At 38.9% G+C, this 61,135-nt stretch overlaps 5 protein-coding genes across 13 annotated transcripts in view; 3 read left to right on the top strand and 2 right to left on the bottom strand.

Annotated features, from left to right (window-relative positions):
- Window positions 1-3,413: 3,413 nt before the first annotated feature.
- On the top strand, window positions 3,414-10,693 carry znf410 (zinc finger protein 410). 3 transcript variants are annotated; one of them, XM_017683281.2, is made up of 13 exons: window positions 3,451-3,552; window positions 3,654-3,764; window positions 4,144-4,241; window positions 4,351-4,402; window positions 5,110-5,242; window positions 5,476-5,646; window positions 7,001-7,192; window positions 7,886-8,045; window positions 8,484-8,665; window positions 9,652-9,741; window positions 10,015-10,134; window positions 10,331-10,450; window positions 10,548-10,693. In XM_017683281.2, exons 4-13 carry the CDS (start codon window positions 4,370-4,372, stop codon window positions 10,646-10,648), a joined length of 1,302 nt encoding a protein of 433 aa, XP_017538770.1. In that variant the 5' UTR covers window positions 3,451-3,552; window positions 3,654-3,764; window positions 4,144-4,241; window positions 4,351-4,369; the 3' UTR covers window positions 10,649-10,693. The 3 variants fall into 3 exon arrangements, with proteins under 3 accessions (XP_017538766.1, XP_017538770.1, XP_017538779.1); XM_017683277.2 differs by lacking the exon at window positions 3,654-3,764 and having other exon boundaries at window positions 3,414-3,552; XM_017683290.2 differs by lacking the exons at window positions 3,451-3,552; window positions 3,654-3,764 and adding an exon at window positions 3,774-4,000.
- Window positions 10,694-10,741: 48 nt separating this feature from the next.
- entpd5b (ectonucleoside triphosphate diphosphohydrolase 5b) lies at window positions 10,742-22,908 on the bottom strand. 5 transcript variants are annotated; one of them, XM_017683331.2, is made up of 14 exons: window positions 22,286-22,908; window positions 18,748-19,016; window positions 18,479-18,558; window positions 17,777-17,920; window positions 17,585-17,660; window positions 17,018-17,053; window positions 16,321-16,409; window positions 16,124-16,203; window positions 15,033-15,094; window positions 14,831-14,932; window positions 14,570-14,713; window positions 14,119-14,175; window positions 12,866-12,981; window positions 10,742-12,682 (listed from the first exon to the last, which is right to left on the bottom strand). In XM_017683331.2, the coding sequence occupies exons 2-14, from the start codon at window positions 18,968-18,970 to the stop codon at window positions 12,599-12,601; spliced, it is 1,293 nt and encodes a 430-aa protein (XP_017538820.1). In that variant the 5' UTR covers window positions 18,971-19,016; window positions 22,286-22,908; the 3' UTR covers window positions 10,742-12,598. The 5 variants fall into 5 exon arrangements, with proteins under 5 accessions (XP_017538820.1, XP_037393945.1, XP_037393946.1 ...); XM_037538048.1 differs by having other exon boundaries at window positions 18,748-22,520; window positions 22,623-22,908; XM_037538049.1 differs by having other exon boundaries at window positions 18,748-22,520; window positions 22,763-22,908.
- A 6,134-nt stretch (window positions 22,909-29,042) lies between these two features.
- Window positions 29,043-32,089, top strand: LOC108411748 (sterile alpha motif domain-containing protein 15). Of its 2 annotated transcripts, XM_017683480.2 has the most exons (4): window positions 29,043-29,258; window positions 31,260-31,358; window positions 31,442-31,471; window positions 31,871-32,089. In XM_017683480.2, the coding sequence occupies exons 1-4, from the start codon at window positions 29,187-29,189 to the stop codon at window positions 32,042-32,044; spliced, it is 375 nt and encodes a 124-aa protein (XP_017538969.1). In that variant the 5' UTR covers window positions 29,043-29,186; the 3' UTR covers window positions 32,045-32,089. The 2 variants fall into 2 exon arrangements, with proteins under 2 accessions (XP_017538969.1, XP_017538978.1); XM_017683489.2 differs by lacking the exon at window positions 31,442-31,471.
- Window positions 32,090-33,259: 1,170 nt separating this feature from the next.
- lrfn5b (leucine rich repeat and fibronectin type III domain containing 5b) lies at window positions 33,260-42,580 on the top strand. The gene is made up of 3 exons (XM_017683266.2): window positions 33,260-33,929; window positions 38,163-39,585; window positions 41,257-42,580. The coding sequence occupies exons 2-3, from the start codon at window positions 38,189-38,191 to the stop codon at window positions 42,245-42,247; spliced, it is 2,388 nt and encodes a 795-aa protein (XP_017538755.1). The 5' UTR covers window positions 33,260-33,929; window positions 38,163-38,188; the 3' UTR covers window positions 42,248-42,580.
- An 11,384-nt stretch (window positions 42,581-53,964) lies between these two features.
- Window positions 53,965-61,135, bottom strand: part of yy1b (YY1 transcription factor b) — a 7,263-nt gene continuing 92 nt past the window's right edge. Inside the window, exons 1-6 of one of the 2 annotated variants that reach the window (XM_017683382.2) lie at window positions 60,509-61,135; window positions 58,042-58,204; window positions 57,381-57,425; window positions 57,010-57,070; window positions 55,263-55,421; window positions 53,965-55,011 (exon numbers count right to left, since the gene is read on the bottom strand). The exon at window positions 60,509-61,135 is cut by the window's right edge and continues 92 nt beyond it. In XM_017683382.2, coding sequence (XP_017538871.1) covers window positions 54,829-55,011; window positions 55,263-55,421; window positions 57,010-57,070; window positions 57,381-57,425; window positions 58,042-58,204; window positions 60,509-61,040 — 1,143 coding nt within the window. In that variant the 5' untranslated portion in view covers window positions 61,041-61,135 and the 3' untranslated portion in view covers window positions 53,965-54,828. The remainder of the gene's footprint in view (window positions 55,012-55,262; window positions 55,422-57,009; window positions 57,071-57,380; window positions 57,426-58,041; window positions 58,205-60,508) is intronic. The other variant, XM_017683390.2, reaches the window with a different exon arrangement.

Here is a 61,135-nt window from a genome sequence, read left to right as displayed (position 1 = left end):
CCATGGAAGTGATTGGAACACCTGAACTCAATGATTTGGATGGGGGAGTGAATACTTTGGCAATATAGTGCATGTACACACACACACACACACTATATGTGTAGCCAATGGATAGATCTCTAATTGATGCCTCCTGGATTCCTTGTTCCTGTGTCCCCCGGCCACTGACCTTGAAGTAGATTGGAATTCTCTGACATCAGTTCCTTAAATGCACTTGGAGGAATCTTGGAGCAAGGAGATAGGAGACTTCCAGAGCAAGGATATTGAATACTATGTGGACGTCAGTGCTATACTAAATCTATACCTCCACTCTTTCTCATCACTTCATATTTATTGCGGTTTGTGGAATCATATTATAAAAGGATGTTTATAGTCGATAACTTTGATGTGAGGTAGAGTTCCAGTAAAATATGCAAATGTGAAAAGTCAGTTCATAATACAGTAAAATTTTGTATACACATGCAGTGATGTCTTCAATGATGTTATAGCTACACCATATATGCTTTCAAGACTTCTCTGGTGGAAGTGTGTGCATCCAAAACCACACACTACTGTACTACACAGACTAATAAAACAGCTGTGTAAAAAGTTAATAGTCCATCTTGTATGGTATGATTTATAATTGTTTAAGTTGAATAGAACTTACATACAGCAACTTGAGATGCCTTTGCTCACTATATAATTTTCTCAACAGTAAATATGTTTGAGATTGATTTCTCCATCTTCTTGCATCTCTTCCTTGGGTCCTCAAGAGGGAGGAGCTAAGGCAGAAGGAAGGGAAACTAAGATACACAGTTAAAGATATGAGTTATCTATGATGCCAAGTATCCTATCAACTTTCCAGGACCTTAGGTGAAAAAAAACAGCTTCATAACATCACACATCCACCACCATACTTCAGTCTGGAGATTAGGTTATTTTCTGAATGGCACGGAATCTCCATCTTTGGTGCTTATTGCCAAAAAGTGCTGTTTCTGTGTCATCTGACTGCAGAACCCAGTTCTCATGTCACACTGATGTTTAGTGATTGCAAACTGCTCATGTTTGTGGTTGCAAAATATCAGATGATTCTGCTAAGCCCTCTGTGTGGTTTGTTGACATGGAGTTTGTCTAATTCTACTTTTAGACATTATGCAGCCAACTGTGATCTTCACTGGGTGTGAGGTGTTACAACATACTCACTTTTCACAGGTAGTTTCATCTCAGCTCATGTTGTTTGAAACATCATTGCCAATTATTTCCCTATTTGCAGAGATGGTTAATACAGATGTGAATGTGTTTCTTACAGCCATGGCCTGATTTATAAAGGTCAACAACCATTTGACTTACTATTACAGGTAGTTTCTGACTTCCCTGGTCAGTGAATGACTAATGATGGTCGACCTAGAAACCGGACCTATTTATTTTCCAAGTAAAACAAGAAGACATGAATGACCACAGTTGCTAAAAGCTCAGATGTGCTTAAAGTAAAATATGAGTAGGAATGGGTCAGATTGTCTAAGGGCTGTATTTTTGACAACCATTATCAATTTGTTTTTGTATGATTTTGATCTCTCTGAAAATTTAAATGTCTCATTTTTCCATGCGAGATCAAGCTTATACAACAGCAATACAACAGACTTTATGTCCACACATCATATATTATATATGTGTGTATACATCAAAGACAAAGGAGTGTGCTGTATTTGATGTGTCATTAATAGCCAATCTCATTCATCTGAGCTTTTTGTCGTTTTTCAGTAGGGTCACCAAAATGACAATCATGTTTCCTTAAATAGAGATCTGTGCAGTTCTGTTGATTTTGTTTTTGTCATACATTGTCATAGACGACAAAGGTGAAAACATCTCTCTTTAAACTACATCATATTTCAAGCTAGCATTCTTGCACAGTGACAGGGTTCATCCTTCCCACACAGTAGAAACATCACCAGGTGAACCATCACAGGACTTGTTTCTCCATGTTTTGGAGTAAGTAAGCAAAATTCTTATTTAAAGCTAAGCAAGTTTAAGCATTTACCTTGAGAGTAAATGATACTGTTCTGTTTAAAATCTCTTTTACATAGCATCTTACTAAAAAATAATAAAGAATTTGCTTTATTACATGTGTGATGATTACAGGTGAAGCACCAGACAGAGCTATGGGAAAGGGTGACGCCTTTTTTTTTTTTTTTTTTTGCTGGACTTGGCTAATTTAGAACTCATGAGCTCCTCAGTATAGTCCATCGTACTGCCAGTATTTCTAGGGCTAGTGTGGCTTTGGATTTTTTTATTTCACCAAAGCAGGAGCCCACATGATCAGCTGTTGAAGCCTTAGGTTAACTGATTAAAGAGGTATTCAAGAAGAATCAGGTCTGTGTCTCCTGGTTCGGAAACCTGAACCTTGTGGATAAGACTGGACACCACTGACCTATGACAACTGTGGTCCTGGAGGCCCTAAGCCCTGCATGTTTTAGTGCTTTCCTATTTTTAATACACCCGCTTAAGCACAGTAAGGATTGTTAATGAGCCAATTAGTTGGGTCAGTTGTGTTGAAGTCAGCAAAAGTTCTAAAGTTTGGAGAGAATGGAGCCTCCACGGCAAGGGTGGGGATATTATGCACCTGTTAGTAATGAGTGTAGCTGAATTAGCCAAAGCCTGTAATCAGAGGCCTTGGCCATGTATGTATATATAGTCCTTCATTAATGTTTTAAATGGTAGATACATCAGTGCATTACCAATATATCCCAAATAATAACTTACAGATTGTCTAACCCAGTCAGCATTAAAGATGTTGGTTTTATTTCAGTTAAGAGTTTGTATAACTAGCCTGTCAGCTCTGTTAGATTTTCTGTAGCGGTTCTTGAACAGGGGTGCTCAGTCCTAGTCACTGAGATGTAGCACCCTGCTGCGTTCAGATCAATCACACATGGTTCTATTATTCTAGCACTTCCGAAGCCTTTCATTAACTAGATCATGTGCTATTGATTAGGGTTGGAGTTAAACTGTGCTGAGTAGTAGATCTTCATGACCAGGATTGAGTCTTACTATCTATTTGAGTTATTGGATTTCCTGTTTTGAGATCACCAGTGTTAGCATTGATCTTCATGTATTTGATTTATTTATTGTGAATTGAGCTCAATCTGAATTGAAAAAAAATATATATTTTGGGCGCCTACAGTCATCAGACATTCATCAGATATCAGTAAAAAAGTAAAAGCTGATATCCAGTAACCCATAAATTCATTAGAACGTCAGTTAGAAAAGCCAAAGTAATATAATTGATTGCATTATTAATAATATTATTATTATTGTTGTTGTTGTTTATTATAATAAGAATAAACATGGGACGTTTATTATTGTTGTTGTTGTTTATAATAAGAATAAACAGGGGGTGTTTTATTATTATTATTATTATTAGGCTCCATTCCTGACTCGTGTTTACTGCGCCGTAGTAAATGCGCTCCCAGCGCTGCTCCTCTCTTCTTCGCAGTACAACCCGGAAGCACACTTGCGCTGAGCTTCTTGTTTGTGATGATATTTTTTGTCTTCTGGCGAATCATGACGAACATGGAGGTAGGATTTGAACACATTAAACTCAGTGTAAAAGATTACCGACGACTAATCGAATAAAACAAAGTGATTTTGACTCGTAATGACCACTCTGTACATTTCAGTCGAGCTAGCGAGAAACAGCAGCTAACAGCTAAGTGGCTAGCTAGCTCTTAGCTCGATACAGTGTTGGAACTACCGACGACAGTTAAGCTGATAAATTTCACGACTGTGTGGTGAGTGTTACTTTGAACACAGTTTGATAATGGTCAGCTGAGTCTAGTGAGCTTGTTATGTCAATAGTTCGCTGAAGGAAACCTGGTAACTCATTTAGCTGCATGTTCCGCCTCTCTAACTAGCTTAACTAGCTAAATGTCAAAGGCCGGAGGACACAACGAAATTTGGCTTTGCGTGGACTGTCTGCTCACTTATTTCTGTAGGAAAATATGATTTTCGATGTTCCCATCTAACTGTAAGCCGACTAACAGATTCAGCTTCCGAGTGTGTCTCCTCCCGAACATGCACGATTGTTTGTTTTTAGTAGCCACTTAACCCAGCTAGTTAGCTATATGTGTGTTACTGATTTTCACCAGTTATAACTTTCCTTTCGATTAGGCTTCTGGACAACCAACCGAAAACCTCTGACAGTAGTAATGTGATGGCCAGAGTCTGCTATTTCTGACCCAGTCTTCCCATGTGTCCACGTCAGCGGGGTCAGTTTGGTCTGTGTGCCTGTCAGAAGGATTTTGCACTGTTCCGTTGTCGTTTTTGCCTGCCCTGTCGCATATTACACGTTTTCCTTTGCTCTCTTGCTCACCTTAGATTATATAAGACGGAATCCATGCTTTCTGATGAGCTTGACTCCAAACCTGAGGTATTGGTTCCACTGCACAGTACACATTTGCAAACTTGGTTAAAAGGAAAGTCCACCAGTTTCCACCAAAATGTCTACTTAATTACATCTATGAGATGTAAACAAAGTAATTCAGAGTGGTATGATTTGAAGTGCTTCATTCTAGAGAAATGTACCAAATCAGACCAAATCAGTAGCAGTGAAAGGAACCAGTTGTTTGAAGACGTAAATAGATTTAAACAGGGGTGCTTAATCCTGGTCCTGTAGAATGTAGCTGCATTTCTAATCTAACACACCTGATCCTGGTAATGTAGCCTATCAGGGACATCTGAACATGAACATGTCCAGACATTGTTTTACAGTACTTCTGAAAGAAGGTTTTGGCCTTGAACTAGATAAAAAGTTGTATCTGAAGAAATGTTTTATAGTTTCAACAATGTTTTACCATTTTCCACATTACATATAAAATCAAGAGATTTGTAGCTTCACTGGTTGCTTTGCATACTAAAAAATATGACTATACATGAACCCTGGCTCCCATCACTATGAAAGATTTGAGTCTGTAAGTTTCTCTGCAATTAACAATTTCACGTCAAAACATTGGGTCATTTGTTTATATCAAAGCAATTAAATTGTGTACACATTTTGAAGCAAAATGGTGGATTTCCTTTTTAAGAGTTGTAACTAAGAGTTTTTGCATTGACTTTGTGTATTATGCCTTTGCAAAGCTGCTGGTTGAGTTTGTGCAGAACGCCTCCATACCCTTGGGCCAGGGCCTGGAGGAGTCGGACTCCAAAACACCGTGTCTACCTCTCCTTGCGTCTTCTGAAAACTCCATTTGCAGCCAGTTAGACCTTCCAGGTAAAATATTGTTGATGTTTTGATCATAATAAACAAATGCTCTTAGGTTCTCATCTTACAAAGCAGGATTTGTCTGTAAGCTGTAAGCCTATTGGACTGGCTTGTTTTCTTTGACCTAATTCATCAGGCTAACTAAAAACGCTGCTTTGTGAAATAACGCCTTAATGTCTTGAAGACAAGTTGCTGTCAAACATGTTCTTATGCGACTGTGTTTTTTGAATATCTATTTCAAGAGAGTACTCTTAGCCATGCAGCTTCACCATCACTGTCAGAGTTTGGGCCAGAGCGAAGCCCCCTGGTAGTGCAGCTCCAGTCTCACTCTCCAACACCAACCCCACCAACAATACTTCAGGACCTCCAGCAACCAGACAGCACTTCTTATGTCCTGCTTAATCTTGCTAAAGGTATTAAATCTGCTTTGCTTTTTATGTGATCAAACCAGCGTTCACTGCAAAGAACTATCTGAAGAATGGTGGAATTTTTGCTCATTCTGTAGAGAAATAAAGTTCATTTTCTTCACTTGAATGTTTCTAAAAAGCATTTAATTCTTAAGTAACACTGAGGACCAGACATACTGAGCCTTTTATGGTTCGCTTTAGATACAAGTAGTCACCCCAAAAAACGTTTTATGTACAAAACTGATGGATGAGTGTAAATCTGCAGTTCATGCACCGTGGAAAAAAAATGCTTTAAGGGGGGATTGCACGTAAAATAGGTGGAGATATTGGAAATGTAGCAGTATGAACCTTATTCTGTATAATAATATTAATACATTTATAAGAAACTATTTATAGAACACCTTCCATACAAAAGTAGCACATTAAAATGCTGCAGTCAAGTGATACAATAATAATAATAATAATAATAAAAGAGGCCTTTTCTGTATTTCACCTGAGCTAAGTGCAGAAGCGTATTTGCAGATCTGTCTGTTTTTGTCTTTGTCAGTCTCCTGTTTCATTTTGTAGAGGTTGTTGGGGCTTCATTGCTTTATTTGAGGAGCCCAGTAAAAAGAGCAGTAGTCAGTTCTCTTTATAACAGTCATGGACAAACTTTGCATCACCTTGGGATAGAAAAGGCCTGATATTAGAACAGAAAGTAACTTTGGTAACCTTATTTAAATGAGGATCTAAGAATCTAAAGTTACCTCCAAATTGATTTATCTATAGAAAATGTTCAGATATGATGTGCTCCTGAATAGCCTGTCAACAGAGTCTTGTTTTTTTAGAGGAAATGCGTCTCATCATAGAAAATCAGTCTTTTTCTGGTGGTGTTTGTTTTTGTGCTTAAGATTTCCACCTTTTAAAACCAGTTGTAAAATAGTGTTATGGCTACTAGGAGACCTCCTTGTACCTTTTTATAATCAGTGCATGGTCCTAGAGCACAAAAATCACCTTCTAAATGCCAGCAATTCTGGCTAATTTCCTGTCAAGTTGGACATGTTCCCCTAATAGGAACAGAAGAATGATGATTAGATAGTTCATTTCATTTACTGTGTACTAGATTTACCAAATTTATGCCAGTTGTTTGTATTTATTTATTTATTTATTTTTTAATCTCTCAGTGTCATTGAATGTCTTTTTAGGTGGGTGGGTCAATGAGAATTTAGCCAACATATCAGGTCGGATTAGTGTCTTGTTATTTAGATTAGCACTGTTTGGATTTGAATTAATTTTGTTTTGTTTTTTTTGTTTTTTTTTTTTTTTTGCAGAGATACATGATTATTTATGTAGCTGCGTTTCTGTCTTTCTCTTTCTGAAGGGCTGGCAGCCTCAGCAGAGCAACTGGTGTTTGTGCAAGATGATGTGGATGAGGCAGAGGAGGAGATATCAGCAGGAGAGTGTGCTGACGGAAGTGCCCCATGGTACCTGCGGGTGCAGGAACTGGCCCATGACAGCCTGATTGCTGCCACTCGTGCCCAGCTTGCAAAAGAAGCCAGGGCTAGCAGCAACAGTAATGTCCACTAACTCATCATAGCTTCATAGAATCACTGTGTTGTACAGTGTTCTAGTTCAGTAGTATAAAATAATGCTTTTATGGGTAGGATAAAAGTAAGTGTAGTATTACAGTACTTTTAGCTATATTAAAAGATTCACGTAACAGGTTGTTGGGGATATCCTGAACAAGTTTGATCCCCACATGAGTCAAGCAATATTGGGTATCTGCTGATACAGAATCCTGTCCAATATTGGTATTTTCATTAATAATTGAGCCGCACAGTGCACACATCTTGTACATTAGTTTTAAAAAATGCAACTTGGGTATGAAATGCTAGACTGCCAGTCATATTAAAAACTACAGCAAATGACTTCACTTTTTAATAGCTTTTAAGTTTGGCTGCTGCTTACTTCTAACTGCTAAAGTAAAAATAAGTTGTGGTATGTGGTTATGCAGTCTGAACTGTCTTTAAAACCATACACACAGTAGACTTTTCTCAGCTTTGCATGTACATTACTTCATAGTTCACTACTTGGACTAATTTACTCATGTTTTAATGAATGACATTTAAAATGCTGCCTTTGCTGGTAATATGGCCGTTGAAATATGCCTCTTTTTAGATAAGGAAAGGACGTCCCCACACATTCTGGTACATGTGAAGTGGATTTCAAGGGAATGCATCTTGATCTACTGCACTTTTATTGCCAGGTGACCATATTCATAACTACCAGTCAGAGGGTCAAAAAAAGGAGGCACCGCCACGGAACAGCCGTACTTCTGCAGAGAAGATCCTCAGGTGTTCTTATGAGAACTGCCATAGAACTTTTACCTGGCCCGCACATCTAAAATATCACCTAAAAACACACAGGTAGATAAATGTTAATGTTTATTGTGTTTGTCTTGTTTAAGCTAATAGTTGATCACACTGTATGTTATGATTAGCCCAAATGCTGAATCAGCTGCAGTAAGCCTTCCACAGACTTTTAAGATTAATCATCAGTGCTGAATTATACTCAATTTACAAAATAAATAAAAAAATAGGGACTTTTTACAAATGAAGTCAGCACATTTAAAATGACTTGTGTGAGCTCTGCTTGGTTCAATTGTAAATGAAGGTCACCCTGACTGACTTGAAAGAAGTTTCAAGAGTGTTTTTGTGGTTTCTTCGTTCAGACAGAAAGCTGGTCTCTGATATGCCCAGTACATTTAATGAGAAAATGAAAAATGTGGAAAGAAATGACTAAAAGTCATAATCTTGACCGGATGATCTACTGCATGTAAACTGATGTGTATGGATCTGTTTCAGGAATGACCGCACATTTCGCTGTGGAGCTGAGGGCTGTGGGAAGAGCTTTTATGTACTTCAGAGACTGCAGGTGCACATGAGGACACACAATGGCGAGAAACCTTTCATTTGTAATGAGAAGAATTGTGGCAAGAAGTTTACCACTGCTGGTAATCTGAAGAACCACAAACGCACACATACTGGTAGGCATCATTCCAACACCCAGATGCTGACAGTTCTGCTTTGTGTCCTCTGCCAGCATAGATGAAATAAAAAATACAGCCATTAGCTAAATGTTCAGCCCTTAACTATGATAATAGAGTACTGCTTTTTGAAAAGTAAAAATTTATGTAATTTTTATGAAATAATTAATTCAAAACTTGATGCTCTAATCATTAAAAGGAAAAATGAGGTACAGTAAACTGGCAAAATTCCTCTGCAGGGGAAGTGTGGGCCAGTGTTAATTAAAAAATTTTTTCATGTAAATATATGCCATAAACGTTTATATAATGTAGAATTTGGCTCTAGATACGTCTGGATCTGTATTACAGGGAAATATAGCATTTATAGTACATTACTGTTATAAATGAAGTAAAATAAATAAAATGCAGACATTTTAGTGCAGTAGCTCAGTGTACAGTATTTATGAAAACGCAGATTTTCATGTCAGTGTTTGCCATAGTAAATTGTCATAGCCTACATTCACTTTTTGAAAAATGAAGCACTAAATAAACAACCTTTTTCCTAATCTCAAACAGCTGTAGATGCATGAATGGTTTTAGGTAGCAAGTAGGAGATTTTGAGGTCCCATTTGTTGTGAATGAAGCATAAATGTTGATATTTAGAAAATTGTAGCTTTCAACTGGGGACAAAGTTATATTATTATATATTATAATATTATATATTATTGTCATTATATCCTTGCTGATCTCTTTAGTATGACTCATTCTACTGCCAGTCTGTGAAGATTGTGTGGCTATGTGCTTGATTTTATACATGTAAACAACGAATGTGGCAGAAACACTTGAACTCCATAAATAGGAGGGGTGTCCATGTGCTTTTTGGCCATATCTACACTCTTGTTCCTTTTTAGTGAGGTCCATTTACTATAGGTGTACATTATAGTTCTACTATAACAATGTAGTGTCTCGGTTTCTGCGCATAATTTGTCAGCCTCCTTTTGTTCTAGGTGAGAAGCCTTTCCTTTGTGAAGTCGACAACTGTGGACGCTCCTTTGCAGAGTACTCCAGCCTCCGCAAACACATGCTGGTACACTCTGGTGAGAAAGAAAAATAATTAATTTAAACATAAGGCTTTATATTTGCATTAATCCTTTCAACCTTTAATATTTTAGGACCTTTACTGTCTAAAATAAACATCGCTTTAAATGGTGATGCCTGTTTTTGTGTATGTATTGCATTCAGAACCACCTGCCACTGAACAGCATTACATATTTTAATGAATTAGAGAACAGAAAGCTCACTGTTAAATGAGGTCTTACAAGCTGTGATTAGCTCTCAACTTGATTAATGCAGTTGCTTTGCATTACCAGGTGAGAAGCCCCATCAATGCTCCATATGCGGGAAGACTTTTTCTCAGAGCGGCAGCAGAAACGTCCACATGAGGAAACGTCATGGAGAGGATGCTCTAAGTTCTGAAAGCAGAGAAACGGGTAATCAGATGATCACTACTGAGTCTTTAATACTATTCACTGCAATTACACCAGGCTGTTACAAGCTATTGTGAAACTCTACACATTGATAAATCACTTGAGTGCAAAAGTATCACACAGAAGAGGAAATAGAGAACACATCTTAGGTTCAAGCACTTCTCACTTCATCAGATGTGGCGCTGTTTTTGATTGGCAGGAGAGGCTCTGACTCACAGCAGTTTGCTGGAGGCTGATGGTGCTACCGGTGAGTCCATGGTAACTATGACGACAGTTGTGGAACCAGTTAATCTTCACCATGCTATGCTGAGGGCACAAGGTATGGGCTGTCCTACTGAACAGATTGCCTTCAGACAGTCTAATACTATGATTTGACCTGTTGTCAGTTTGTTTTTGTTCCCTTCTTTGTGCTCCAGGTCCTGCTGACCCAGTCGTGGTACTCTCTCCACCTCATGACCTGGTCACCATGACAACTGGAGGTCATAGCTATGGGGAGGATGTGGTGGCATTGCTATAGTAGTATTTGTAAATAAAGTAATTATTAAGAATTGCATTCATGTTATCTTATTGTGTCATGGTCTGTTTTTTGGTCAAAGAAAAGGTCATCATATTTGTCAAAACAATTTTAATAATCTTCAAAAGGTACAGATACAAATCCCTGCCAAACAAGCCACCACCATAAAGTACAGACCCACTTGAGATAAGTGAGATGCAGTTATTCTAAATGAAGGTGAACTGTTGGTAAATGACAACAGTTCACCAGACATTGCATTGCCTTTTCAGCACGTGCTACAAAAAGTCTGCAATACGGCTGCCGATTCATTGAGACAAGCATGATGTGTAGGACAGGCGCTAAGCTCTGATCAAAGCTTTTCTTTAAACAGAAGCTACAATACTGGATTGTGCAACTAAATAATGCAACACATTGTTTAATCTGTGTTTTCAAAAATAAGCTCAAAGAGATTTCCCCCCAGCAGTTGTCAAATGTAGAACTAAAATGGGCTTTGTGTCTGGGACATTTGATCATTGCTGTCTGGAGAATTAAAACAATCGTTTGCAGCATATTTCATCTTATGTAAACATCTTAGTCAACCACACAAATATGAATTTCATTAAAAAAGTGTCAAGGGTCCTGCAAGAAACTGGCCAGAGGTAGGTTACAGTTATTGGCCTCGCTGCCCTAAAAAGACATGATGAATGACTGATCGTGATGTTTACATTTTAACAGTGTCTGCAGACAATATGTATAAGCATAATGTTTAAGTTTTAACTATAGTTTTGCATTTCTCCAATATGATTATCAGAAACATTGGCCTGTTAATGTTTGCTAATTTGAGTTAGGTACAATCTTACACTGATTTCTTTACACAGATTCAACTATTTGAACTTCAAGAACAAGAATGAAAAAAATAAACATTTCATCGACAACCAAATACAAATTTCATGTATTATGTAAATACAAAAAATTCACACTGTTCACCCCTCAATCTATACAATACATATATGGAAACTCGTCTGCAAAACAGCACATTTTAATGTGATTTAACAAAAAACACCACCTTTACATATATCCACTTATTCAGCCTACAGCAATTTAACCCAGCCATGCTAAAGTTATAAAGAGTGCTGCAGCCCAGAGTGCTTTCTGAATAAGGAGCAATACAGGGCAGCCCATCAGACCAGAGGCTGTCTACATACATCAGAAACAGTAAAAACCTGTTTAATCCAATTAAAGATGTTGGAAAATAGTCCATAATAGAAAATTTCGAACTCTAAACCCACACAAATGTCATATGTAAACCTCAGAGGAAACAGTAAAATACAAGAAAAAAAATTTAATATGGGCAGTTTAAAACATGCAACCAACAACTGTAAGGTTTCATTCTGAATAGACCTAGAAAACAAACTGGCAGAAATACAAGCAATATTTCTCTGAAGAGAGACAAGACATGCAAAAAGTATCAGATGGCAGTCTTGTAGGATTGAGTATGAAAATAAATGTCTTTTTATAATAGGACCCTCTTTAGGGGTCAAAGGCCACAAGTATCATTTGTGCTACACTAGTAGACAAACGCCATCTGTAACCGAGCCCTCCATCAAACTGGCCAACTAGAGTGAATTAGTTTTAGTTTCTACCTTGTAACTCCTAACTGCTGCCTAAACAACAATAAGTTTGGCGCTTGTGCAGTAAGTCGTCTCTACAATGAACAATTCTCTGTCACTCCACTGAATGGGCTTTCTGGCATTTGAATTTCTCCACAGGTTAATTTCAGAACACCTGAAGGCACATACATAGACTTACTTTTCAAGAGCATCCTAAATAAAAGAAACACATAGCAGTTTCTTAGACTGCATGAAGTGAAGACTGATTCATCAGGTAAATAAAATGGAAGTGGTTCCGTAAATGCAAGTGATGATCCTTATTAGGGAAGGTTGACAGGATCTCAAAGAGCTGCTCCTCATTTTCTCACAGAATTTTGATGTAACTGAAGTAACTGATAGTGGCCCCCAAAGCCCAGCTGGCTTCCACATTATTCACCTTCTTGGTCAGCTATGAGGGAAAAACAGCATAGCGAGAGAACATGAGTCTCATGAGTTTGTTTGAACATCAACCAATAGTGAAAATAGCCTGCTAACAAAATACTTCAGATGATAAACAGGACTTAATATGCATGTAACTAATAGGGTGAGGACAAGAAGTCAGAACTGTCCGAATCTGTCTTTTTAATCTTACCTCCAGGACTGTGTTTTCCTTGAAGCCATAACCATCCCTCAGAAGACAGGTGATGTATGTAAGATCCATACACAGGAAGGGATGCTCTAGTTTAAACATGGTCACTCTGTTGCACACTATAAAATAAAGAATATTTATCATTACAGTTTGCATGCACATTTGGGACATGCCCAGGTCAGTATCTATAACCACAATCAGGACGTGTAATTGGCCAGACAGTTTTAGGATTTGGGGGGGGGGGGAGATCAATTCTTAGATGCATTGCGATGCAGACATGGACGATGCTGAATCGATTCACATATATTAAAAATTGATTTTTCTAAATTTGAATGAATAACGTAATGTTGACAGAATGCAAAAGGCAGAACTTTGACAAGGGCAGCGTCCAAACAGTCTGTCACATGCATATTACATTAAAAGCTGGGTCACAACCCTTTTCAATAAAAATCAAACCACCTTGGGAGACATAACATTGAGTCCATTTTACCATCTTGGCTGTACATAGGTCTCAGTACGTGCTAATGTCCTGGTGTAGTCTAGAAATATGATACAAACAAAAACACAGACTGACTTTGTTCTGCTCTAAGCTTTAGCTCAGCTGTAGCCACTTTTCTTGCATCACCAACTGGAAACGTTCCCACAAAAGTAGAACAGTTTCTTGTAAAATTCTTGTTTGAATTTTCCCGTTCCACCTTAAATGGTGCCTGAGGCGCCAGAATGTAACTGCTGCATCATTTAAGGTAGAACGGGAAAATTCAAACAAGAAGCTGGAAAACAAGAAACTGACTTTAGTTTCATGTGTGTTTTTAGTGTTTGACAGTTTCTTGTTGCAGATTAAATGCATCAGAAAACCAGCTGAGTGATTATAAATGCAAATAATTCTATTCATCTGCAAATTATGGATGTTCGTCTTAAATCTCTCTCTTTGCTGTTTTATTAGCTACTAGCTAGGTGAACTAGCAGTTATAGGCTACATTAATTCCAGCGTTCATTGTCAAAGATTATTTTTTGTTAAAACTGTTAAAACCTAGAAATCTAACTCTGACGTGGAACCGCATGCGGCCAGTAAATGAACCTCAGGTTGCTGACCCCTGAGCTAGCGTATGGCAGCACTTTGGCTACTATAGAGTTGAGGGGGTAAACCATATCACACGTTTCCATCCACCATATTACTACTGATTCCTAACTGCTGAAAGTGAGCATTAGCATATTAGCAACCACTTCAAAATAAATGGAAAAGCTTAGTCATGCACCTTCTTTAGCTCTTTTCTTGAAGTCACGAGTTCGCACTGCTCCTCCTCGGTTTTCATCTGTAATAAGTGGGAGAAATGCATTTCAATAGTTCCATCAGTTTCAGCTCAAATACACACAGCATAAGAATATTAAAATAAATGATTTAATTAATTAACTTTACAACCAATACATGAATTATTAGACTTTGCAATGACATTGGCACATTTAAAAAAAAAAAACAAAAAAAACCACACACTCTTAGCTGCTCAGCAGCAGCATCAGGACCAAAAAGCTCAACACAATCAAAACCTGCTTAATTAACACTGCTATAAAATAACACTGCTTTGGTTTTACTTATTTCCAACTAGTATGACAGCTTAGGTTCAAGCAATCACTTTTTTTTAATTAAATTTTTAAAAAGTCTTTTTGTGGTGACGTAAGCTTGTGATTATGTATAGCTAATTCTCTTACCAATGAGGCCTGCCTCAACAGCATGATCAAAGTAGTATGAAAAGGCATAGAAAACTGATCTATCTTTCAGCTCATGTGGCCGCTGTATGACTCCTTTCACCACCTTCAGCATTTCCTGGTAACAGGACTTGTATCCAGTGTAACCTTCAAAGGCAGGAGAAGCATCAGAACAATGTTGGAAAGCAGCAGATCATGTTTGTAATTTACTGCAAACGCAGTTAAAGCTTTAGATAATCTTGTATTCTCAAGAGTCTGTCTTACCTTCTGGGTTTCCGCCAACTCTGTATGTTACCCCTCCAAAGCTAAATTCTCCTATGTAGTTCTTAGGCAGGCAGGCAGTTTTATAAACCTTCCATTCCTGACCTGAAACAGGATAAAATTGACAGGACATAATTCTGCGTGATAATCAAAGCTGAGTGCCTCACCTATTCTATTAGTCAAACAAACAAAACAACTGCTGTACCTTCTGAGCCCAGAGCACCAATAGCTGCAATTCGAGCTTCTTTGATTCCATTCTTTGGGTAACTGGAAATGAAAAAACAAAACGTAAAGTGAAACCATCATTATTGCATATATTTCCCCCTAAATGTGCACACAGAAATGTAAATGGAATTTTCTGCTGCTCTTATGTTATACAAATCTTTAGCTGCACAACTGTGTGGGTACTTTGTTGTCATGTTTTGTGCTTCATAAAAGCCCTACACATTGTCAGTGGAAAATGGCTTGCCGTTATGTTGAAATAAAAACAGATATCCCTGAAAAAGACAACGTTTAGGCAGAATGTTTATCCAAAATGTTAATAGTGGCTTTACAGATGTTGACAGTGTTCCTGTACCTTATTGACATATGACTTCAGCTATGCATAGTGACTTCAATTTGTATTTGTGGATGCAGTGACTAATGGTTATTAGTGATAATCGTTTGTCAAAGTATTATAGAGTACATGTGGTGATATCCATCAATGAAGAATGCTATTTTCAATGCAGTGCCATCTGACGTATTGAAGCTCACTGGCACTTAGTTGTGGTTTTCGTCCTTGCCCTTTATGCACAGAGGTTATCTGACTCTTTTGATGCTATGTGCAGAGTTTTAAATAGCTAAAATCATTGTAAATTTAAAAAAAGTTTTCATTGTAAAAGTTCTCTGGATTGTTCATCATTCATTTTTTGTAAAGTGGTGAGCCTCAAACCATCATTGATCATAAAGGACTAGACCGTTCCTGGATGCTCGTTTTATACCCAAGCATGACTGCATCACCTGTTTAATAAATTATTTTGAATATTACAATTCACAATGCTCCTAGTCTTAAACTGCCCTTGTTCCAACCTTTTTGGAACATGATGCAGGCCTGAGTTTTAGCACGATCATATGTTTAAAAAAAACAATTAAGCCTACACATTAAAACATTAAATGCCCTGTATTTTTACTGTTAGTGTTTAAAAACAGGTCAAAGTGGATTTATGAATCACTGCTTTCTGTCATGACTTGTATTTCATTTCGTTTTCATACTTGTATTCATACAGTCACTTTTTTTCCTGACATTTAAGCAAATACCTGTGAGTATACAGCACATGGGTTGTGCTAAACATTCTGAATCTTGCCCTGTAATCAGCAGGAACATGTTCAACTGTTTTCTGTAAGAAAAAAATAAGAGTATTTTTAAAAACTACTGTACTAGACAAAGTGATGACAAATCTCAGTATTTACAAAAAAGAAAATCACAAGAGAAAACAATCACAAAACATACTCACTTCTGACTTGGGAAGAAAGGTGATTTGAGTTGAGCCTCCACCCAAGTCTAAAATTCCCACAGTCCTTTTCATGTTGGGGCCAAGATGACCTAATATCCATTGTTTAAAAAAAAGAAAAAGTTCTTAATTTGACATCTAAGTTTTCTTAAGCACAATGCCTTAAAAGGTGCAGCCAACTCAATTGCTAATGTTAAAACTATATTGATGATCCTAATGATATGTGAACTTTGTTGCCAAGTCTTTTGGGAGTACACTGGATGGCAACAAAATAAACAAACAAATAGATCCTGGACTAAATCAAGCCTCACTTCTCACTTCAAATCCAGACAACCACACAGAAGCTCTCTTATTTTAGACATATTCTGAGAAAAAACAATTCATTGGAAAAGGCCATTATGCTTGGAAGACTCAAATGTAAATGAGAAAAAAGAACAACCAGCTATAAGATGGATGCATACAATCAGAGGAATCATGAACAAGTCATTGAGAAGTTTAACCACCCAAACAGAACACAGGATATTGTGGAGAAACACTGTCCATATCATCGCTAATACATGGAATTAAGTTGATGGCACTTAATAAAAGGCATGACTTAGTGACTCAAAAGCATGGTCAGATGTTCTGGCCATACATGCTGGTAAATTAACTCCTTTCAAGAGTACATTCCACTGGAGTGAGAAAAAAAAACTTCAGTTACCTGTCAGAAAGTTTATAGTCAGCCAGGCAAAGATCCCTACAAAGAAATGGGAGGAAAAGTATTTGATTTTAATTTATGGTTTCATTCCTCTGACACCTGTTTTATTACCTGATTTTCTCTAAAGGTTTAACATTGATGTGTTTATGCATGTCTGAGGGCATTTTCTTCAGCTCTCCACACAAGCCACAGATTATCCCTCCAGACAAATAATCATAGCTTTTTGCGACCTGACAGGAGCCTGATGACATTCATTAATCTTGTCAAAATGCTGTCTCAACGAAACTCCACCACAATTTGGTTAATCCACACTTATTACATCCAAGGTGCTTAAATGACATCACTGCTGATGCCCGAGTTGCTTGTATGGGCACAGTAATTTTTTTAAAAACAGTCTGCATGTGAAAGCAGAAACCCATACCAGTATTTAGTTTGTTTTTGTGTGTTACCTAGATGCTATCACTGTAATTTTGTTTAGCTGACCTTGCTCATGTTTGGTTTGCTGACACTGCGCATTTAATCAGTCATCTTCAGCACATATTTAAAGTGGCTAAGCAAAAGTAAGCATACCTTCATTTGTTCCATTCATCACACTTACGCTGTCAGCAGGCACAAAGAATGGAGAATCATTCAACACCTCTCGAACCTGAGAGCACACACAGAGCAAGTTGAAAGAAAAAAAAAAAACCTAGCCAGCTCCTCAAAGCAAAGTTAATGCAGTGCACTCTCACCAAATGCATGCTTCCATTATAGGTTTCTCACCTCCTCTAGAAGTTCATGAGCTTTTGCTGGTGGCAGATTTCTCAGTCCTGCTGTTGCCCTGAGCACCACTGGTGTTCTTTTCCACTCTACACGAGGCACTGTGTTCATGGCAACAACTAGCAACTGTTTCAATGAGTGTCCAGCCTTTAATCACACAAGCACAGACACACTTTATTGGTTACTTTTCACTACCCAACACAAACTTATTTATATGCCCTGGAAACAAAAAAAGTGGGAGTGTTCACATCTATGGCAAAAACGAAAGATTCTGGTCTATGGATTCAAATTTCTTTAAAGGAAAATTGGATGATTTTTTTTCCCTTCACTTCACTTCACTTGAACCATGCTCTGCTTGGCCTAAGAGAACATACTACTGCTGTCAGAACAAAACCTCTTCTTTTTTTTGTTATTTTTGACCTCATTAGAAACTACCTGTTGCACTTAATCTCCTTTCCTGAAGTCATCATTTTGGAGATATGAGGATTTGTTCTGACAACAGCATTTTATATTAACCGAAGTCACAAGACTGGCATTTTAAATTCTTAAAGTGAAAATCTGTTTAAATTGATTTCATTGTTTATATATATATATATACATATATACATACATACACACACACACACACACACACATACACAAAACAAACTTCAAAAATAGGTGAAAGATTATGTGACTGGTTTGCATTAAAAGTGATGAACTCACATTTTCAGGCCTGTTAACATAGGCAGATAAACCAGGCTTTGTCGAATGGAACATTTCATTATCCAGAACAGGTAACCTCTCTAGAGAGTAAATACAACAACAGAAAAATAAGCTCAGCCTTTCACAGGAAATTGACAACAAACCTATAGAAAAAAGTATGATTAAAAAAATCTCTGTGAAATCATAGTATGTGAGATGCCTGAACTTTTTTGGACAACAGCATTGTGAGACATGGTAAAAAACACAACTTAAACTGATTAAACCCTCACCTGGGTCCTTTTGTATGAAGGTGTAGATGTGTATGCGTGTGCCCGTGCTCCCAGCATCAAACATGATCCCATAGAAAATGCGGCTGGCGTTGGCAGGACGAGTAACAGGATGCAAGATGTTCCCAAAGTTTGCTGAAAAATCCAGGTCATTGCCCACATAACCCTGGGACTCAGCATCCCTTAGCAGAATCCACAAGAGGAGCAAATGCAACACAGGAGACATCCTCACTGAAGCCAAGCAGCACAATCTCTCTCTACCCTTAGGAAAGCTTGGAGAAAGCAAAGAGGTTTGTCATGCACACATAGTGCAGCATTGCTTATAAAAGAACACAAGCATGAAGGCACACCCACGAAACTGTCATTAAGCAATTGTCTGCAAACCTGGGCCCTTCTATAGTATCCATCACATAAGCAAATTCAATAATTGGACAGACTCATCTAATTCACACCTCTAGTTATACTGCTGCATGCTTGACTCATCTCTTTTTCACCTTAAATTGGAGGTGCAAAAAAGGTTTATGACACATAATCACTACTAAAGTCATTTTTAATGTGTGAAAATTATGCATCTCTCAGAAGTGGTGTTACTTTCTCTGCTGCCTTTTTTGGTCATGCTCACCAAATAAACCTAACAATTCTAAATGTGGCTGTGATAATATTACAACATGAGCTGCTCAACTTTCACATCTAGCTAATGATAATACTAAAAGACTCATTAAACTGACTACACATCAATAATAGACTTATTAGCATAACTATCTTCATTTTGAGGGAGAGATATTTTTTACCTCACTTACACAGCGTGGAGATGTTCGCATTAATGGTCAGTAGTGGCCAGTTATGGTTGTCACACAACAGTTACAAAGGATATGGCTGTGTTTTTGCTGGGATGGAAGCTTTACCTTGTAAGAATATAAGTTATGCAAAAGAGTTTCCAACTGTCCAAAGACAGGTGGCTTATCAGTGATCTGTCACAGACAGGTACCAGACAGCATACTGGTGGTTTAAACACAACACAAGTGATCTCCAGTGAATATACCCAAACAGAAGGTTTGCACACAGATATGCAACATTAAAGGAAGCAAGATAGTTACTGTTGGATTTGTTTTAAAACCAACAATATAGAATAGAATAGAATAGAATTCAACTTTGTCATTGTGTATGTCGCAGGTACAAAGCAACGAAAAGCAGTTTGCATCCATCCAGAAGTGCTTAGCAGAAATATAAATATGTATGTTACAATGTACAGTAAGTATAGTATATACAGGTTAAAAAAAATATGAGGGGGTATGAACATGAAGGGGGTTATATAGGTTATAAACAATAATGTACAGATTATAAATATATAGTTTAGTGCAGTTTTAAACCAACAATATGCACAGTCACATTAACCACACATAAAATCTGAACATCAAAACAAGTGTCAAAGTTGAGGGAAAAGTCTTTTTCTAGAATTTATGAAATAGAAATGTAGATGTCTTCACTGTCTGTCACACTACGTACAGATGAAACAGTAAAAGATGTACTGAAGCAATTTAAATTAAGCGCTGACAAATTCCTCTCATATAAACTGTAATTTCCCATAAGAAGTTTAAAACTGAGTTCAAAGTCTATGATAAATATGACATTAATACTATCATAGTCACTACTGACACGACTAACATGAAGTTAATTTACCATGGGATAATGGAAACGAAGTTCTTCCATTTTAAAGTTCCTGGCAATCAAAATCATCACGTTGGTCAAGCTGTCGATTTCAACAGCACTTTAGTAAAGCTGTCATTTTCAACATGACATAGGTCAATCTAAATGAATCATACCTCAGATCCAAAGCATTATGAAATTATACTTTCCAATAAGTAGTCTAGAAAATCAAAAGATGAGTTCACAGTCTTGACACCACACTGTGCACAAACCAAATTTAGTCTGGGAATAGTTACATAGGTTTGGGGATAATTTTCAATAACAACCATAAAATTAATAAATAGAATTTATCATTTTTTCTTTCCATTCTATATGCATGAAACACTGCATGTGCCAGTCCACTATCCAAAACCATAGTCCTGATTTTACTTCATTCACAGCAGTGAGTGACTGTCACTATGACACTGGTGTGCTGCTACACAGGGAAATGCCATCTTAAACAGTATTTATTTTTTCCTAATTATGGTATAACATTTAGTCATTGTGACGTCTTTTCATGACCAGTTGATTTTTCTGGATTTTACTCACTGACATCTACACCTCGCATCCAGTTTGCTTTTTTTTTTTTTTAAACCCAACAATGAGAATGTGGGAAGAAGACACAGAGGGCAAAGAAGTGAACTGGTCACAACAACAAAGTTATTATTTTATCAAAGATATAGACATGTAACACAAGGAGTTCCTGCATGTAGGCAAGTGTCTAGTGGAGCCTGAGGCTCTGCTTCAGCTTGAAGTGCTGAGCATTAAAACAATGTTCACTGTCGCTTCACTATAAAGGCACAGGTAGACACAAACCATGCCATCAAAATGCCCCCCACAACATAACATCACCAGATTCCCTAATTGTGGGGGTCAAGTATTTAGGCCAATACTGTTCTCTGGGGATACTCCACACATGCGCTCACCCACTAGGGAGAAAGCAGTGACTCATCTGACCGTATCCCTTTTTTACGCATTTCTTTAAACGAGTGCTGATGGTTTTTGCATGATTGAACTCTAAAATGCATATTTTGTCTTTGTAATGAGGGGTTCATTCATCACAACCCTGCTATAATAACCCTCTCTGTGTACTTCTATTCATCCTGACACAGTCTGGTCACGTCATTGACATTCTTAGTCACCAGAGAAACAGCTGCTCTTCAGTCTCTTACACATCACACTAACGCACAAGCATCACAGTGACAGAATGTGAGCGTGTGACCACAGTTTCCATCCCTGTTCACTGATGTCTTTCCCATAGATCTAAATGCAGATGGCATTTTGGTAATTGTTCCTATGGAAATTCAAGCCAGTTAATGAATCTCTGTGACTGGAACTTCTGCCATCCGTGCCAATAAATGAACTTTCTTTCAAAAGCACTTAAATGCTCCTCTTGCCATGCTAATCCAAAATTAAGGTCACCTGTTCCTGTCTAGCATTTTATTCAGGTCACAGAGCATGGTAAGATGTCGAGTGCAATAACTGTATCATGCAGTACAGTTCGTCTGCCTGGAGGCACTGCATTCGTTCTGTTTCTCTACTCGTTTAGTCAGGGTCTCCTCACCCGTCTGTATGTCTATATACAAAGTCACTGCTTTGAACCACAGACTGTACTGAGTACACTGTTCATTTTACCGCCAAGTACGTAATAGCTGCGCACTAAAGTTGCACTAAAAACGTTTTTCAGCACTGATTTACACATAATGTGGTTGCTGCCACCTCGGTTTTAGGTGAGATGCTCATGGGTTTGTTTATTAAGCAGAAAAATATCAAGTGATTATCGTAAATTTGCATGTGAGCAAATTACGAATACAACAAAGTGTTTTTCATGCGCTCTTACCGCCACATAACCTACCTTACACAGTCAGCAAAACTGTGACGGGGCAGATGTCAGCTAAAACTTCTAATTTTCTTGGTGGCTAGGCGTCTCACGTCTCCTCGTCCACACATCATCTTTGGTTTGGATGAGATGTTGCCCGTAGCTGCTAACTACCTAGTTAGGAAGCACGCCTCCCAGTTATCAGCACCCAACAGACTTTCTCTTCCCTCACAAGAGGCTGCTGAAGTGTCCAGTTTTCTACGAGCCGGCGCTGATTGTGAGTGACAAGAGACATTAATCAACGTTAGTGGTTTGCAAATGATATAAATTATATTATGCTGATCCAAAAAATGCACGTCGCTATGTTGGTTACCAGCTAGCTGGGTAAACTTGTACGAGTTTAGTGTAAGCTACCGCTATCTTACTTAACCTACGTTAGGTTAGCTACATATTTGTATAGTTTGCCTGCCGCTGTCAACTAATGATAGAATATATTACAGCTAAGATAACAACCAAACTCCGGTTTTCATCCATTCTCGCTGTCCAAACCTTTGCGGTAATAAAAACAGAAATAAGTTTTATGCCGTTGTTGTCAAAGCTAGTTAGATACTCCGCAGACCAAACGGGTGAAATAACACAACTGATTTGTAACTTGACCGACAGATTCGCTGATTCGTGTGCAGACCTCATCCCGCCCACTCGCTCAGGCTGCCGACATTAATGATTTAAATTATATCTATGACTATCTAATAAAATTTTATTAGCATATAGTCATTATTGTTGTTGTTGTTTGAGTTAATATAAATCCGTGATAGTTTGATGAATAGTAAGAAACATAAAGAAACAGCGACGCCCTTAAACCCAGTAGAATTCTGGGAAATGCTGTTCTTTTATAAAGGCAACTATTTCTTTTATAAACGACTATTTCAACATTCCCGGACTCATTCCACGACTAATAAACGATTTTAATGATCTGGTTTGTTTTATGTGAAAAGCATTGCGTCACATAAATAGTGCTAATTAACGAAAATAGCCTGCTTCTCCATAACTGTGACTCATGTAGCTGCAACTTAATAGGACCATAAAGTATGCTGCTGCCATGTTTAGGCACGAAACATTAGAGTGGGAGTTTAGGTGATCTAAGAGATCATGTTATGGCCAGACTGTGTAGTTCCAGCATTTCAGATTGTGAAACAGCCTTCCTGGTGGGATTTTCATATATGGTCTCTGAACTGCACATGTGATGATGAGCTGAGAAACTTTCTTTTCTTCATGCTGTATAAGCTGCACTTTAAACACTCTTACATTTATAAATGTGTACATGTATGGTAGAAATCAGGTATGTATGTATTGCAGCCAATAAAGCCTCATTCTGGTTCTGAATCTGATACTAAGTGATTTCAGATTCTGTAAAGAGTGATTCTGTGACCATGAACAGCTTGTTAATGGCAGTGGGGGAACAGGCAGTTAATTGAAGCTAAATTTCCTTCGTGATCAATAAAGTATCTATCTATCTATCTATCTATCTATCTGTCTGTCTATCTGTCTATCTATCTATCCAATATTTTTACAAGTCATTTAACTACACATCACCAGATTCTACAGCAGCAAACGACTCTGATATTGCAGTGAACTATTTCATTCTCTTATGTTGCTCCTTGAAATTCTACAGAGCCCTGCTGGTGACATCCTGTATAAAGAAAAATAATATATGGCATTACATAAGTCATACTAATCCGTTGTCCTAATCTGAGGCCACGACGTAGTAAGGCATGGGAATAAGATCATTTATTCTTGGCCACGACATGATCAGGAATTTGATCATGCCTTATTGAGCTTTGGCCAAGATGTAATGATCTCATTCCCATGACTTACTAAGTTATGGTCACACATTACTTTTTTATTTCTCCCAGAATAATAATGACAATAAGAAGGAGAAGCAGAATATAAAGTTTGTTAGACTGTCAGAAGCTCAGTTTCACTATGGAGATATAATTCATGAACTAAATTAAATAGTATATTCAGGATAAGACTTGCATTTACTAAAAGGCTTATAGAAGACCTGCACTAAGTATATCAAAGTATATCAGTACTAAGTATATCAAATCAATAGACACCCTCAGATCATAAATATATTTAATAAATATGTGCACTGTATGGCCAAAAGTATGTATCTCCTAATTATTGATTACAAGTGTTTGAGCCACACTCATTGCTAACATGTATACAAAATGAAGCATATGACCATGCAGTCTCCATAGACAAACACAAGTCAGTTTACAAAATATTTCTGTCCTGTTAGATCTGCCCCAGTCAGCTGTAAGTGTGATAATTGTGAAATGGAAGTGTTGGCCCCTTAGTTCCAGTGAAGGGTAATCTTAATGCTACAGCATGCAAAGACATTTTAGACAATAATATGCTTCCAAATTTATTTCAGCAGTTTAGGGAAGGCCCTTTCCTGTTCCCACATAAAATCATGAATGTACTTTTGACTAAATGGGCTCAAATTCCCACAGATACACTCCAATTTTGTTGAAAGCTCTTCCAGAAGCGTGGAGGCTGTTATAGCCACAAAGAAGGGGCAACGACGTATCGATGCTCATGGTTTTGGAATGAGATGTCCAGCAAGCTCATATTGGTGTGATGGTCAAGTGTCCACATACTTTTGACCAAATAGTGTAGCTTATAAGGACCGTTACAGCTTAATTGGGTTTCCTTTGACCTCCTAATATTAAATGTATTATTAAAGCGAAAACTCATCTCTGTTCTGTGAAAATTAAAGCAAAGTAATAAGGCCAAGGTATTCTTTGTGCAGAGTAATGTTTGTTCATAATGTTGCACACATGGGTGAAGAACAGCCATAACCACTGTGGTTCTATAAGCATCCCATGGTTGGCATAGTAACAGCTCTTATGAGTGTGTCTTCTTTCCACACTGAGGAAAAAATAATGGAAAGAAAATAACAATCATCTTTAGAGGGCATACCCAATGAAAGAATAATAGGCTAGGAAAGGTTATTTTAAGTGTTTCTTCATATTTGTGTTTATTTATATTTATTTCACATTCATTATCCTTGTAATAATAATCCTAATAATAATAATCCTTGGATAATGTTGCATTTGTTTGGTTTTATTCCTATTGTTTTCTATTGTTTTTTTTTTTTATGCATTCCACAAACATTGCCTTGTATTCATATTTACTGTCAATGCAGACATCTAAAGACTTTAATGAAGCACATTACTCACGCTTACCTTCTGTCTCCTGTGTCTCTGGTCTCTTGGAAAACCTCATAAAACAGGAGCTTCCAAAAATGGATTTCAAAAAAAATTATTAAAAGACATAGAGAAATGGGACTCATAACAATCGTGGCATCAGATAAGCAGCACTCAAAGCTTTTATCTTTGAGACATATGAGAAAATCAAGCTCCACTTTTGCTTCAGATCTGAAAAAATCCACATGTGTTTCTATCCATCCTTCCACTGTGAGGAAACAACTCAACACTTTGATTTTGGAAGTGTAGCTGTCAAGGAGCCAAAAGAAGCAGAGAAGCACAAAGTGCAACTTTTAAGACTGAACTTTGAAGGTGTGGAAACATATCCCTGCGGATTTATTTGAAGCACTGAAAACAAGTCTCCTAAAAAGAAGACAAGGTCTTATGAAGGCAAAGTGTGGACAAATAAATGCAAAAAATTTGATGTTATATTTAGCTGCTGAGGCTTCTGTGTTTTCTGTTTTTCCTGATGCTGAAAAATTAATAAAATATACTTAATGGCCAGTTTGACTGGAAACTGAGTAAATGAAACTCTCCTCTACATTAAAAGTGATGAAGTAATGCTGGCTTAGAGAAAAGGACTTTGCCATCTTGTCCTTTGGAAGTTTCATTCATTATGTGAAGACCCACAATAACATCCTTTCTTTATGTCTCCCCACATGCTTATATTTCCTCAGGCCACTCTGTCTACTTGTTTGACACAAGAAGTTATTGCAAAGAACACTTTATACATTTATTCCACCATATAATGAGAAATACATCATTATAGAGTGTTCAAATGTTCAATTCCACAAGGCACATATATTGCACAGATATGTGTTAACCCATTAAAATTCCAGGCTTGTTACATGCTAAGACTTAGTGTTCAGTAACTACAGAGACCACAATGCAAACTGGCTGAACTATTCTTAGGTCGTATAAGTGTATAATAAAATTTTTGGCTTGCTGGCAGGCCCAGTCCATTTTAGGGGTTAAGCTTCATATTGGTTTTGAACAACAGCATTGCATATCATCTATAAAGCTTATTAATCTACTCAGAAACATGAATCAAAAGCTGCAGTGCAGGTCATATCCAAAATGCGAAGCAAAACTGCACTACAGATGAACCACACTCCAAGTGAACTAGTAAACCCTGCAGTCTCTGAAAATAACACAGAGATATGTGTAGTCATATGTAACCCTGCACCACACAGATGTACTGAGATTCCAACATGCTTAAAGCCAAGACATGTTTAGTGTCTGAAGTTGGGTCCTTCAGTTTTGCACTGGAGCTATGAGGCTAATGTAGCGATGTCTATGTTACCCATGTGACTTTTCAATTAATCATTCCCTTTAAATTCTTAAACATTATGTTTAGTTAGCCCTTAACTATCAAATGGCTACTTATGCAGCCTACATACTTAACAAGATGTTATAATATTTTTAATGAGCTTGATAGGTCTCTAGGTATTCTCCCTACAAAAATATATATATTATGTTATGTATATATGTATATATACAACCCCAATTCCAGTGAAGTTGGGACGTTGTGTAAAACAAATAAAAACAGAATACCATGATTTACAAATCTTTTTCAACCTATATTCAATTGAATACACTACAAAAACAAGATATTTAATGGTCAAACTGATAAACTTTATTGTTTTTAGCAAATATTCACTCATTTTGAATTTGATGTCTGCAACACGTTCCAAAGAAGTTGGGACAGGGGCAACAAAAGACTGGGAAAGTTGAGGAATGCTCAAAAAACACCTCTTTGGAACATTCCACAGGTGAACAGGTTAATTGGAAACAGGTGAGTGTCATGACTGGGTATAAAGGGAGCATCCCTGAAAGGCTCAGTCGTTCACAAGCAAGGATGGGGCGAGGTTCACCACTTTGTGAACAACTGCGTGAGCAAATAGTCCAACAGTTTAAGAACAACGTTTCTCAACATGCAATTGCAAGGAATTTAGGGATTTCATCATCTACAGTCCATAATATCATCAAATGATTCAGAGACTCTGGAGAAATCTCCAGAGAGTCCACATATCAAATTGTTTTTGGAAATCATGGACGTTGTGTCCTCTGGGCCAAAGAGGAAAAGGACTGTCTGGATTGTTATCACTGCAAAGTTTAAAAGCCAGCATCTCTGATGGTATGGGGGGTGTGTTCGTGCCCATAGCATGGGTAACTTGCACATCTGTGAAGGCACCATTAATGCTGAAAGGTACATACAGGTTTTGGAGCAACATATGCTACAATCCAAGCAACGTCTTTTTCAGGGACGTCCCTGCTTATTTCAGCAAGACAATGCCAAGCCAGATTCTGCACGTGTTACAACAGCATGGCTTTGTAGTAAAAGACTGCGGTTACTAGACTGGCCTGCCTGCAGTCCAGACCTGTCTCCCATTGAAAATGTGTGGCACATTATGAAGTGCAAAATACAGCTGAGACCCCGGACTGTTGAGCAACTGAAGGTGTACATCAAATAAGAATGGGAAAGGATTCCACCTACAAAGCTTCAACAATTAGTGTCCTCAGTTCCCAAACGCTTATTGAGTGTTGTTAAAAGGAAAAGTGATGTAACACAGTGATAAACATGCTCCTGTCCCAACTTCTTTGGAATGTGTTGCAGGCATGAAATTCAAAATGAGTGAATATTTGCAAAAAACAATAAAGTTTATCTGTTTGAACATTAAATATCTTGTCTTTGTAGTGTATTCAATTGAATATAGGTTGAAATGGATTTGCAAATCATCGTATTCTGTTTTTATTTATTTTTTACACAACGTCCCAACTTCATTGGAATTGGGGTTGTGTGTGTATATATATATATATATATATATATATATATATATATATATATATATATATATATATATATATATAACCATAACATCAACACCACCTCTGTGTTTCATCTTTCTGTTTTTTCAGCTTTAGTTCTACATTTACAGAGTGACGCTTATATATACACTGCAGGTCAGTTGTGCTCGTTTTATTCCTTTAACGCATGGTGTCTACATATGTGATCAAATCTGTAACTTTGTAATGTGAGTGATATTTAAGTGGATAAAAACACAATTCATGCTTTTCTGGGTGATAAAAACATCTTTAAAATATTTACTACGTTCCTGATTTTGATTAAACCAATGACCGAGATGAGCTGAGAGTCTGCTGCTGTCAATATGCTTCAGAGCTACACACACTCAGTTTTGTGTCAAGACACAACAACATGGAAATATTAAACCAAACGCAACAGCACAGAAAACGCTCTTCCGTGCTCTGAAATGGCTGCAGGCTTTGGCGGAAATGTACAGCAGGTGTCTGACTACAACGCTGAAAAAATAAAGGCTGTTTTGAATAACACGTGTCAGGCAGCTGCACATGAATAAAAAGCGTTTCATCGGCACAGTCACTGCTCAAAACTATCGAAGCAAACTGAAAGACCGAGTCTTGGTGCAATGTATTTTATTAATTCAAATATGAACACGTTAATTAATGAATTAATGCTAATTCAAATGAACACGTTTATTCAGTGTCTGTTTAAACCGATATCAGGTTGTTAACCGCAGGTCAGCTGTTGTGGTTCATTGGGTTAAAGGGTCTCACTTCCCTGGCGAGCTTGAGAAAGCGCCTCTGATTGGTTGGAATGTTTCCATGGTAATGGAAACAAAGCCAAAATGGCGTTCCTTCAGTGGAGTTGCCAGGACGTGGCGAAATGGATAGAGTCTCTCGGATATCCCCAATATACGGTAAAATACTCTTGTAATCACAAGAAATGAGACCGTTACATCTCCCGCCGTAGTACCAAAACTGCTGTAACACTTAGCCTGTGTCCTAAACCACTTAATAGCACACTACACGCAGTGTCAGGAGAAAGAGAACGATTCGTTCCCACAGAGTACAAACACATGAGCTCTCTAGGTGAGCTAACCAGCTAGGTTACCCTCAAAGCTACCACATGGGTCTTAAGGCCCAGTGGGGTTAAATGAGTTTGAAAGGTGCACTACATTCACTTTTTAGAAAAATAAAATAAAAGCATGGCATCAGTTATGGAGCCACTGTAACTTAAAAATTAGAACTGAAGTGAAATATTAAACAGTACAAGTTACACCCCCCGCACCCCCCCCCCCCCCCACCTCTACAAAAACAACTTTTTACATGTATTTTTAATGAAAAGCGGCTAGACGCAACTATGCTTTAGTGTAGCACCTCAGTGACATGAGGGGTACAACCAGTGACAGTTTAGTACCTGTCTCCTGGAGTTTAGGGCACACCAAGTTCAATTGTATTTTTTTAATTAGGTGGAAATCTTCTTTGGTGTGAAAGTAGAGGAGGCAATGGCTAGGGCAAGATGGAGGCAGATGATCCGCTGTGGCGACCCCTAAAGGGAGCAGCTGAAGGAAGAAGAAGAATTAGGTGGAAATCTTCTAATGTGCTTCTTTTATATGTCTTCTAACAATGGCAGAAACATGCACATAGTTCATATTTTCCACAAAAAGTGTGTAAAGACAAGCCAGGACATACCAGGGACAGTTGTAACACTCATTTTTACACTGTGAACAGGCCTGTAGAACAATAACAGAAGTGAAATCTAACTGTGTTTTTTAGATTCTTTTGAAATGTGTAAGATTTCTATAAACAAAACTAATAATTTTCCGATAAGTTACAGAATATTCAAGCTTTTTTTGTTGCACTACACCAGGAGGGTCTAAACCTTTTGTTTTGTTGAATCAAAGTTCAATGTTTGGGGTGGGCTAACATGATTTGGTACTAAAATGCTTGGAAATGCATTTTAAACAGAAAAGAAGAATTTAAGTTTTATTTCAAGGTAAAGTGTACATGGGAATCTATCTAATCCAAAACAAACAAAGAAATAAAAAAATTTCTCAGACTTTTAAAGTGTTTTCATAGTGGAGAAGTGTACTTCTTTGAAAATGCACACGCTTAAGAAGATGATGTGCTTGTTGCACAATAACTGTCCTGCTGATACTACTGCATTGGGTTACCCTGTAGTATGTAGAGTACAGTGGTATGTGGTTTTGGATGCAGCTGGATGTCTTTCCTAGTCTAAAGCACACAATGGCATTCAGCCTTAGTAGCATTACATAATCATTAGTTTGTAATACGCGTGGAAAAAAAGAAAATCAATGTGTGAAACAGGGCAAGGATGCTCCCCAGACCAGCTATTAGAGCCTCGTGAAAACGAAATGAAATGATGTTTCATGCTTTAGTTGACAATTAGATAGAGCATTATTTTGACCCCATTAGGGGTTAAAGATGACCAAGGTAATCCATTGGTGTTTTAAAATGTAGGACAAATCACAGTGATTTGAAATAGGCTAGAGCCAGTGTCTCCCCTATTGTTTTAAAGATGTGGTCTGGACAGCTTTCCCTTAATAATGCTTTGTCATCATTGTCCAGTTATGCTTTGCTAGCATCACGTGGGAAAGAAACTGCTCTGCTTTCCATGCCCATCAGCAATCTCTACTCCTTACATACAGTCTTAAAACACTGAGAAACAGAGACATCATCCTACAGTATAAAGGCATTAAAACCGATGTGGACAATTATTTCCTCTCAGTATGAGAGACCTCTTTTAAATTACAATTTATGGTTTGGTTAGTCTAGCCTTTCTCCTTCAAGGAACAAAAAAGAGCCAATACCCCATGTTTGTACTGATTAATTAGAGCAATAACCTATGTGAAAAGATTTGTTTTAATTTATATTTTAATTATTTAAATTGCTCACAGGCATGCTTCACTGAGAACCTCATCACCGGCAAAAAGCTGATTTATGTCAACTGCCGTTACTTGCCACAGTTAGGAATCACTGACTTTGAACATATGAAGGTAAGAAAGGGACAATATGGGCTCTTAAAGTTTACAGCATTTCCAGTCTTTCTGAACATGTTCTATTGATTTTTCCTTTCCAGCATTTTTCAAGAGGATGTTTTTCGTCAAAGTTAAGTGAAACACGAGAATATGGAAATACAAGAAAGCAGTGTTTTAAAGCTTCTACATGTAGGCTTAAATGCATTGTGGTTTAGCTTTATTCCTTTAGTGGTATGCATTTGCTGGTACTTGAAAATGAACAATTAACTCTGACAAGTTTTTTCTGTTTAGTCTGTCCACTTATCACATTTGTGATAGAACATGCTAGCACATTTTTAATAATCATACTGGGCTTTCTAGAACTTTTGATAAGTCTTAAAAAAATAGTGACATCATGACGCATTTTGACTGGTTAAGTAAAATATCACAGAACACAGTTAAAGGCTACTTTCATACATGTGGTACCTTTAACATTTAGTAGGTCTGTCCCTTTTTAGAAGTATTATAAACAGCAGTTATTCCTTCTGCAGGCTATCTCAGCTCATGTCAGAGAGCTGCTGGGTGTCTCTGAGTCTCTCTGGAGTCGCAGTATTGCAGATCCTCCACGGGATGATATGGGGATGTTCCTAGAAATGAAGAGCAGAACAGGAAACAGGGCTGATAACCTCACCTACGCTCACTTTCTCAAAAACCAGAAGAAGTAAACAACTGTTGATAAAGTTCAATAAAAAAAACTGAATGGTATAACATTTTTTTCATTTGTTGAACTTTATACAGCTGAACAAAGTTTGACATGGAATCCTCATTTGAACAATTTTACTAACGTTCTCACCCAAAGTGTGTATGATTGGTAAAAAATTGGGATGTTCCTGGGGTTTTCTTTCATTCAGAAGTGGAACACCCTGCGGCCTTGCAGGCACATGCCAGAGGGCTACGGTTTCCAGGTGTGTCTCTGTGCTGAGCATTTTTGCTTAATTAACAGGGGGATGGAAGTTGGGCCATACTATTGGTTAATATTATTTGTCCCACCTACTGGTGCACAGTGGTATAATCAAAACTAAGATGTTTGAGGTGGCAAAGGTCGTTACACTTTGATGGAAGATTTGAAGAAAACAAGAATATTGTCTTTTAAATGATATATGATGAATATGACCAGGCAATGAACCAGCAAGGTAAAACAGTGACATTAAGTGACCAAGAATGGTCCCATATCATACATTTTCCAATTTATTTTTCCCCCCTGAGATTTATGATGTGTTTTTATGTACCAAAAACATTCATATTTTACCTGACCATTTTCCAACCACTTGTTATCCCCTTAGAATTTCTGTGCCTTTAAGAGTGATATGATATTTAAATTACCTTTGTTCTGGTTGGCTGGCCTATATGTTGCTTGATTTAGAAAAAAACAGTCCAGGCTGAAACACTCCTTAAAACTTCAGTGTTAATGGGTGGATATATGTAAATACACTTGTTTATGTGGCCTCACAAACAAAAGGATTAAAAACGATCTGTTGAAGTTTAGGTTTTATAAGTGGACTGTAATGGACTGGGAGGGGTTCTGTTTTGCCCTGGACCCTATTTTTATGTTGTCTTTTTCCCAACAAGTAACTCAATCATCACTGAACCTGTGAAAAAAGGAAAATGTCCTATTTTTTTCCTCTTAAAATGCAATAAATGTAATTTTATATTTATCCTACACTAAGGATGATGAGTTGCATTGCACTTAAAGTGCCATCCAGCAGGCAGCACAAATGCATGGAATCATGAAGGTCCCCTCTGATAATGCCATTTAATCTCTCCTTCCTGAAGCAGATTCAGTTGAGCTTAATGCAGATGCCTAAGTGGTCCCATTAGCGTTCATACAGAAGACACGGGGATGATGAGGGGCCCTCCTGCAGACGCCTTTAGCAGCATCCCAGATCCGCCACGCTTCACCTGATGGCCCCCAGACAACGACGGCAATGAACAAAGGCGAGAAGAAGCAGAAGCAGGGCGTTCTGGTTGGACCAGTGGAGAAATGAAGCTCTCCGAAGCCGCGCTCTGAACCATGCACGTCCACCTGCAGTCTGTACTGCGCCACAGCAGCAGAGGAGGGGTGTGAAGTGGAAGCCCTACGGATGGGACACCTGCTCCATCCTCCTCGCCTGACACCACTGGAGGCCATATTTGGGGTGGGTGAGCGGTGGAGTGATGTAGGGGCAGACATGTGCGTGCTGGGATGAAGCGAGCGCCGGCGTTCCCTGAGAGAGGAACAGACAGGCGAGCAGCTGCAGCGGCGCGGACCGAGCTGGGGGCTTTGCGAAGTCGCCGTCTTCTCAGTGGGATTGCTTAGAGGATTCCTTCCGCTTCTTCTCCTCTCTCCGCTTCTCCTCTCCTCTGCTCTCCTGCAGCCATGGTCTTCTTGAAGGACGTGCGCGCACGCGGAACGCATCGGCGTTTTCTTTGACCATCATCGCCCCTCTTTATCTATCTGGGTCATCCGAAAGGGGCTTCGAGCAGGTGGATGAACTGGGCGAAAAATGCAGTGACTCGCGAGGAGGGAAACGAAGGCTTTTCAGCGTGAAGCAAGGCTCATCTCTCCCCAAGGTACATTTTTATAAGGCGTTGCAGCTTTAGTGCTTTCCTACTGCCCGTTGCTGCTGGGAAAGATTTTGGTTCGGGTGTAGGTTTTTTTTTCTTTCAGGCTGCCGATGTTGGTTTTCAGAGGGCGAAAAAAAGGACGACCAACAAATCTGCTTAGCCTAGAAAGATTGTAGTCTTGCAGAGATGCACTGCAAGGTCACAAAATTCCTCCCTTTACCTGAAGGAAGCGCGATTGAAATGTAGGATGCCACCGTGGCTTGAATGCCAAGTGCTCTCCTACACTCCAACGTCCGAGTTTGAGCTCTGAATGGATTATATGGCATCAAATTAAGCTTCGTTATTAGCACTAAATCCATTTGTGGACCATTAATCTCGTGCGTTTTTTAATCTGCTCAATACCCGATAGATGTTCCTCCACCATAGCAAGAGAAAGTAGGCTATGGCTTCAACCTAACCTTGGTCTTGAGATGCGAGCAGAGTCTGCTGTTCTTTTCTGTCAAGGCGTTGAGGCTGTGATGACTTCCTCATTAAGAGGGATCAATATTTTATGCACAGATGTGATGCTTGGCTTTTTATGTTGATGTGTGTGAAAGCAGATCGAGAGACTTGCATAAATGGAAGTTTTTTTCAATTCTGGCTATAATGCAGATATTTTGTGTTATATAGCTGTGTTTTGAATTAATATATGCATATACCATGTCCAGTATGTAATTTTATAAAAGTATGCCCCAAATGGTGCTTGTTTAATGAAGAACAGATGATGGTACTGTGAAAGCCAGGGATGCAGCTGGGGAGGGATATGGTGAAAGCAATAGGGAGCGAGATATTGTGTCGATTGCACTTAAGCTCTCCAGTTGCGCAGGTCGTGTAAGCGGTGATGCCTCTTCAGATGCATGCCACCAGGCTCACCTGATCATGGTGAGGTCCTGCATTCAGCCATCTGCAGGTGGGCTGTCCAAATTCACAGGGTATATGGCTGAAGTACCTGTTCCTAACGCTGAGAGAGATAGACTGCATCACAGCTGACGTTAGTGCATGTTACATGTTCAGCAGGAAAAGCAGTGGCTCATGCAGGGTGTGATAGACCAGGGTGATTAGGGCTTCCTTTTGCACATGGATAAGCTGCTAACGAGGAATGAACATGGATTTACTGGCTTGGTGTTTTGTGACAACGTTTGTGAGCAAGTGGTCGCCAGTGCTCCATTAGCCATAAACTCTCACTGCCTCAACGACCAGACGATTCATGAAAATGCCCTTTAAATAAGAAGCTTGGCAGCAGTCCATTTTTCTAACAACCGTCTCTGAAAGGCCCGGTGGCTTTTGTGTCTGCAGTTTCCCTTTGAATCTTTTATGTTTAATCTGGTGGCTGGGGGGGCTGGACGCAGTCAGTCAATACAGAGAAAATCATACATCTTTGCTCTAATAGCTCAGAACCAACCACATAGCAAAGGAACCAGCAGAAACCGTCTTTTACAGTCCGATAACCTGTGTCTGACTGCTGCAGTCTAAAACCTGATCCCAGATGACCCTGATACACGACAGCGTGGTGCAGGGCAGAGGCTGTCTGAAAGAAGGAGGCTATCTAAAAGGAGGGGTCAGATATAATAGCCCTGAAGTTGTGAGAATGTTTCTTATATCCGGTTTCAAATTTATCAGGTGGATAAACGTAGAAGACCACAACAGTAAAATGATTGAATAATATGCAAAGCATTAATTAGTATGCATAGATTGATTGATGTTTGGCAGTCATTTCCTCTTTCTCTGTTTTTCTGAACTGCACTCATGCTCCCGGTCATGAGCTTCCAAAAAAAGTAAAAGGAAAAAAAATCCTGAGAGATCCCTTCATGCTGTCCTTTTCACGTTTGACTGAATCTTAGACAAGGGGGAAAAAAGACTGCTCTGAGCGAATCGATGCAGTGTTTCAGCGGGGGGAAGTAGCAGGTCCACTTCAGCCCAGTGAAAATCCAAAAGCTATGCCAGCTAAAGCAGCCAGCTGGTTGGCACGCAGCTCCGGTGGCAGTTGCTCAATAAAGTGGCACGATCTGGAGGGCATTTGACATGCTAAAAGAGTGTCATAATGAGCCCATTAAACAATTACATGACAGGTCAGGTTCTCACTTCATGGGGCGAATTATATCAACATCAGGTCACATGTATTGCTTCAAAGAAATGTGTACTAACACCTCCTCTGCTTTCCCAGGATCTGCACAGAATGTTTCTAAATTTATAGAGGTAGGCCTTTCTAAAAGGAGCCAGGTGGCCTGAGTTGTAGAGGAAGCTTCTAAAGTACATACATGTTTGATTTTTCCTTTTTTTCCATTCCAAGATTGTTTTTTATGGTGTTATTCCTTTTGTATTCTTTATGCTACATATTTTCTTATCATAATGCTGTGCAACACGGCTAATATTCGTTGTTGATGTTCATAGCTTTCCTACATGGCCTAGTTGCCCATAGCGCTGGTGTCATTTCAGTCTGTTGCATTGCTTTCCTGGGCAGTGGAGTGGTCGCTTATGATCATAATCATGATACATGACAGTTATTATTTCATAAGCACAAAGTCAGGCTGAGACACTCTGAGCATTTGTAAAAACAGCGAAAGAGTTTCCCTTGATGGCACTTGACATGCTTAGATATTCAGATTTAAAAGATGTGGCTCTCTGAAGATTCAAATACCAGGAGTAGCAAAAAACCGATCTGCTGAAAAATTAATGCATTCAGTGTATTTGTACAGAGCATGTGGGAATTAGAGGATTCTTCATCTCAGAAAAGAGAGCAAGATGAAAATAAAAGGCAGCTGGTTACTTTTTAATGTATATATACAATCATATGCAAAAGTTTGGGCACCCATGGTCAAATTACATGTTTTGTTGATTTTCACATCCTCTACAGTGAGCTCATTTTAATTCACAGTTACTGTATATTAGCTGAATTTACCATATTGGAAATAAAAAATAGAACATAAAATGTGGCCTGTTTAAAAGTTATGGCATATTTTACATTAGATTTTTTGTTTGTATGTTAATCTTAGCCAGTAAAGAGAAGTGTTAACTTATTTTTACTTAGAAAATAAGGGTATTTAATGTATTGCATTTGATGTGCGTATATATATATATATATATATATATATATATATATATATATATATATATATATATATATATATATTAAGTGTACACACAATGTAAATGGCAACAGGCACTTTCACATTATGTCACAAAATGAAAAATGGAGATACAATATACTATATTTATATATATAGTATATTGTATCTCCATTTTTACATTGTGTGTACACTTAATAATGAATGGGCCAGAAGAAACGGCCTAGAATTACTTGGAAAAAAATCTGGTTCCACTGACTTACATTGTAAGTAAAGTATGTATTTTCCTTCTCCTATAAAGTTATAAGATAAGAGGTTTTGTTCCAACAACAGTGATATATATATCACTGTTGTTGGATATATATATATATATATATATATATATATATATATATATATATATATATATATATATAGAGAGAGAGAGAGAGAGAGAGAGAGAGAGAGAGAGAATTGTGCCAAATGTAGTCTTGTGTATATCAGCCCTTCAGTCTTCTGAACAGTCTAAATCTTAGGTTATATTAAATGTTATACCCTTGTCAAGGGTATATCTCTGCAAGTGGCTGAATTTATCTCTCATCTTCTCATCTTCTCTTTGCTATTTTATAGTAAGTAACTTGAGCGGCAGTGAAGCACTATGGAAAATCAATATGAGCAGAACAACGTCTCCCTCCTGACATGGCATCTGCGCTGATCCCTTCCCTTTGTCTCCACATGATCTTTGGAGGCATCAGCGTAATTTTGATGAGTAACTAGATGGCCAGACGAGTCTTTCATCCCTTTATACGCAAAGATGAAAGGCTAAGCATTATCATATCAGAACCCTGCATCAGTGCAGCAGGGGCTTTAGTCTATCTGCCCCCAGACAGGTTTTTGTGCATCCTTTAATTCCGATTTCTTGACACTTTATGAGTTATGACAAAAGATGTTTACAGTACTTAAGAATGGTGTGGAACATTAAGTGGGTCCTTGCAAAAGAATGGCAAGTGCTTCACCAGCGCCGTAACCCTGTCATAAGAGATTAGGAAATGATCTTTTGCACATCAGAGTTACTTTTATAGCTCTGCCATGCTCTATTTATTTGATAGGCTTGAAATTCCACACTGAGAAACTTCTGGCTCTTTTGTCTTCACAGGTGTGTTATCACAACAGTGTATCCAGATGGAGACTCTATTTGTTTACTTGGTGGTCATTATTATGGCAGTAAAAGCCCAGAAGATCCAAATATGTCCCAAACGTTGCGTTTGTCAGGTGCTGTCTCCTAACCTGGCCACATTATGTGATAAAAAGGGGCTTCTTTTTGTGCCCCCGAACATTGACAGACATACCGTCGAACTACGGCTAGGTGACAATTTTATAACAAACATCAAACGGAGGGACTTTGCCAACATGACCAAGCTTGTAGACCTAACTCTCTCCAGGAACACCATTGGCTCTGTTGCACCCCATGCTTTCAACGACCTGGAGAACCTGCGTGCCCTGCACTTGGACAGTAATCGTCTTACACGCATCACAAACGACACTTTTAGTGGCATGTCTAAGCTCCACCATCTCATTCTGAACAACAACCAGCTCACTTACATCCACATAGGAGCCTTTAATGACCTCTTGGCCCTTGAAGAGCTTGACCTCTCCTACAACAATCTTGAGAGTGTCCCATGGGTGGCCATCCAGCGCATGATCAACCTTCATACTTTAAGCCTGGACCATAACATGATTGATTATATACCAGAGGGGACGTTTTCAGGACTTCTGAAGCTCAAGCGGTTAGATGTCACCTCCAACAAGCTACAGAAGCTTCCACCTGATCCAGTCTTCCAACGAGCGGGTGTTTTGGTCACCTCGGGTGTTTTTGGCCCAACGTCCTTTGCGCTGAGTTTCGGAGGGAACCCACTGCGCTGTAATTGCGAGTTGCTGTGGTTGAGGAGATTGCGGCGTGAGGACGACCTGGAGACTTGCGCAGCTCCCCAGCACCTCTCTGGACGCTACTTCTGGACCGTGTCTGAGGAGGAGTTCCTGTGTGAGCCTCCACTCATTACACGTCACTCACAAGAGACCAGGGCACTGGAGGGCCAGCACATTACTCTGCGCTGCAAAGCTCGTGGTGATCCAGATCCTGTCATTCACTGGATTGCCCCTGATGGTAGGCTAGTGTCCAACTCAAGCAGGACAGTGGTCCACAGTGATGGGACGCTAGATATCCTAATCAGCACAGTAAAGGATTCAGGTTCGTTCACCTGTGTGGCATCCAACCCATCTGGAGAGGCTCAGCAGACTGTGGAGTTGCTAATTACCAAACTGCCACATTTCACAAATGACACAAGCCTGGTACAGGAGCCTGACCCTGGCTCGTCAGACATTGCTACGTCCACCAGGATGGGTGGAGATGGCAGCCCTGCTATTGCAAACACCAAAGCTGGACAAGAAAAGCGGGTGCTGATCTCTGAAATCACATCCTCCTCAGCCCTGGTGAAGTTCAACCTGCAGCGGAATATTCCAGGGATTCGGATGTTCCAAATCCAGTACAATGGAACCTATGATGACTCTCTGGTGTACAGGTAATTTATTTTTATGAACTGTTCTCTGTTTTGACATTTGCATGACTTCAAATACTGTGACCATGTATAATCATTCTTTGTCATTCACAACAAGTATCAGTACATAAAAAGCAGTTAGGTTCTAAGTACACACTCCACTGGAACTAGTGGCATTTTTGGAAGCAATGTGCTGCGTCTGGGCAAGAGAATGCAGAGCGAAGTGATAGAAACGAGACTCTGATTAAAATATAATGTAGAGTTGTGAGTTGGCAGAAAGAAGAAACACAATTCTTATCAACTTGAATAGTCTTCAAAGAGGTCTCCCTTGTTCCTTAAGCAGCTTCGATGACTGCACAGTCTATGAAAATGATGGTGGAAGGAAGGAGGAGTGTGCTAACTCAACAGGAGTACTCTAAACAGACTGCAGAGGTTAAGTGGCTCATGAAAGGAGACCTTCAAAAGGGCCTTGAGTTTTATCCACACCAGCAGGGAACTGTTGGGCCATAGACCAAAGGCGTTTGATTAGTTGTCAGATATGTTTTATGCTTTGCGCAGCTTCAGATGAGTGTCGTAGTGAGCCTTCCCTTTCAGGGTAATGGGAAATATTTCCTATAGTCCGTAAGAGTTAGGAGGCTAGAGTAAGCTTTTTAAAGATTTTTTTAATCTACTTCTATAAAACTAAACTTTGAAGTATGTACTTATACGAGAGAGAAAAGAAAGTCTGGACGAACCAACAGGTCTTTAGAGTCTTATTATCCAGTTATTAATACTAAGACTTAAAATAATATGTAACTACTATAAAACTAATATTTAAGCTATGTACTTATAAGTGAGAGAAACATTAATGAGGATCAACCAACAGTATTATTATCCAATTATGAATGCTAAGACTTTATAGTGCAAAGTAAAAGGCACCAGGTGTCATAATATTTAAATATAGCTATGTTATTCATGCCGTGCATAACCAGTGAACCTATACTTGTCTTCTGAGCTTTTATATGTAATGTTGATGAAAGATGTATTTGTATGTGAATGTGTACAGTAATGAATTTGGGTTCTATTTTACCTTAGTAAGTGCACCACTCCACAATTAATAAACTTTAAAAAATAAGGGCAAATTATAGGTGTGTAAGAAATTATAAGAAATTTTCACACTATGTATGATGCCGTAATGATACGTGTCATGATGCTTTGACACAAAATGTACTAGTAGTGACACATTTAAAAATGACTATCAAAAACTAACTAATTATGCTCTCTATCATGAAACATGCACAGAACAGTTGGTCAGTGTTCTTTAAGTACTACAGATATCCATTATATGCTCAGAAATGCATTTTGAGTATGACAATAACAAAAATTATGATGATTATGATAAAACTACCATCATATATGCCACCCCTATCAAAAACCTTCTATCCAAACTATCATACATCAATTTATCAGGAAGCATATTCATAGGCATTTCAAGTAATGACTTTCTGTGCAGTAACTTTTAGATGCATTAAATGCTTCAGACATCTGGTTCCTATCACTACCATTGCAAACATTTCTGACTTACTAAGTAGAACAGTGCATTTCACATCAAACCACTCTGAATGATTTATATCTTAAAGGTTTAATTATACAGAAGTTTAGAAAACTAAGGGATTCACACAAGAGTACTGCTCATTTCCTGATGTTTCTTTGCAGAATGATCCCTCCAACCAGTAAAACCATCCTGGTCAACAACTTAGCAGCTGGGACATTGTATGACCTCTGCGTGCTGGCAATTTACGATGATGCAATCACCTCTCTCACAGCTACGCGGGTGGTGGGGTGTGTTCACTTCTCCACAGAGCCCCAGTACCTTCGTTGCCACTTTATGCAGTCCCAGTTCCTTGGAGGCACAATCGTTGTCATCATCGGGGGTGTCATTGTGGCCTCGGTCTTATCTTTCATCATTTTCCTCATCGTGCGCTACCGGGTTTGCAACCAGGAGGGAGTGGACAAGGGAGTGGAGCTGGGAGACATGCGCTCTCAGTCCAGGAGTGAGCAGTTGCAAGGCTGTGGGATCATCAAGTCCATGTCCAAGCAGGTTCTGGGCTCAGAGAGGGACTCCTGCCGGAAGGTATCACCCCAAATGGAGGCAGCTCCTTCTCCAGCTCCAGCTGCAGCCCCCCCACCTGTGCCTCGGCCGCCACCCAAACCCAGCCTTCCTGACTGTACTGTCACTACCTCTGCCGCCAGCCATAGCTGGCATCCTGCTTCACCCAACACCCGACGGCCAGCGCACATCACCACCCCCAAACCCACCGTCCCACACAAGCAAGACGCGCAGGTCAGCATGGAGCTTGACAACAGCAACAAAAACAACTCGACCAAGGCCCATCCAAAATCCGCCCAAATCCGGGCCTACTCCACCATGGTGACCCCGGCTTCCAGGAGAGCACAGCTAGAATCCTTGCACAACTACATGACTGTTCCGGTGGGGTGCGCAAGAGTGAGCCGTAGGCACTCCCTGAATGTAGACTCCTGTAAACAACCGAGTTACATGACTTACCAGCAGCAGACCGGCAGCCTGCGGTCCAAACGCAGTCTGTCCATGAGTGGCGGTGATCTGCCCCAGCTGGACACTTCAGGCAGACTCCACGGGAAGGACTCTCTGTCCAGGTCGGAGTGGGTTCTAGAAAGCACACTTTAATGAGGATTTTTTTTTGTAATCTTGCTATGGTGGATTTTGGTGGATTTACAGATTCTATTATGATCTGATGTCTTATAGCTCTGACTGCAAACCTTTTGGACAAAAAAAGTCTTCAGTTGCCGTCTTGGACATGGCACTCATATTGTGTGGAGGAAAAAAGGTAACACAACAGACTGGAAAATGCCAATGTTTTTTAAGCACAAGAAAAATACCATTTTCTGCATATCCTAAAATAATCCCATCGATATGTATATTACTTTGTTATATGGAATAATACATATGGTACATCGTGTACAAACATGTTACATTGTGTAAAATAAAATGTGAAAAGTCCATTTGTTTTCATCTGATATTTAAACGATTTTGCTTACCTTATAATGTTTTTGAGATTGTTCCTAATTAGAATTAAGATATGCAGTATATTATTTATTGAATATCCACAGTTATTTGCTAACACTTCAGAGACTGACTCTACAATCAGTATTGTTGGGCAATCAGGCATGCTTACTACTTGGTCAGGGTTCCTTCAGTAAATCTATATGTAACAGAATAATCAATCATATGACTATGACAGTGGTTATTTCATGTCAAGTCATTGTATTTATATTTTTAACAAGAAACTGTCTTCTGAGATGATATGTTTTTGTGCATTTTCAATTAGCAGAGTTTAATCTTCCTATTTACAGTTCTGATGTCCTCTTTAGGGGTTGAGTTATTGAGCTGTGTTTGTCACATGAGATCCATTGCCAGGTCCTGAGGTTGCAGACTACATGACAGACATCGATACATCAGAGTGTGTAACAAAAGAGCAATCAGAAAGCTGCCACGAGATTCAATACTCTTTAATTCTGATGTTATCTCCAGAGGTGGGCTCATGCTCTCGCTCTCTGGCTGGGCAGAGGTAATATAGTTCATGAAGTGGAATATCTCATGGCTGAAAAAGCCCGCAGCAGTGAAGGTTGTGCGGTAATTATTTTTAGAAGTGTTAATCCTCATCTCCCTCAGAGGCACGGAGTAGGAGAGGGGATCTTTCGCAAGCCTTGCCTTCTCCGAGCTCCTCTGTTTGTTCAAAGGAATGGCAAGAAGGCAATGAAAGAGGCCATTCTAGTCCCAGGAGCTCCTGCTCCCCCTCCCCTTCCCTCCAGCCCTCATACTTACACAAGCAGCTGCCTTTAAATTTCACACAAGAAAGAGAGCTAGAGAGCCTGCCTACACCCTAGTGCAGATGGCATTCATCAATGCCCCATCCATGAGGTAGATAAACCTATATAGGTATAAAGGTAGTAAAAGTATATTCAATGATGTTGAGGTCTGAGCACTGAGGTAGCCAGTCCATCATCTTGAGATTAACAGCAGCTGCTTTTATTGATAAGTATGAATTCATCTCAGCAGCTGCTTGGAGTCGTTATTTTGCTGGAGAATTCATTTCTTTCCAATCAAATGTTTTTCAGGAGGTATTTAAGATGTATTAATATTTGTTTGTACTTATTAGCATTTATGCTTTCAGTCAAAAAACAAATGAACGACTCCAGATGTTCTACCTTCCCAAACCTGCGCTGATCCCCCACCATGCTTGACTTGATTGTTGTAGACATTATTTTTCATTTTGGCAGCATATGTGCATCCTGTTACTTCCAAAGGTCTCAAATTTACACCCATAGACCTACACCACATCTCAGATGTCTAGTTTACATGTTTTAGTGCAAATTGTATTCTTTTTTGTCTATTTCCTTTTCTCAGTAACGATTTGTAAACAGTTTCACATCCTTTCAAACCCATCCCATCCCATCCCATGTCTTCTCACATTGGAAGGATAGACAGAAAAACCTCTGAATCTGAAACAAGAGTGGAGCTTGAATTATAAAAAAACATCCTGTTTAATTGACAACACTTTTCCATGAAGATTGTGTAGCTGAAACCAGCAATCGATGCACCATAAAGTAATTGGATTCCTTCATTAAAAGGAGAGTCAGGATAGTTCTGGAAATATAGTGTATATAGCTATATTACTATACTATACTAACTATATTAGAGTTACTATTTTGTTGCTTTGGGTAAAGGAAAGGTACCATTTGTGAGGTATTTACTATAAATCATCATCATCATAACATGCTTGTCACATGGTTTCAAGGTTTCAACCATCTGGATCCTTGAGCAGTGCTGCAAAAAGGAGTGGTTATTTTTTGCACATCTCAACCAGTCAGCTTATTTACATATATCTACAATATCCTAATACTATCATTATACATTTGAATGCAAAAGTTTGGGCACTCCTGGTCAAATAACATTTAGTTGTTTTTCTGAGTGAAAGTCTTAACACATCCTCTACAGAGAAGACACTTCTGCACATTTTAAATTTGTTTAATTTCAATTTTCTGAATTTAATTGTATAACATTGGGAAAAAAATAAATATAAAAACTGGCATGTAGAAAGCTGTTGCAGATTTGATATGTTTTATTTTTTCCAATATGTTAAATTCAGCAAATAAGTAGCAACAGTGCTCTAAAAAAGGATGTCATATAAGTTGCAGCTTTATTAACTTATTTTCACTTAGAAAATCAACAAATCATGTAATTTGATTATGGGTATTCAAACTTTTGGATTCAACAATGTAGCTCTTTACTGCTGATTCTTCACTTGTGTCTTTACCAGTGGCTTTCATAGTAAAACAGATTTATGTTTTAATATTTTGCTACATATAACACTAGAGAGACAAAGGCCTGTTTTCATTTGAACAAGCCAACTGTGATGCTTTATGGACAGATGAATGCAACCGTTCTTTATGGTGTCAAACAGATGAGGACATTAAACTGAGATGATGACAGCTGTACTGTCAATCACTGATTAATTCATGCACACCAAGAGGGCAAGGTTGTCCTTCTTTCTGCTCATTATCGATATTCTAAAGCTGCAAAGTTTCGCACGCTATGTGGTGGTCTCTAGTGGGTCCTGTAAGGGCACATAAATTAAAGATGAGTATCTGTGGCAAGAGCATCTCTTGAAATGCAACAAGGAGCTCCTTAGCTCTTGGGCTGCGTTGCAGTCAGCTGTGGATAAACAGAGCTGGCCGTGTTTGCAAAGGGTCAATAATGACTACTCCTGCCATATGGTGCATTGCTTCTTCAGTGCTGATCTGCCGAGGCCAAGATAATAAGAGTTTGGGTTTAATTCCCCTCATATAGGAGAGGAGTCAACCACTTCAGAGCCTCTTGAAGCTCTACAAGCTCTACAATCTTCATTTCTTCACACTTGCTCTCCAGCCAAGGCTATTGCAGTTGTAGGCTTTATTCACTTTTTAAACAGGTACAATTACCATTTGCCAGGAATTTTCTATGGATGATCATCATAATAACATGTTTATTATGTGATTTCAGCCATCTGGATTTTTTGACAGTGTGACAAAAAATTAGTGGTTATTTTTTTGTATGGCTCAACTATTCAGCCCCTCTCAAATCAAAAGATAAAAAAGGGTGAGACAATAAAGGAACCACATTCAGTTCTCTAAAGGAACTTTCAATGGATGCTCCTTTAAGGAACTCTTGTTGTAAATGTGATGTGCAAGTGTGAAGTATAAAGACCCTCAACATGTCGTGTAGATTCTATATCAAGGGTTTTTTACTAGAGATGAACGTCTAAGCCAATAACCATCTGGGAATCTTCACCCAACAGAGAATCCATACTTTGTAGTTTCTGCCAAAAAATGTACAATTTCATACTTTTCTGTGAATGATGTAAGGTACACTATGGGCCTGGTTCCCAGATCCAGATTAAGCTTAATCATAGACTAAAAAAGAATTTCTAATTGAGATATTCACCACTGGCACTGCAATTTAATCCATGTGTAGGCCTAGTCCTTGTCTTGGAAACTAGTCCTATATGTCCAAAGCTTTGACACCTGCTTATCCAATGTGCATTCTAAAAAAAGAGGGTTTTATAAGGATTGCTGCAGTAATAACCTCTTCTAGGAAGACTTTGCACTAGATGTTAGAACACTGCTGTGAGGATTTGATTGCATTCAGCCATGACAGCATTAGTGAAGTCACTACTGATGTGAAGTCATTAATGATGTTGAAAGATTAGTTCTGGTATTGGATGGAGCACCAGAGAACACAGTTCCACTGCTCCACAGCCCAAAGCTGTGGGGCTTTATGCCCCTCTAGCTGATGCATGGTATAACATGGTGACCTTAGGCTCATGTGCTCTTGCTCTAGAGAATCTCTTACTTTAAGCAATGCTTTTCTATGGTGATTAAACAAGCTGTGAGCATACACCTGTACCATGAGTGTACCTTTATGTCCTGAATTCACAAATTGAAAGGAGTGTCTGGATACTTTTGGACCTTTTGGACATATATAAGTGGGCGTATGTTTAAATGGAATTTTTCATTTTCTTACACCAAGTTTTCAAACACTTTGACAGGATGGGGGAAAAAAGAGTCCATCACATGTGATTACTTTCCTGCCATATCAAGAGCCCAGACTTTGTCTTTTTTTCATTATTCATGATCCAATTAAATGTCCACAAAGAGAACAGAAAATAAACATGTTTGAAGTGACTGATGCTACACCAAATAACTGGACTTTGCATACCTGTGGAGAGAAATTATAAACAGAATTATATTAAAATGTATGCGCTGGCAATTTCAGGCATATGCATTATTAATGCGGGAAAATGTGCTCTGAATGAACATCCTCGTTAATATTGAATGTGATTACTCCTTCTGGGAAAGTGCTGTCTAGAATACAGTAGGATAATTGAAATGATAAAGCCTAAACAAAGCTTATGACCAGGTCAACATGGCCAGCCACAGAGCTGAGGTGAAGCCGTCCGAATGCAGTGTCGTAATATACACAGCAATTTAGGAGAAAAACAAAAGTAATCCTTAGGGCATCATGAAGGTAATATTGGGCTTGGAGTCTTCTCTCAGTGTGTTTGTGTGCTTGTTCTGTTCAGTAACATAAATACTATTTCAATTACAGGACTGTACAAAAGCCAGACCACACACATACACACACACACATTTTCTAAGCTGCTTATCCTTCTGGGTGGTGGGGGGAGCTGGAGCCTATCCCAGGAGTCATTGGGCTGAAAGCAGACCACCACTCATGTACTTAATTTCCAGTCAAAATGGCAATTATGTACAAGTTATTAATTTTTTAGCATCAGAGAAAAAAGCAGAAAAATGCAGTGGGTTCCAAAAGTCTGAGACCACTTTGAAAATCTAGGATTGTTTTCATTTAATCCTGCAAATAAACAACAGTTTTAGAATTTTGAAAAATATAAAAACAAGGAAAAGTTATGGTGAGAGAAAGGCAGAGGAAATATTCAAGATTCTGCACTAATTTTAGGTCACTTTTCAAATTTAAGCAAATTTGTAACACTGAGCACTGAACACACTAAGGGCTTTGCACAAAAGCTCATATAGGTCATTTAGCCACTCTTAGATGGATTGAAACTACTCACCAAAGGCTTTTGTCGCTGTCAATGACCAGAGCTCAAGTAATCTCTGTCATTACAGCAAAAAGGGTACAAACACTAAGAAATTCTGAAATTCAGATTTGAAAATTTGAAATGTCAAAATGCATGTCAGATTGTTATGCTGATAATATGGAAAGCTTTGTATTGAACTAGAAAAGAATGCAAAACAGAGAACTTTGGTCCCTACTGTATATTTAAAAGAAAATCACATAGAAGCAACTAAATATAGTATCATGCTTGTCAGTATTTAGTTAGTGTGTCCTACTTTTGCTTTTATTACACTGTCCATTCTTTTCAGGAGACTTGCTTTCAGTCTTTAAAAGAAATCTGTAGAGATATTTTTTGTAAGTTGAGCCTCAGACCTAACATTTTTGCCTTCTAATGATCCAAGTAATCCCAAACGCATTCAGTGATGTTGAGGTCTGGACTCAAGGGTCACTCGTCCATTGTTATAAAAAACACCAACAGCTTCTTTGTTTGATTTGCAAATTTCTTTTTCTCAGTAACATCTTCTTGCTTTCAGATTCACAGTGCTGAGTTGTCTTTTTACAGTGGAAGGCTGGACAAAAACAGCCATGGACTTTTTTATTTCTGAATCTCTCAAAGATGAAAGCTTTAAGTACTGTTTATCTGACAGTGACAGGTGGTCTATCAAGTCCTGTGCAGCTGTTAGAAGTCCCCTTTTGTCTTTAAGTTTTAATATTTTTAAAACTCTTGTTTTTTTTGTTTGTTTGTTTTTTACTTGTCCTTTTCGTATGCAAGTGGAATATCTATTTTAAATCTCTTTGGAAAATCTCCTGAAAAATAAATAACTTGTACTTAATTGGTCATTTGGACTGGAGGATAGAAAAGGGAAGGGTGGACTCTGATCTTTTGCTCAGTGCTATATTTATATATAATTTAGCCATAAAAAGTCATAGAGATTATTAAGTCATTAGGGAGAATTGAGATACATAACAATGCAATATTTAATTTGTGTGGTTCAGGCTTGACTCTTTCATGTGAGGAGGTGTTTTGAAATGTAGCACTGACATTTGGACGTCATGATGCTTAATGTGCATTTGCTCTAAACCTATTAATCACAAGCTTTTGACACAGAATGCTTTTTTGATAGCTTGGCATTAGAATAAAACCTGTGTAACACGCTGAAGTAAACGTTATTCTCACTCATCCATTCAGTGTGAGTTCAAGGGCTAAAGGACACACAATCATCCTCTTATCAATGCATTAATCAATCACGGCTGTATACAGTTTTTTGCTGTTTTTTTTCTCTCTGTCTGTCTCTCTCTCTCCACCTCCATGGAATTCAAGGGTATCTGCACACAGCCCTTCATGACTCAGTTACCTTGGCAACATATTTCTGCATGAATATATGTGAAATGCAGGCTTTGCTCGCTGCAAAGATGCACAGGCTTCATCTAAGTCAAAAACGGTCGTCTGCTGATGTCTCATAGGCATATACAGGTTTCCACAAAGTGCACTCACAAAACACAAACACATGCACACACATTCCATCTTCATGTAGACTCATCCAACTCCCACTCAATGAAATATTCACATTAGACAAATGAATAATACATTATAAAGGGAACAAATAATGCATGATGGCAGACAAACTGTTTCACCAAAATCCACTTTCCCATTTCATTATGGTAACAAATAGGAGTGGCGCGTTCACAAACAACACAGTGAGGCAGGAGTGTGATTTGGCTCTGTGGGGAAACACTTCATAATCACCCAGAAGCATCCATGTTTCAGGTGCTTACAGCAGGCAGGAGGGTTCAACTGACATCAGCTGCATAACAAGTAGCACATTTGCTCTCCGCTGCCTTTGACAATCGAAACAAGCAATTGCCTCCATAAATGATCCGAGTCTAAACAAATGCATGAGCAGCCATGCAGAGTCCTCGCACTGTTTAATTGCCAATTCCGTGCACAGAGAGGCACAGAAACACCCTCCCTTTTTCCCTCAGCCTCTCTCTGTCTCCCGCGTGAACACACGCAAGGCGAACTGCAGGCAGGCTGGTCCCTGTTGGCAGCTCTTTAAGAGACAATATGAAATTTGTGTTGCAGTAGGTTTCACATGAGAGGTTTATGTACTGACAGAACTCACCACACAGAAAGGAAGCCTTAAGGAGGGCCTTAAAACAGCGGTGTGTGTGTGTGTATAAGGCAGGTGAATACATGAATATAAACATTCCAAATTTCCAACCTTATTATCCGTGCATCGAGTCAGGCAGTCAGAAGATATCTGCATTCTCTAACGCTCAGGCATAATCCCTGAAGACAAAAGATGCAATACTCAGAATCAATACAGCAGGCACACCACAAATACTTATTAATAGATGCTTTGTGGATGTTTCTTCACATAATTTAACGCAAGCCAGTTTTTGAGGCATAGGCCATGCCAGGTTGAGTAAAACATCTTTACTGACAATGTAATTTAATACAAGAGAAGATTTATTCTGTACCTAGCAGAGAAGGTAGTACTTCAGTTCCAAAAAAAGTTGAGACAGTATGTGAAATGGAAACAAAAACAGAAAGCAGTGATTTGTAAATGTACTTTGACCTGTACACAAAACTAAAAAAATATTTTTGGAAATGTGTGCTTACACTGAAATGGATGCCTGCAACAAATTCCAAAAAGGTGGGACAAGAGCAACTTAAGACAAGGAACATCGAGAAATGTTTAAAAACATTTTAAACAGTGATGCAATCGTTCTTGGGTATGAAATGTGCGTCCAGGAACACTCTAGTGCTTTACAAACCTGGATGGGGGAGAAGAAAATAGTATTGGCTGTTAACATTCTCCTCCAAGCACTTTCGGCTTTTGATATGTAAACGGAAACTTACTGACTCTATTTTATTTACAGTGGTGGTGATAGGAACCAGGAGTCACATTATCAACAGCACAAATATAACCATTATATTGATAATTCACAACCACCAGTGAAACTTTAAACTCTTTTGACGTCACCACCACTAGGAAATATTCTGATATGGTAAGTTTCTCTAGAATGGAGCGTTTCATATCAAACCATTCTGAATGACTGTTTACGTAATAACCATTTAGAACATTGGTTAGAATTCCCTTTTAACCATTTAACCACCTCATCTTCTCTGTAATATTTTGGTCCTGGCAAACTACACACGTATATGTTTTGGCAAAAATAATTATTATTATTATACAACTATTAAATAGTTATTTAGTGCTGTCCAGTATTATTGTCAGTGATGAACTGTTAGAATTATGGGTGAAGATGACTAAAGATGGTTATTAAAAGGGGTAATTTAACATTCACTGAGGTGATATTTGAATGTTTGGTAAAATCATTATCAACCTGTGAGCATTTTCTTGCATTGTCTTTGTCTTGTCAAGATAACAGAACTGACTCTTCTCTTACAATTTTACAGGGAGGAGAAGACATACGGTATGACACAATTCCTCAGTAGATTATCTTGAGGATCCCTTAGAGTCTGTAGTCCTCATCTGTGGACTCTTTTTAAGCTCACCTCGCCAGCTTTCAGATGTGTTTAGGTCAGGGTACTGGGCTGGACACTGCAGGAGCTTGATTGTCTGGTCAGTCATTTGGAGGTACTTTAGATCACTGTCTTGCTAGGAGATCCAACCACTACCCTATCTTAACCTCCTGGCAGAGACAGCCAGATTTTGACCTAAAATCTCCTTGTTTGATAGAGTCCATGGAGCAAAGCATCCAAGTAAGGTTTGAGGGCCTTTGAAGAAATACAGCCTCAGAGCACCACAGATCCACCATACTTCACTCTGGGGATTACGTTCTTATCTGCACAGCAGTGACTCTCTTTTAGTGCCAAACCCATCTCTGGGGTCTCTTGCCAAAAAGCTACAAATGAAAGTCCTGGCGTTGTTTAATGCTGCAGCATCTCTAGGAGGGTTTGGATTTAACTATAGCAGAGGCTTTCTTTTTGGAAAGTCCTCCAAATAGTTTGTTAGTATGGTGGTGATGTCTAGTTCTAGTTTGGGAGATTTTGTTACTCTGGGTCACAGTCAACTCCTGCGACTGTCTAACTTTCATATTTGGAAAAAGTTCTGCTTCTCATCTGCTTGTCGCTGTGTGGGGAGAAAAAACACTGACAATCTGACAGACTTTGTAGTGTCAATGCTAATAATATGACATAACTTGCCAAGTCATACTGGTGGAACAGAAGTGAATACTGTCTTAGTCCTGTAAGTAAAGAGGCAGTTTACCATAAGATTTAAGCTATGTTACATCATCAGTATTATGTCACTGTGAAATGGACTATTGTACTCAATGAATTCAAACTGTCGTCCCACTGCAAAACTATTTTTAAAAGAAAAAACATTTTTTGTTTAAAAAAAAAAACCCTAAGTATTCAGATTTTGTATATTTCAAGGGAATATGTTATGATCGATTAAAACTGAAAACAATGAAATGGTAATAAGCTAATGTGGCACGCGCCCACCCTCCGGGCCCCGGCGATGACGGCCGAGAGAGCCAGCAAAAAGGCAGGGCCCAAGCACTCAGCCGCGATGCCACAACTAAATATAGATAATATCAGCACTTGGAGAGACTTCCTATTAGGAGGTGACTGTCCCAAACACCAAACACCCCTAAATTTGTGTAAATGGTACTAACCTTTTTGTATTTTCTGTTTTTTTAAAGATATTTTTGATTTCTTTTAATGTACAGTTGAAAGATTCAGATTCAATCATTTGTTTAATAAAATAAATATAATTAAAGTTTAGGGTCATAAACGTCTGTGTAGGTGTGTCAGCTGTGCTTAAGCAGGTGTCATGTAGTCTTATAAACATTGCAATAAATTGTTACCGACTTCTCTGATCTCCCTATGTTGATGCTTATACACATTTATGTAACTATTGCCTATGTTTTTGTAATTTTTCTCTTTTCTTGATCCTCATCGCAACTATGCGTCATTCTGTAAAGCATTTTGAGTCACAATTGCCATAAAAGCTGCAAGATATATAAAGATTTGATAGATTGGTACAGCGAAAGTACACACAGTGAATAAGAATTTCTGAAAGTGCTGATAATTGTGCTAAAAATATGAATTTGTCTTGTAACACAAGAGAAGCCAATAACCATCCACTTGCAGTAGTTCTACAACAAACCACCATTTTTTAAAAGAATTTCTTACTTGATATGCAACACATTTAACCTCTGAACACTTTTCTACTTAAGCTATTGAATTCATTCAAAGTGCTGCTGGCAGTGTGCTGGTGAAACGTTTCACCGAGTCTGTGTTTAACCAGGTACTTTGTGAACGATCCTTCAGCAAAATCTGACACTAGTTTCACAAACTACTTAGCACAAGTACTTCCAATTTTAGTATCGGCATGATTCAAGAACTGGTAGTAATCTCTGAAGAAACAGCCCCTATAGCTATTACAGTCATCTGAGAAGCAGTTGGTATAAAAGGTGATTACTTTAAATGTTCCAAATTTCCAGCTGAGTATTATACATCAGCAAAGCTGTTTCTCCTATTCAGCGCGCTCTCAGTTTCAGAGTTTAATTATACAATATAAATGAATCAGCACAGCCTCTCAGTACCATGGACAGCGCTTCAGTGGGAATCAGGCTTAATGTCAGCAGAGCTGGATGTTACATTACTGGTCTTTAATGTTCAAAGTTTATTCTATCGTTGTCATTTAAATGAAAGCTCAATAAAAAAAAATTTTAAAGTGCAACTGGATCAAAGGAGAGTAGTTCTCCAATGTTGAGCAATGTCATCTTGCCAAAAGCTCTGTACAAAGAAGTCTCATGACCACCACCAGAGTCACACGGACAGTGGTATCAAAGACCAAGAAGATGGGAAAATATTCAGAAGTAAATTACCTGTGTGTAAATATGATGCAAGTCTTAACCATTACATCTTGACCACAAGAGGTCAGCACACCATCCGCTGTCATCAAGAGACATTAGCGACCAGTCTCCCAGACCCAGATAAAGACCAATACTGGACTTTAAAATTAATTTATTCCAGGTCTAGGCCTAATCCATGTCCAGAGATGCTATAACAGGCCATTTCAGCTGCACTGATATGCTGGTGGTTTTCAAGGCTTGACTTCCAAAAGACATACAACAATCTATATATATGAATGTTTTTCTCCTTTTTTTTTTTAATTGCAGCTCACTGAAATACATGGAAATGTAAATATTAACAAAGAATATTTCATGGTTTAGGCCTTTACAATGCATTCTAAATAAAGAAAAAAAAAGATAGATCACACTGTGGTTTATTGTGAGATGGGTTTAAAAGTGAACGCATATTCTTTGCCAAGTAAGACAAATGTGACAAAAGAGAAATTAACTGATGACTAAACGCTTTAAAGCAGTAAACACTTGAAATCACGCCGTCTTCCATTTCTACATGATCTCCATACAGCCATATGATACACGTATACAAGATTATTCAGTGGTTAGATTACAACCAAATAAAGAAGAAGGAAAAAAAAAAGAAACAAAAAGATAACTTTTTACATAAAATACTTTAAGTATTGTCTTACAGTAACTTCTGAAGTATTGTCTTACCCTTCCAAGAACATGTCCTAAGCAAAAACCTTAAATCCTTAGGGATAAAGAATGATCACAAGGTTGCATTACTAAGCATATCCCAAAAATAAGTGTACAATATGCACACTTGAAGAAATACAAAATTAAAAGCTAATCTATGCGGACTGGTGAGATTTAAGTAAAAGTGAAAAGAAATGGAGCAAACTGTCCGAATGTTCTAGTTCATCTTTGTGGTAAAAAGCAATGTCTATGAGTGTCCATGAGTTCGATCATTCATCCGGCTGCGACGACACCAAAACGTGCTGTGGTCAGCTGGGTTGGAAGCAGCTCTGCTCCTCAGCAAGGGCCACAAGGTTAGCAGACTGATTTGAGGACAGAGGGGTTCCCAATGTTTTGCTTTTGTGTCTTTCACAATGGCCATAATTTATCCCAAGACCTTGAGGTCTTTTTTTTTTTGCCCCTGCTCCTTAGGAGAACTACAGAAGAGCATAGTTCAAACCTCCAGTGTTAAGATGCTGTAGCGTTGAGGCTGGGTTCAGGTGTAAAAGGGGAAAACGAAACAGAGGTGCTCATTGGTTGTTTTTGGCTTTCGCATGTGTTAGAATATGCGATTTTAGGTTGGTGGACTGAGCAAACTTTTTATTGCAGCCATCGAATGGGCAGACGTACGGGCGGTCTCCGGTGTGAATTCGCACATGTGTGCGTAGGTTAAAGTCCAGAGAGAAGCGTTTTCCACAGCCCTCAAAAGTGCACTAATCAGGAGAGATAAACACAAGAGTTAGAGTTCTATCAGAACTATATCCAGACTGTTCTGAGCATGTTTGATGATGAAACTATTAGCAGAAGTTTAGATCTGTAAATAAGACAAGCATTTGAAATTATTCTTATTCATTAAGTGGATCTGACAGACAGATACATAAGCAAGAGTTTGAAAAGAAATTGTTGTTCCCTTCTGTTCAAAAGAATCCATCTGCGCTTCAGTGATGAAAGTGTATGTTCTAACCTGGAAAGGCTTTTCTCCAGTGTGAACAAGTTGGTGGCGCTTTAGCTTGGAGCTCTCCACGAAGGCTTTCCCACACTCTGCACACACATGAACCCGTGGTCCGTGGGTGTGTAGGTGCTTCCTCATTGCAGAGTTATCCCTGAACATCTTAGTGCATCCCTGGAGGTACACATAAACTTGATTAAGATGGTATCATCATTACAGTGCGCAGAAAGAAGGCCCTATCAGCACCTGTCTTTAGACACTACAATAAGACTATTTAAAAAGATAAACCCTGGACACACATATTATTGGAAGGGTATCAGAGCGGGATCTCTCACTCCTGAGGTCTGTCTGAATTAAGGCACATACTGGAAAGAGGAGACATCTGACACATGCAGATATTCAGTATCAGACAATGTAGACAATGTATACATTTGGATGCAATGGGTTCTTTGTCTTAGGACTGTGATCCAAGACAATAGAAACAGAATTAATAAAATGAATTCACTCAGAGTATAACCAATATTTTAACATCTCAGTTCTTGCATTTCTAAGTGCACTGATGTTATTAAGATGCACACAGAATGTAATTAAAGCCCCTTTTACATATGCACTTTCACTGCGGAATTTACCGGGAAGTAGTTAGGCATGAAAGCAAGACAGAGTCAAAATCCTGGTAAAGCTGATATGGCATTTTGCCCAAAGGAAACCTAGTACAATTCCCAGCTTGTGTAATATATTTTTGTTTTTCTTTTGTATTTTATGATTCTACAGAAAAGTGACAAAAGCCTACCCTGAGTGCAGGCATTGCAGAATGTTTGTGTTTTTATTGTCACTTTATATGAGAGAGTCAAAAAGTCAAAGGATGTGTATTTTTGTTCATGATTTAGAAACTAAGGAATTGTTGGTTATTTATGCAGAGAACATAATCTCCTGTTTACTGGAATTTTCATGTCATGTATTAATACATGCGTCCCAGTAAAACAGCACTTTAGTGCTACATATGCAAATTAAGGCAAGCCTGAACATGACTGGAAAAAAATTATGATAATGGCCCATCACTGGGCTGGATTTTGAGCATGGAATTGATTATTGACCACTTAAGTACTAAAATTTGGTGCTGAATGACATGGAATTTTTGATACTTGGTATAATAGATGTAATTTGGTTTGTACCATATAGTATTGAGTTGATACCCAGCCCTGCATGTTATTAAGTTTTGTTCTACGCCCCCCCCCACACACATAACCTCTATGTAGACCTAACGCAATAAAGTTTGTAAGTCCGAAAAGCGACCGCGCTTGTATTGACAAAGACATGATCATTCTCTCCCTCTCTCTCGTTGGAGGCAAGCCATGAATAAGCTTGTTCAAATTATTAGGTTGAGGGCTGCATGGAATGAAGAAAAAAAAAAGAACAAAAAAACCCCAAAAAACATTTTAAACTAGTAATACAAATTCCAAATTAATGTTTGTTACAGAACAGTTAAGGCTGATTATTTAGTTTCATTTCTGTTCCTTGCCCTGCTATGATCAGACAAGAGACTGAATAATAAAAGGAGGTAACGGCAGAGTCAGACTAAACTCAATTAAATCCACAGTTCATAATTTGCCACCTAGTGGCAGTTTACTGTATTTTGGTGTGACTTGAAATTTGAAATGCTAAGTAATTCACTACCTGAGTCAAATGTAAAAAATAAATATTTTTTTTTTACATTATTAATTAAATATTATTTAAATAAAATATAAAATGAGAAAACACTCACTTTGTGGGGGCAGGCTATCGTCCTGGGTGCATCATCCTCTTTGATCTTTCGTGGCTTCATTCTGAGAGAACAAAAAGAACAAGATTTGATCAACTGAATTTAGGCAAAAGGACAAGTATTGTTACACATACAGACACTGAATACAGAGGCTCCTATTATTTGTGCACCTATGAAAGCAAATCAGACACAGACTAGAGCCAAAAAAGATAAGTGGGTTCTCGGAAAGTTATAACACTACTTAGTGTTCTCTATGAGTGGCAAAGAACTCAGCCCCTTACAGCCCCATTAGTGATCACAATAAAAGATTCATCATATAGCTACAAACTCTGAGACCAAAATGGTCAACAGTACACCAAAGATTCACATCTTACCGTGCTGATTCGCGACCAAAAGGGCCGCCATTGTTACTGTAGGGACTAAGAAACACCACCAATTAATAATTATTAGATTGAAAAATGCTGTACAGAGAGCCAGTCTGCACAGAAAAGGAACCTTTGCATCTTTAGATGCTGTGTGTAAATCAAATATTTAAAAAAAAAAAAAAAAAAAAAAAAAAAATAGTCACCTCTTACTGTGGCACACATTCATTTTTAAACACGGTTGCTTATGTCAGAATTCGCTCAGCAGGGATGCTTGTACTCTTACGCAATACATTATACAGTACTTCTCTCCTGAAATCTGCCTTTGTACAAACTGTACACATTCAGATGGTTTCAGTTTTGTAGTTGTAGTAACAGTTTCAAACCATAATTAATTCCACGGCTGTGCAAATCTGAATAAAAAAGGAGAAAATATTTGAGTGACACTGATTATTTCCACCCAGTGCTTAGTTGTCAAGAGGTTTTTCACTGTGGAAATACACCTGTTGAAATAGCCTAAACGAAGAGCAGTTATGAGTAATCAACCCATTTCAAATAAGAGTGCTCTCCACAAACACCCTACTTCTGACTGAAACCAAATACTGAAGGCTAAGTCACTCGCATTACTGTTATCATGTCTGTAAACAGTTCCATTAGTCTGAGATCATCTCACCTGGCAAACTCTGCTAGCTGTTTGGGGTCTGAGAGGTCAATTCCTGGGATGCCACCAGGAGGGAGCTTCTTTCCAGTCATGTATTCAGAGTAGTCTGGAGGAGAACTCTCACCAATAATCTGTTCCTCCACCACGGTTTCATGGTCAATGTCCTTTTTGTCATCTGAAATGAAAGTTTTTTGTGTACTGTGAGTGGCCTGACCAAGTTCAGACGTTCCAGATGAGGGTTTTGACAAATCAAGGCATTTTTGGTCCAATAAAACAGTGCTGGGTGATATGTCACCTATACTGGTATGCCATAATATTGCTTTTCAGTTTTAAGCTATATTTCTGTAATATTTTTAGTTATGACACATAACAGGTGTTACAAAGCTGTTTAGAGGTTTGAGTTAATGCCAATAATAATTGCTATTATTTTATTCAATAACATTAAACAGCATAGATTGAAATACTGCACGAGAGACCTAAAGGCACTTTAGAGTAACTTTATTACTTGCTACTACTAACTACATTTCATGTTCTTTAGGAAAACAAATAAGTTAGATGATAAATAATACCCTGCAATCACCCATTTAAAGTTAAGCCCTAATAAGTTATCTACATGAAGATTTAATCACCATTTTCCAAATACGAGGCATCCTGGAGGTCAATTATTATAACTTTATTCTGAATGTCAGGTTACTCAACCATAGTGAAATTATCTACAGATTGGTTTGTCACATCTAAATTTTGTCTTTGTTTTAACATCTTTCTAGAAAATAAGCTAAAACCTATAAAGCTGTAAAGAAGATGCACTACAATAGAATCATTTTACACGTGCATCTGCAAAATTGGTTTCATGTTAATAAATAAGTAATTCCACACTACTGAATAGTAATGTGTAATGCTATGACATAATGGCCATAAAACAGCAATGTCCCGGTTGCCAAGCAGTTTATTCCTAGATTTTTTAATTCTATTTCTGGATGGGATTTTGAAATTTAAAATTAAGTTTGCCATCTGGAAATGTGGTTTGTATAGTGATGCTGCACAGGATTTACATTGGTGCCTTTTTAAGAGGGGGGGAAAAAAAAAAAAAAAGTCAAAACAAAATAATATAATCAAAATTAATGTCATTACTGTAAGGCAATACTAGCATTCTGTGGCAGACCACAGGAGGCATGACAAAATGATTTTTATTAACGCATTCTTAAGCAGCACAGGTCAGCACATCTAGTACTTATTGTAAATATCACAAATGTGGCCCATTCTCTTGGCTCCCCAGCTTGATAGTTAATTTGGCTCCATCACATACACACTCTGCATGAAGTCAGCATCAGCAAGTGGCAAGTGCAAAAAAGGTAATTAAATATTTTCATTGCATTTAACAGCACGCTGCTGGCAAGGCACCAATACCACAGACTAGACAGAGGAGCTGATGCTGTCAGCTACGGACATACACGAGGAACGACAAACAATAACAGCGGCCACTAACTAACGTTACCCCCCAGGGGGAGCCGTGTTTACGGAGCCAGACCAGTTCGATCGTCTCCTTGCTCCCAAACATTCGCTTCAACAAAGCAGATAAAGACGAGGCTAAATGAGCAAGGAAACTGCCAAATGTGCTGCAGCTGCATTTCCTGGTTGGGAAAATACAGCAAAAGTAGTCATTTTGAATAGTGACGGAAGCACCCAAGCCTTTGTTTACTTGACTACCGTTAGCAGTCTCGGGGTAAAGGAGCCTAACGAGGATCGAGGCCTTAAAAAAAAAAAAAAAAAAATCAGCCACGATAAAAGACCCGCCGCTAAAACGGCTGGCAATAATAACATTAATGAGGTCAACCGTGATAAAAGTTTCAATGACTAATTTCTAACAATCGGTTCAATTAATCGTGTGTAACGTTACCGTTACCAATTCCCAGCCGCCGAAAACAATGCACACGGGCAGATTAGCTCATTTAGCTAGCGCGCTACAAAACCAGAGGCACTTCAACAAAAAGGCACAAATTACAGATAAAACGGCCCGAAACGCTTTCTTGTACTAACGACACGATGTTTGAGTGTCACAACACGGTAATCTTAATCCACTTAGCGTGCTCCCTGTTTGTTTTATGAGCACTAAGCCTCTGAGGTAGCCCGTTAGCCGCTCTGCGCTTCGCGGCCTACACGCAGAGCGACCACAGCGCTCCCCTCTCTCCGCCATCTTCGCCATTTTTACGGGCCGCCATACTGGACTCGGCGAACATGGCGGCGCCCAGCAACACCTAAAAACATGGCCTCCCTTCAAAACAAAAACACACCACTGTAAGTGCTCGCATTTTCGGCGTGCGGCAGTCTCGGCGACACTCCCGACACTGCGCTACGGGACGGAGTGGCGGAGGGAGCCGCTGCGGACGGACACCGCCCTGCCAGGCCCTGCTCTGTAAGCTATCGACACAGCAACGAGCCACCGAGGGAGAAACTTGCGAATCTGGTCCGGATAACTCACCTGACGCCCACATCGTAACGGAGAACTCGCCTTCCAGCGTCTTTATTTGCACCTGCTTTTGCTCCCATTTTCTCCCACTGGCCTCCGAGGCGCTTAAGTAGCTCTTTTTGCCTGCTTTTTTGCCGCTGCCTGCCCCCTTCTTCATCCGCCCCACGGAGCTCTTCCCCGCCACCGTGACCAGAGTCTGCCCGATGTACTCCTCTTCCGCGCCCGGAGCGGGCACGGGGATGAGGATCTGATCCTCGAACCCGTCGTCGGCCCGGAGGTCCGATTCGTCCCCACCGACGACCTCCTCTCGGGTCTGCACCAGAATTACCTCCTGGTGGTGGTGGACCTGGCTCGGATCGTCTGTTACGAGAGGCTGCAGGGCGATCATGGGCTGGTGATCGTCATCATCGTCGTCGCCACCGACCACCGTCGTCTCGATAGTCTCTACAGGAATCGTCTCCACCTCGATTTCGTGCAGCTCCACTATTTCAGCCGGCATCTCCGAACCGTCTGTCTCTATGTACAGCGTTTCGCCGGATGCCATGTTGAACTCCGCCAGCTTTGCTCGCTTGCTTGCGCACACACATACACACACTCGCAGCAGAGCTCGTTGGCCCACAAACACACACCCCCTGCGCT

The sequence above is a fragment of the Pygocentrus nattereri genome, chromosome 4, assembly GCF_015220715.1.
Source record: "Pygocentrus nattereri isolate fPygNat1 chromosome 4, fPygNat1.pri, whole genome shotgun sequence".
NCBI classification, from domain to species: Eukaryota; Metazoa; Chordata; class Actinopteri; order Characiformes; family Serrasalmidae; genus Pygocentrus; species Pygocentrus nattereri.
The sequence above is the reverse complement of the archived record's forward strand: the minus strand, read 5'-3'. Positions and strand labels throughout refer to the sequence as shown.

Coding starts and splice junctions, on each gene's coding strand:
- entpd5b (XM_017683357.2), bottom strand. CDS start 18,970: ATGTCTCCTGTGTTGCATTTGCTCCTCTTGTGGATTCTGCTAAGGGAT. Junction 17,054..17,584: donor GATGAATGGAACAAATGAAG/GTATGCTTACTT, acceptor ATTTCTTTGTAG/GGATCTTTGCCTGGCTGACT. Junction 12,982..14,118: donor CAAGAAAAGAGCTAAAGAAG/GTGCATGACTAA, acceptor TTTATTTTATAG/TGTGCAACAGAGTGACCATG.
- LOC108411748 (XM_017683480.2), top strand. CDS start 29,187: ATGGCGTTCCTTCAGTGGAGTTGCCAGGACGTGGCGAAATGGATAGAG. Junction 29,259..31,259: donor TCGGATATCCCCAATATACG/GTAAAATACTCT, acceptor AATTGCTCACAG/GCATGCTTCACTGAGAACCT. Junction 31,472..31,870: donor GAGGATGTTTTTCGTCAAAG/TTAAGTGAAACA, acceptor TTCCTTCTGCAG/GCTATCTCAGCTCATGTCAG.
- lrfn5b (XM_017683266.2), top strand. CDS start 38,189: ATGGAGACTCTATTTGTTTACTTGGTGGTCATTATTATGGCAGTAAAA. Junction 39,586..41,256: donor GATGACTCTCTGGTGTACAG/GTAATTTATTTT, acceptor GTTTCTTTGCAG/AATGATCCCTCCAACCAGTA.
- znf410 (XM_017683277.2), top strand. CDS start 4,370: ATGCTTTCTGATGAGCTTGACTCCAAACCTGAG. Junction 4,403..5,109: donor AGCTTGACTCCAAACCTGAG/GTATTGGTTCCA, acceptor GCCTTTGCAAAG/CTGCTGGTTGAGTTTGTGCA. Junction 9,742..10,014: donor ACACATGCTGGTACACTCTG/GTGAGAAAGAAA, acceptor TTGCATTACCAG/GTGAGAAGCCCCATCAATGC.